The following is a 72,089-nucleotide window of genomic DNA, read 5'->3' on the forward strand; positions in this document are numbered from 1 at the left end:
TCATTAATTCAAAAACTGGTGAGGGGCAATGGGGAACTGAGAAAAGATAAACAGATCCACATAGAGAAAAAGCTGGAACTATGTGGGACATTGTCCTTTGATAGAGGAACAATGAACCACAGCAAGCTCAGCATATTTATTATATAGTTTTTTTTCATTAAAAGTTTATTTGTTGGAATGTGCCTACAAAACATACAGCCTTGAAGGTCGTGGTCACTTGCAAGACACTGTGTTATATTTTTATGCCCAGAATTCTCTTTCTCTGGGAGGTGGTGCTTGAGCTTAAGGTCCAAACTGATAGAGTTCCATGCCCTTGCACAGAACCATGTCAGGCCAGGTGTCTCTATAGTAACTGGGAAAACTTTACTTGCACTTGTGCACAGGAAGTTCTCAGTGCAAATGCAACTATGAGGCAGTCAGAGGTCATGACCCAAATCACAGCTCCCTGCAGGCATATTTATATCAAGTGTCCAGTCAACCAGCAGTGAATTTATGCAAAGGTATAGGAATCTCTGTAACATGCTACCTTGTACCATTTCCCCCTTCTCAGAGTCACTTCCTTTTTCCATTACTCTAATATCCAAAAAGGAGCTCACAGCCCCATTCAAAAATCTTCTTCAGGAGATTTACTTCCAGTTTATTTTGGAAATAGACTGGGGTAGGGGGGAGAAAAAAGAGGGAGAGGGGGATACTGTGGAATAATTTTGACCAAATTATACTATTTTAACATGTACAAATGTGTAACAACAAATCCCACTATTACATGTTACTATAATGCACTATAAATAATATGGAAAAAATATAGTCTGGTAACATATGTGTTAGCCATGAGTGTATGAAATCATAGAACATTTGTGTGTGTGTGTGTGTGTGTGTGTGTGTGTGTGTGTGTGTGTGTGTGATCCTGGGGATTGAATCCAGTGACTTGTGCATGCAAGGCAAGCACTATACCAACTGAGCTATATCCCCATCCCTGAAATAATAGAATCTTATATAAAAAGCTTATTTAGAAGGTTCTCATGTTATTTTCTTGTTACCAAAATGGAAAAATATGTTTTATACACATTTTCCCAAAATATGTCTAATAGCTTCCTCTCCTTTGTGACTAAAATCCTAAACTCTGTACAGAAGATATACTGTTTTATTCTTGTATTCAATGAAGATTCAAAGACTTGGAGATATTCATACTTCTCTAGTCAACTTCAATACCAAATTACTTTCTGGAATGCATTGACTCATTTTCCACTTTTCAGCTCCCAGCATACCCCTGCAGCTATGTAGATACTCTTCTGGAAGTTTCCACTTATGGAATGCATAGTGTGTGCAGTGGACCTTGAAGAATATACACAATAAGGCAGCTTTTGCTTTGCTGTCCTGTTGGTGTCCATCACATTTTCTGAATAATATCTGACTTTAAATTTTTAAAGGCTTTGCCTCTCTGGGCTTTGTAATATTTGTAAAATTTTCTTTTTCATCTATTTTCTGTGTTAGAATATATTTTCACCTAGAACCTTCTTATTTCTCTTTCCTAGCTGTTGACCCCTTTTTAAAATTTATATTCTAAAACAATCTTATGACATTTTTGAATTCAAATTAATCCACTTTCATAAGATAAAATACTTTAATGTACTTTATAGTATTCTAATTGAAACACAGGTGAAACTTTTTGGACCCTTTACATAAAGAATTATATCTGTTAGAACTTGAACTCTTAGTAAACATGATTTCAAGATTACTCTCTTAAACATATTTTTCATTTACTAATTCATAAAAATACATCCAATATTTAAATTATTTCCTTATGGAATTTAAGAGTGGTTAAGTGCACCTTGTATTATACCAGTTACCAAAAAAAAAAAAGCTTGATTTTGTATGAAGCAGTTTATGTTTTAACATTTGAACTTTGTACACTAATCAGAGGTCCCTAACTAACACATTTATGATAATCCCACTTATGTTAAATCCCATTTATGTTAAATTGACTTATTTTTAAATATGAAAACCAAAATATTAGACAAACATAGTTAACTGCATTAGCCATCTCTTAAGAAAAATCCTAGGAGCAATGGATATTATGTTCTAGACATTTTATAGAAGTTAACGTTTTATTAATTGTCTCACCACATGGAAAAACTTGTGTTAGTAATTTTAAAGACATCTTTATTTTTATCTATTTACCCAATTAAAACTGAACTTGCTTTTAAATCACATAAATTTTTAAAAACTGGATCCATTTCTTATTTTACTTTTAATTTATTTGTGCTCATTTATTTATATACCAATTTTAATAATAGGTACAACACTTATACAGACACAAGTGTACATATACAATGTATACATATACAGACAAGAAACAAATATTTTATAACCTTTTGTAATTTGAGCTCCAGAGGTAGGAGGTAAAGTCACAGAGGTTTTTTAGAGCTACTCTTAAATTTAACTTGTTAGAAATAAAAATAGAGCCAATTATACTTTTATATCAAGTTAAGTATACAGCAAGCCTATGCAAATAGAAATGTTAGGCATAAAATCAAATAGCCATGAGGAAAATGAAATGAAAGATTTCAGGTGGTCACTTGTCCTGATGACTATCAGATCCACATCACTCCAAATCACCATATCTTTGTCTTTTTTAGAATTTTGTAAGAGGAGATTTGCATTTGAGAATCAACAGGTGAAAAATCAACTACTTAACAAGACAGAATGCAAAGACCCTGATAGTTAGATAAAATGAAACTGATTAGAAAAAAATACTAATTTATGCATGCAAAATCAAATGTGAATTCACCATAAACTCAGGAGCTCAAAACCATAGAACTGTAAAATGAGAGCTCTTAAAAAAAATAGAATTACATGGCCGCAATTTCTAAAAGAGCATGCAAAATATCTTTACTAAATCAGAATGCATTTTTGGCTTAGATCAGAGTCAGTTTAGATATTTAAAGAATATGGAAGCCTGTAAAATCCTCAGAAAATATTTTTTTAGAAAAGGAAAACTGTCCATTTAGAATCTTTCTATTTTTCTCTCCCAATGTTATAGCATTATGGTGGGATTTGTTAAGCAAGTAGGCTCATAGAGTGTGAAAGCAGATAAAAGCCAGCTGAGTCAAGGCAGGCAGCTCAGAAATTAATGGTACATAATGCAAACTTGCACCCCTTGACCACTGTGCAGGAAGCAAGAGTGAGATGGAGCAATAATATTCCCAGAGCATTGCCTAGGTTGGAACATATAAGGAGAGCACATCCCCACACCCCTCTCTAGTCACTAGGGCACTTAAAACAGGTGAAGGGAATCTAAATTTGAGATTTAGTGTAAAGTTCTGACCCTAATTTGTCCCCATTGCTGTCTGGGGGCACCCCTCATGCTTCTCCAGTGGCTTCTAGGGTGGCAGGCTTGAAAGGAGTCAGTGGTCAAGCAGCAGCATGGCCCTAAGTCCTGCCTTCAGCCACAGCTCTCCTCCAACATCCCAGTGCCCTGGTGCTCTGTTCCCCTGGTGGTCACAGCCGCTGTCACTGCCACAGCAGCCATTTTACACTTTTATAAAATAGGTCAAGATAATTTTGTTATTAAGGACCACCAACTAAAAGTCTCCATGGAAATCTTGCAGACTCCTCAGCTGCATACCTACCACACAGCTTTTTCGCAAGCTCCTCCCAAGTCTTTACATCTACTGCTCCCTTCTCAAGAAAACAAAGAGACAGCCATGCTATCTTCATGGGGCTTTCCTGTGATTTAAGCATAATCTTAAACATTCTAACACAGAGCTCGCTTTCTTTATGCTCTCTTTCTTTAGAATTAGAATGTCCCCATGCTTTACACAAGGCTATATATCAACTAACTCTTTTTCTTCCTTCATTCACTAAGCATCACTTTTTGAGGAGTGTCCTATTCACCTTTACAAATTAGAGTTCCTGTGATTGTTTGGGGTCCCTGTTTAGGCACTAACTGTCACTTCCAGTACAACAGTTTACTTGTTTTCCCAACCAGGCTGATGAGGGGATTGGAAAATAGGGAAAGCAGGACCCCATGGTTCAGCTAACCTTTGATGGAGGAAGACTTGACTATGAGCAGGCTTCAAGCATTCATTTCATAGGTTTTTACATCAAAGAAATTAATTGTGAGAAAGCTACTTTAAAGCCAAAGCAAGGGCAAAAATATAAGTAGCCCAATAATTACAGTCATCAGCTTTACGCCCATAATTCTCCACCCTCCAGTGGCTGTCACCTTAACCTTAAGTCATGAAATGATAAACTCCATGGCAATCACAGAACGTCCCTTTGAACACAGGTTGTCAACATACAACTGGGTGGTTTTCTTGATGCTGAGAGATTCCCAAGGGAAATGTCAGCCTCTGTCTCAGTGCAGTTCAAAAACCCATACTTCATTTGCCCCCCCAAGGAACTACTGTGGCAGTTTTAAATATTTGGTCTTTTTCACTTAGCTCTAGTCCACCATTATGGATCCAGGAGAAAAGAAAGGCAAGCCCAAAGGAGAAGGGAAGTGCCAGGTTTCTGTTCGCGACAAAAAGGCTCAGGGGTTACTCCAGTTGAACTGGGCTAACTGGGCTGCACAAAATAACCACACAAGAGACACAAAGAATTTTTTCTTTTGGATCCCTGTGACGGCTCCTCTGACCTTAAGGGTCCGAAGGAAGAGAGAGAGTGAGAGCACACACTGACCCCTTTTATTGAGGAGAAGCCATTCTTAAGGGGCCATGTTTCAGGGGGCTGAGTCTATCTTCATGATGTCCACTGTCAGCAGGTTGACTGACACCTGGGTAGGCCACACCCAAGGGCACAGTAAGAGAAGGGGACACACACAAGGCACTTTCATGGAAGATCCTCTCCTAAACAGGGCAAGGGGTTACATGATAAAGAAACAGGTGAGCACAGCTTCATCCAAGGGGCTGTAGGAAGACATTGTCACTGGAACCCTAGAAGAGCAGGGCAGTCTATCAGCATGGGTGCCTGATGCCACATCACCCAGCAGGGGAGTTAACTTGGTCTCCCACAGGGAAGAATGTAGAGGAACCTGCAGACAGGAAGAGAGTGAAATCTCAGAGAGGTGAATCAGTGAGTAAGTCTTGAGATAGGGTTTATTTAGCTCCCTAAGGATTCCTAGGGCAAAGGCATTGTCATTTCAAAATTGCCCATTTTTCTCTTAATCTAAGAGATCCCAAAGAAAAAAACAAAATATAACAAAAAGGCCATCGTAGAGAAAAGGGGAAGTGAAATACCTTGGAAAGATAATTTATAATTTAAGAAAGTAGGCCAATTCTTATCTTACCAAAAATAATTTTTCTTTCTTTTATTTGGGTACTGAGGATTCAACGATTGGACCCAGAGGTGCTTAACCACTGAGCCACATCCCCAGTCCTTTTTATGTTTTATTTAGAGACAGGATCTCACAAAATTGGTTAGGGCCTTGTTAAGTTGCTAAAATTGGCAGAAACCTCCTGCCTCAGTCTCCCATGCCACTGGGTGTTTTAATTTCTTTTTAATTTTTAATGTTTTATTTTATTTCCCAGAATTTGATAGAAAAAAAAGGAATATCATGACTTTACAAAAGTAAAGGAATGCTGTTTTCAGTGCATAAATCGGTGGTTAAAAAATTTATTCTGTAATTCATCTTCATATGAGCTACAGTGAAGTTGACTCTGTATGTACACTTATCCTCTGATAATTATTCATGCATTTTGGATCTGTGGGAAATATTCAGCAAATGCTGGTGTTGTTACACATTATATAGTTCCAGGTTAACACATTAGAAAGATTTTAATATTAATATAATTCTATTCCTCACGAAGTAAAAATAAAACCCACTTCCAAACAACAAAAATATAGAAAAAAAGGGTGAGATTTTCAGAATCAGTACTACTTATTTATCTAATTTTTCATTTTCTTTCTACATAGACATGGATATTATTTATTGTGCTCCTGTGATAAAATGAAGCTACAAAACATTTTTTAATGATATATTTTCTGAAAAATTGAAGCTCCCCCATACCATATCACCTAAGTTCGTGTTAAAGCTTTTAAGAGGAAAAAAAAAAAAAAGTTAAGCCTAAAATCCACTGAGAAGAAGAAATAGAATCTCAGGATAACCAAAGGACTGTTGAGTAGAAAGAAATTATTTGGGATATGTAAATAAAATCTTAATCCATAAAGAAAATAAGAAAAAAATACAACATTTATTATTGTAAACATTTAAAAATATTTCTTAAGTTGTGATATCCATTGTCTTTAAGCAAATGAAATAGTTTTATTTCCATTAATTATTTCTCTGGCAAAGCATTGCCAAGAACCAAACTTGAACTCTTCAATACCCATAAGTGATTAGCAATGTAAATAGAAGGATTTGGTTTTGATTTAGCAATACCATAAATGATTTTCTATGTGATAAAGTACCCAACCATCTGGGTTAACTTTTCTATCTAAAGTAATCATTTTCTCTCAACAAAATTAGATTTTTTAATATCCAACCAAATTAAATTAAGCTTTCATTAAGCCACATAATCAGAAAATGAAGACTGGTTAAAAGAATTATTGCTGTAATTCTGAGTTGTGTTATCATTTTTGAATAAACACAACATTTTTATTACAATTACTCATTAAAGGTCCTTATGTGCCCTCGATTCTGTGCTTTAAATACATTATAACTGACCCATACAAATGGTCTTTAAGGTAAGTATCACTGCTTTATAGATGAGAAATTAGACGTTGTAGTTGTTGAGAATCCAACCACAATTGGACAAAGCTTGGATTTCTTTTGATATCTGGTATGTAACACAAACTGACTTCATATGAAGTTGTGTTTAATACATTTTGATATCTGGTATGTAACACACACTGACTTCATATGAAGTTGTGTTTAATATGTAAGGTGCATATCGCAAAACTTTGGATATCTAATTAAATAATCTCTACTTTTTAAAGAGGTATTTTTCATACATATATTTATTTCTAACATCTTTCTTGTATTTTATTATTTTAAAATACCATATTTCCTTCTGATAAAAATGATACATACTAACTATAAAATACCTAGAGAGCAAAGGAAAACTATAAAAATTGATTTATTTAGTTATGATATCTTCAGTTGCATTTAACAATTATTTGAAAAATTTTTGAAAGAAAATGAAAAATTAGATAAATAAGTAGTACTGATTCTGCAAATCTCACCCTTTTTTTCTATATTTCTTATATTTCATTCAGTATATCTGCATAGTCTTGCCTATTACCCTATGTAGTAATATTGAATTGGCATGTTCTTTCTTCATATTTTATTAGTACCTGTATAATATTGCTATGTTGGTATTAAAATTTTATTTAACTAATAATATTAGGTTATTAGTAATATATGTAGATTATTAGATTTCTTCCATTTTAACTTGGGTATACTTAATACAATCAATAATTGATATTTGTTCTAATTATTTATATTCATAAAACATCTTACATTGAGGTTTTTAAATATTTTCCTCTGATTTTTTCTACTTTCTGTAGTACATAGATTTGTTGTCTCTGTATCTTTTTCATCTTTTCTTTAATATTCTAAAACTTGGAGTCTCATTTTTATGTAATTCTTTAGAAATATAATAACATGTTTAATTGCAAAGTTGCCTACCAAAGCATGATGTTATCCACTACTTCTGTCCACCTCCCTAACAAAAATATTTTTAATACTCCTTAAATACATGCTACATTTCACATTTCTATTGGCTAATTTTAAGTTGTTTCCTTTATTATTTCAAAATATATTATAATTATAAAATCATTTACTTATTTATGTAAATAATTGCTGTATCTTTGTAATTTATAATTATTATTTTTAAATATTCAATTTATTTGATCAAACTATTATTTGCCTTTAATTCTTCTTATTTTCTGTTCATACTTTTGACAGAAGCATTCTATATAGTAGATTATTTTCTTTCTATAAGAACATATTTTAAATAAGTCCTCGAAACTGTTTCATATCTCTTCTCTTTCTTTAGTGATAACTTTATAAGAGCACCTAATTGCAACTTTATAGTTAACTTTTATTAAGCACTTTGAAGGTTTGAGGGGACCTTCACAACCAAGGATTTCAAGAACATTGATCCAAACATCCTATCCAATATTTTAGAGTTCATGTCTTCTGATAATGGTGCTGACCTTTCACTACAGATGTGACTAGGCAAGGAAAGAAAATGTTCCTTAAAGTCTCTCATTCCATAAGCTTTTCAATCTGCTTCTCAGGTGAGTTATTCACTATAGAGGCCATATTTGTAAGGTATTTTTTTGTTTGTTTTTGTTTGTTTGTTTTTAATGGTCTCAGATTCTAATTATCTCTCCACAGACTATGAATATAAAATTTTAATAAACATTTAGACACTCTATATTTACAAGTATTCTCCTTAATAAGGACATTTCCAGTGTCACCCACTAGGAAAATCTGGACTGGCACTTGTGCTAGAATATGTGCCTCACTTGTCAAAGCATGGTGCCCCCTTTATTTACCAGGTAATGAGTTAGCTTGACCTTAGTCCCTGTGATTAATCTTTGATTAATCTCAGTATCAGATGGTTTAATTCAGTTCTACCAAGAAGCAGATACAAATATAAAATAAGATGGTGAAAGATTAACTGAAAGGGAAAAGAGAATAATGAAGAAACCAGGTGCATGTCTGACAATTATGAAAATGAAAAGGAAAAGAAGAAAGGTTGAGTAAGAGAATTTTCATACTGCATTGTAATCTCAAGAAAGGTTAGATCAGGCCAATGAGCTCTTTTCAAGTCAAAGTTTATGCTATTGGAAAATCTTTTCCTGGAATCTGAATGTGTCCAAACACACCCATGTTACATATATACACACACACATGAATACATACATACATACATATATACACATATACATTCAATTATTGAGAGGGAGGCATGGCTTTAATGCTACAGATAAGTATGTCAGTTCCGGCAACTCCCTGTAGCTGGATGTGAGTGATACATTTGCAAGGCTTATATATCACCTTTGAATTAGCTTTCCTCCTGTATTTTAAAATAACAGCTTGGACATTTATTTTGAGTAGTAACTGTCCATCTTATTTCATATATAGATATGTTGTCGGGTCTTCAGAAATCAAAAGTGAAACCAGGATACAGTAAAACCCATATAATAGTATCTTTGTAGATAAAGCCAATAGAGACCAAGAACTGAGTTCTGATTTTGAGTTTCTGTTTCCTCCCATTTCTCAGTAAAACAACCATCATCATCATCATTGATTGTGATTGGTTTTCCATGGTTTCCTTTCTAAAAAATTTCATTTGTAAATCACAGTTCATGATTTCCACCAGTGGAACCTACCTGGTCCCTGATTTGCGGTGGATGCTCTCCATCCCTCTTCAATTCTAACATCCTCTTATACTCTAATAGAAGTCCCAGAATTTCACCATTATTTAAGGGCTCACAGTATAACACTCAATGTAATTCATCTCAAACAGTACTAGCTGTTTTGTCTAAAGTTCTTATGTATCACATTTTTTGACAATTTAATACGGTTAGGAAGAAATAAGTGAAATATGGTCACTTGTACTGAAAAATTAAGAAAGATGTTTCTAAGAATTTTATCCCTGGGAGTATGTTAAGAGTAGATATTCTCAAGAACTCCTCTAATTTAAGTGTATTATTACATGAATAGATATGTCAGAGGTGACTATTAAAGAGGAAAATTAAAAATCTAGAGAGGTAATAATATCTCACACTGCGGGAACCCATCTGTGAAATGCATGAGGACCTCTCCTTGGCATTGCGGCTATGAAGGGAATAGGTCTAGAATTGGGAAATTCCCTTGGCTCTCCTGAAGAGTCAGACCACCTAATGCACGTGACCTTCCCCTCTGCTTTGCTAGTAAGGTCTCTCACAGTGGTACCAGAGGTGGGCATAACCCATGAGGAACTGAGCAGCCTACCGGCCCCCACCTCTAACCTGGTTTGGTGAAGAACTTTCCATAGACTTTCTTTGATGTCTTCTGATATAAGTAAATCAGATGCGGGCTCCTTTTTGCATTAGAAGCTGGACCTGTCTAGTCAGTTTGCCCATCCTGCCCACACTTTGAAACTACTCTCTGTATTCTGTGGTTATTTCCCTGTTTTATTTCTCCTAGCTTTTATTTCTCAGCCAGCCCATTCCACCAGAGGGGAACTCCATTTCCATGTCAGGACATGGGTGGTATCACACCAAATTTATCCTTCAACGTGAAGTTCTGAATGATTTTTGGTGACCTTGAGCATGTGCCTTAATGGTAATGAGCCTTAAGAGAAAGCTATAAAGCATAGGGCCTAGCCTAAAGAATAACATAAAAAAGTCCACATTGAAACAAGTACTATGAAGTTGTACTACTTTTGTGTGAAGATAACTTAGACGTTCAAAGTCAAAGAACTAGAAAAAAGCAAACAGAAATGTCTCAGGGGAAACTTAAACCTAATGTTCCAAGGGAAAAAGATGAGTCTCGGGAACTAATTACTAAACATTCAGTAATCAAGTCCCCAACGACTTAAAGCCAATAGATGCATAAAACAATAGAATCTTTCTTGCAAATCTTTATGTTTCAGGTAGTAGAATTATAGGACAGATAATGTGATGCAACTATATTGAATATTACAATATGTAGCATTGAGCTTGATATAGTAATGCCTATGAAAATATGAAGAATAACTTATCATGTATGAAGCATAATTTTTATCCCTTTTTTGATTTGGTTCTCTCAATCATTATATATCCCACAATTATATGCACTACTTTAAGCATGAAGAAATGCACTTATATTTTAGCACAACTGTCACATATTTGTAAATATTATGTATATAATATGGATAAACCATTTTAATAAACACATTTCATGAAGTAAAATGTATGCAATTTATATGCATTTTGTATTAAATTTATGATAAAATTATATCCCAATATTCACACTAAATTTTGTGACTTAGAAATTCTCATTGAAATGAACTTCACTATAATGATCATAGCTTGTCAAATTATAGTAAGGATTACCTATTTACAAAATGTTCATTTTATTTATACATGAAAGATAGGACTTTAATTTATATAACAAACACTCACATACAATGGATTCCTGCTTGATAAGTACAAATAACAATTATGCATTAAATAAGGTACACTGTAAATTGGTAAGCATATTACTAAATTTAAGACAGAAACTAGTGTACCAAAATATTTTCCTGTCACCTAAAAGATCTCTCCGTCTTTTTACTTTTGCAAGAAGAAGGGATATTTTTAAAGTGACATATATGTTGTGATGAAAAGCAACATAAAACAATGGAAGTGTGTGATTTGTATTTATATGACCTGAGATCAACAATGTGCATTCTATGAAAAAATATTGAAAATTTTGACAAAGGAGGCTTCTAGGATAAAAATCTTACCTTTTTCACTTTGGGGCTGCTTTATTTGGCCCATGTAATGTGATTTTAACACATTTACCATCATAACAATTTAAAGCATTAGACTTTAGATAAATAGTCAATTTTATCCCCAAAGAATCAATCCTAGGTTACCATGAATACACACCTATAAGATGTAATATTAGCAATTCCAAAAATTGTGGCATGTCTGTATGTGAGTGTGTGTATACAATCAAATATAAAACCTATGGAAAGCAATACAATCCTAACTTTCTTTGGTGCAAAATATGTTATGATTGTGGAACAAATTAAAACCACTAGATTCAGGAGAAAACTATGGATTAAAAATGGTTGTACAATTCATAAAGTTGTTAGAATAGACAATGCATACTTCTCTTGATATGTCATGTTGATGTGTGTCAGTATACTTTTCAATACATCAGCCACTGGCTGCTCTATATAATTATTCTATGATATCCTTAAATATTATTTTATCTGAATGGTGAAAATAACTTTTTTAAAATGCTTAACATCTTATACCTACATTTCAGAGTACATTCATTGCTTATAAAAGTTAATTTGTGCAATAGACAAAACAAGAAGCTCCTATGAGTGTTAAAAGAAATATTGTTCTAAATAGCTGAGCAGTACCCCATAAATGAGACTAGTACCTTAATTCTCTATACTTATTTTATTTTAGGTAGTGGCCAGGTGGAATTTGTCAGCACGAGAATACATTTCAATATGCATGACAGTTATACATATTGAAAAAGGCTAAATTAACATTATGGTTTGGTTAGTTTTGAGCAAATTCATCAGCAACTGAATGCACTGAGGAAAATTATAGCTATTATTTTGAGGCCTGTCTTAGCTTAATAGTAATTTTCATATTACAGGTGATCATTGTCAAGTATCAACGGCCTCGTGTCTTTCAGGCAAGGCATCATGCTCAACTAATTCTCCTTTTATTCTGTTCTCCTATCTTTAATTTTTATATACAGTAAGATTCTTTTAATCACACTAATATCAAGAAATAAATATAGTAATGATTTTCCATACTAGTAGAGATCCATTACGTTTAAAATTATATGTATGAGGAGAACATGTCCCCTGCTTCAGTCAATTCTAACTCATAAAGTTTGGAAATGTTTACTTTGTACATATTGAATAAAAAAGAAAATAGGGGGAAAAGTTAAGTAAAATAAAGTAGCATATTTTTGAACATTCTGGGCCAAGCTCCTTTTCCTATTGTTGACCTGTAACGAAGTATTCCTAGACTAGCTAGGTCACACCAAGATATTTATAAAAACTCTCCAAGCCTATCCTCACCTGCATAATGGGAATAGTAATAATTGCTCTGGAAATTTCAAGAAAAAGACTGATATTTTAGTGCTCACAAAGTTGCAAGTAGCATGAACCAACTAATCATGCATTATTGACAACTTCCAGCTATGGAATGTCCTTTGGAATAAAGTGATTAAAAAAAAAAACAGGAACAAAACAAGAAGAAAAATAGAGCCTTTTAAAGTCTTTACCTATGTTGGAATTATATGGGAATATTTGATCTCAGTCTTATACAGTACACATCCTCTTCTTGTGTGGCAACAAAACAGGTTAAGACGAAACAGAAGATATATTTGTCAGCTCACATTTGATTCCAATTTCAGAGTAGAGTTTTAAGTCTAGGCTAAAGATACCAATTATTTCCCCAAGGCCACAAACAATCACTGAGATTCAAAATTTTTTTGTTGTTAAGAACATCACTCAAATCTGAACTGGTGACCTAGAAGCCCAAGACTCATATACCATAGTAAATCTTCCAATTGACTTCTTTAATTTTTATTTTAAATATTTTATTTACAATAAATGGTAACTAAACTTTTGAAAATTTTATATCTTTTTATAATCTTTTATCTAAGATACAATTATTTAATAAACTTTTGAAAAATTTATATATTGATCTATGACCTCTTTCTTTGAGATAAATATTTTAATATGTAGTTATTATTCATATATATTCCTTTCTAAATTTTTAACATATATAAGTTTGTTTTTTCCCCAAGTGGTAAATGCAGACAGAATTTTTAAATGGTTCTATAAAGCTATTATCACTGTTGTCTCTAGCATGCAGATAAATCTAGTACTCTCTTATACAGATTTCCAACTGTGTATAATTGACTTCTCCACAAATGATTAGGGTGCCTCATTTTATTTAATACTTTGGGATGAAACTGTTTCTTCTTCATGTAAATATTATTGCATTTAGTCCCACCAATGCTGTTAGTGACAATATGTAGATAAGTTTCAGCTCAAGAATTTCTCTTGCATTAAAAAAGTGGTTTTCAAATGTAGATATTAAACAAAGACAATCAAAATTGACATTCAGAATTAATATTTATTTTGTTCATAAAAATTAATTTGAACATGGGATATGTCAAACTTGGGAATCGCCAGAGAACCCTTTATTTTATAATGTTTAGGAGGGAATGGAATGAGTATTGAAAAAACAGAAGTAAATGTAAAAACTACCAAGCACATCTATCATTCTTAATAAGATTGCATCAATAATGGTACTTCTAGGGCTGGGGATATAGCTCAGTTGGTATAGCACTTGCCTCATATGCACTAAGCCCTGGATTCTATCCCCAGCACCACACACACACACACACACACACACACACACACACACACACACAAAAGGTACTTCTCTTCTTTTCCTTCTCCTTCTCTCCCTCCTCTTCTTCTGTCTCTTTCTCCTTATCTTCCTTCTGTTTTTAATTGGTTATTTATTCCCAATAATCTGCTATTGAGATTATTGGGAATAAATAACCAGGGAGAAAGTAGTGACATTGACATTAATTATTTGTTGAAAACACAAAACATATATTTCTGGGATTCAGATGTTTACAGAACTTGGTATGTGTGTATATGTGTGCCTGTACATGCACATACATGTCTGTTTTTCTAAATGTTGGGGACAGAGAAGGATGCTGCTGAGACTGCAAGAATCAATTTTTTCTTGCACCATTAATGACAGAACACAGCAAATTTTGAAAATACATTTTGGAAAATATATTCTTTCTATCCATTAAACTAACTTCTCTCTCAAGAAAAAGACTAATGGATTGCTAAAATTTAATAGGTTTCAAGTTTGCCTTCAAGATCATTAAGCTGCTGGAGCCTCTTATAAAGCAATTAGATATCTACAGTATGAGAAAGTCTGTATAAATGAGTTCTTTCTCCTACTTGGAAAATTTAGAGCCATTAAATCCTTATGACAATACCAACTCAGAAATAGGAAGATTAAGAACAGAAATTGTATCTTTGTGGTATAATCCCAAATATGTATATATAACTCTTAGGAAGATTGCTAAAGCTACATATATATAGCAAAGAAAAGGAAAACTTCTATAATGCCATTAACATTCACTGAATATTTCCTATCTTGGTTTGATCATCTCATGTAGAAGAGCAATAAGTTAACAAACCAGAGACCAAAGTCATAATGGTAATGGCAACAACAAAAAAGCACTATCATAATTGAATATGCAAATACACACTCACACACACACACACATACACACACACACACACACACACACACACATATATATATATATATATATATATATATGTATTTATATATATATGTATTTATATATACATGTATATACACACACACACACACATACATACATACATACAATGAAAAAATGTGAGTCAGTAGCTGGGTATATCACATCTTTCTGTAACAGTTTACATTTAAGTTGTTATCTGATCTTTAAAATTGCATACATGAAAGTTATGTTGAAATTATAGCTAACCTACTTCTCTGTATCCATTTAAAACAGACAAGTTTGTTTTATATGCAGAATGCTACAACATACATATTGTATGATGTCAAGGGCTAAAATTCTCTTTGAAAATCTTAATAATTAGAATGAACCTTAGCTCCATCAAGTAAAACAGAGAGATATTTTGTCTCAAACACATGGAAGAAAATAAATAGATGAGGTCAGAGAAAAAGTATAGCCTTATTATACTTGGGCACCTCAGGGCTAAAGTTGACTGAAACAAAGAAGAATATCTTTGGTCTGGTGAAAATGATAAATAATTAATAAGGTTGAAGGGAAGCAGTAGAAATCAGCTTGGCAGACTGACAGAATTTTGTCAGAAAATTGTCGAGGACTATATTACTCAAGACTGACATGGAATTGTGAACTGAATGACAATTGTTGACAGAAATATAATTTTGCAAAAAAAATCTCTAAAGTTCTTATTAAGCATCATGGCAAAGATAACTTACTGATAAAAGGGGGATATATGTTCTTACTCTAATTTTATCTTTCTTTGGAATATTTAAGTAAATTAATAGTACTCTGAAATAAGTTTGAGGCATGTTTTACAACAGCTTTAAATTTGGTTAAATATTGCTAATAATCAACAGTTTTACAAGTAAGCTATTTAACAGAATTGTCAAAGTAATGAAACATTTAGATTGTAAAAATGAAAGAAAATAATATTTATGATAATCTAACATTATATTGTAAAAGCTTAAAAGGTATTTAGGTCATTGTATGTAATATACAAGTGCCACTCACAACTGCTACCACTATTACAATGAGTATTATAAGTCTGTCCTTGTCACAGTAGAATATTTAAAAAAGCATCATCTTCATCTTATGGAAATGAGAATGGAAGTTATTGACAAAGAATTCACACTGTTGCTCTATTTATTCATTTAGGATTTCATATGTTTTCTGCCTGAAACATTCTTTGAAAGTAGTTCTTGCAGGTGAAATAAGTGCTAGTGAATTTCTAGAGAATATTTTGATTTCTAAATTCATATGCTTTAAGTTGGAAGATTTTCAAGGATTTTGCACTTTGGATATTATTTTGAATAATATGTGTTCAAGGCTATGCATTTCATGAATTGACCTTCAATAACATACTCAAATAACTAAATTTAGAAAACACTGATAGAAAAAATAAAATATCTTGTCAAATGCACCAGAGAACAGACTTCAGGGGGAAAAGCAGTAAAACAATTTTTTAAAATGAGAAATATATAAACATACAATATTGAAAATATTAAAAGATATTTGAATACTGAATCAATCTTACCAGGATATATACAGTACATATGTTTATCATTTTATGTATAAATTATACCTTAACAAAAAGAAGCAGACACAGAAGTAAGGGTCCTTTTAAATTTTTCAAAAGAATAATCTGCCAATATTTTTATGATAGTGTATTTGGCTACATGAAAAACATGAATGATTTACTAAGAAATCAGAAAGAGTTAGAACCTTCAAGAGTTAGATATAAAATTAATCCTTACTTTCTCAAGAAAACATAATCAAGGGATAGATAGACTAGCTAAAAAAGATAGTAAGTTGATTACTTAAACACAACATTAATTTAAATGTTCTAAATTATAAGTAAAAAGCCAAAATTACAAAACTGAGTGAAAAAATATTGTGTAATTATAGTTCTCAAAAAGAAACAAGTTTAAATATAAGGACACACATAGGTTAAAATAAAGAGTTAAAATTACATATATGTACATATATTTTGTATAATTTTTTATTACTTTTATATGAATGTGTAAATTTTATTTATAAAAATTAGCCATAAAATCTGTGTTGTCCTAGAACTATTTAACAATTAACTTTTGGCTGGGCTTGGAAGAACAACAATATCCTCCATTAATATGAACACAAATCTTAACAAATTAATAGCCAATTAAATAGATCAAAGCATTAGAATGCTAAAACATCACAATCAAGTGGACTTGGCAAAAATATGCAGGAATAGTGTCAGGTGGGCACAGTGGCATGTGCCTATAATCCCAGTGACTCAAGTGCTGAGGCAGGAGAATCAAAAAAGGCCAGCCTCAGCAACTGGGGGAGGGTCTAAGCATCTCAGCAAGAATCTGTCTCAAAAAAAAATATTGTAGGATGTTCGATGTTTGAAGTTATGCAAGTCTGATTTAACATTCAAGCCAAAGTTGTCACCAATTATTCAGAACAATTAAAATAGATCTCATAATTGTTTCAGTCAGCTTTTCTACCACTGTGGCAAAAACAAACAAAAAAACAATAAACATAACAATAATAATTTCAGCAGAGGGAGAGTTTATTTAGGGCTCATGGTTCAGGGGTTTCAGTCCATAGATGGTGGACTCCATAACTTTGGGCCCAATTGAGGCAGAATATCAAGGGCGAAGGACAGAGGAAAGCAACTCAGGATATGGCAACAAGGAAGCAGAGAAAGTGAGAGTCTAAGCTCAGATCACAAGGAACAAAATATAAACCCCAAATGCATGCCCCCAACAACTTATCAGCTGTAGCTACACCACCTGCTTACAATTACAACCCACTTAAACCACTTAGATGGATTAACACCCTAATTAAGAATCTCACAACCCAATTCTTTCATCTCTGAACTTTATTTTATTATCTCACACATGGACTTATGGGGACAAATCATATCTAAACCACAATTATCTAAATAGATGAAGAAAAAGCATGTGAAGAAATCCATCACATGGTCATGTTCAGACACACACACATGTGCACATAAACACACACACACACACACACACACACACACACACCAAAACCCTGAAGAAATTAAAAATGGAAGAAATCACCCTCCATCTGACAAACAAATTTATGAAAAAAATAATCTATTCGCATCATTATTCTTAATGCTGACAGTCTGAGTATATCATCCATAACATTCACAAAAAAGCAAGATTATCTGCTCTTACTGCTGTTCTTATTATCTAGAAAGTATAGCCAGAGAAAATAAGGCAAAAGAATTAAGGAATAAAAAAATGAAAAAAAAATATTTACTTATTCACAGATCATATTAAACAATTTACTTATTCAGAGGTCAGATTGATATTTCCTTGAACAATGAAATACTTAAGTTCAATGTAACAAAACATGTTCAAGAACACTTACTTTAATGAGATCTATAAAGTGTACCTGAGAATCATTTAATGTGGTATAAATAAGGGGACAAATATATTGAAATTATGGAATAAAACCTCTGCATTGTTAAAATTTTAATTGTGCCAAAATCAACAGATGGATTAAAAGTTTCTAGCAGGCAGTTTTATGAAAATTAATATGATGACTCATGCAAAGCACTTAAAACTATTTAAAACTACCTTTAATTAATGGATTTGAAAACATATTGTAATGATATATTAATCAAGTGAAGGTGGTAGCTGTGTTAGATTAGAGATGTAGATCAATGGAAGACAATAGTACAGAAATAGAGTCAGGCATACATTTTTAATCAAACTGAAAACAGCACCAGGACACAATATGAAGAAAGAGTGCTTTACAGTAAATAATTGGTAAAATGGATATTCATGAAAAAAAGTGAACTTTGATCCTCACCTCACATCCTACCTAAAAATAACGTTAGCTCAATCACAGGCTTAAAATAACCAAAAAAAGCTAAACTCACAAGCATTTTAGAAGAAAACGTTACAGGGAAAACGTGTTTGAAAATTTGGGGTAGGTGAAGATTTCTTAGAATAAAAATGGATCATGAGAAACAAAAGAAATAATAGGCAAATTAGATTTCATTAGAATTTTAAATGTTTATTTTTCAGAAAATAACTTTTAGGAAAAAGGTAGAACAAAATATGGACCAAAAGTATCCATATTTTTAAAAGGCCTTGTATTTATCTATATGGAAATTCTTATAAAGATACTCATCCTTAAAAGATGAATAAAACTTTGGACAGAAACTTTAAAAATACAAATGTTTGACTACTAAATATATGAAGAACTCACCAACATTCATATTCTGTCAGAAAATGCAAATTGAAATTACAATGCAATTAGAATAATTAATTGGTTAAAATTTTAAAAACTGGTGACATGAAATTTTAATGTGTTATCAAAGCAGCTAGAATCCTTATATATGAATTTAAAATAATCATTGATAAGTTGTAAGTGGAATGGGAAAATAAACAAGGTGAGAAATGAATTACAGTAGAAGGGGTAGAGAGAGAAGATGGGAGGGGAGGGGAGGGGGGATAGTAGAGGATAGGAAAGGTAGCAGAATACAACAGTTACTATTATGGTATTATGTAAAAAATGTGGATGTGTAACCCATGTGATTCTGCAATCTTTACTTGGGGTAAAAAAGGGAGTTCATAACTCACTTGAAGCTAATGTATGCTAATGTATGAAATATGATATGTCAAGAGCTTTGTAGGGTTTTGAACAACCAATAAAATAAAATAAAATAAAATAAAATAAAATAATCATTGATAATTACTTGAACAATGAAATACTTAAGTTCAATGTAACAAAACATGTTTAAGAACACTTATTTCAATGAGATCTACAAAGTGTACCTGAGAATCATTCAATGAGGTCTGTAATGATTATATACACCTTTGAAAATAGTTTTACATTTTCTTGCAGAGTCTCAAATATACTTATTATGGAACCCCAGATTTCCTCTGCTTGATAACTTCCTAAGAAACAAAAAATATAACCATAGAGAGCTGTATGTACAAGAAGGCCTGTAGAAACCATATTTATAACAGCCAAGAAGTAGATTCAATTCATATGCCCACCAACATATAAATGCATAAAAAAGTGGAATATTGATATAATGTAACATAGTAAGTACATACTAAAATGACATCAACCACTGATACACATATAGACACAAATGGAGTTTAAAAATAATCTAAAAAAATCTATACATAAGAAGACTACAAACTGAATGTTTCCAATTTTATTTTTGGTGGAGAGGATTCAAGAGCATGCAAAATTCATTTATAGTGACAAAGCACACACCAGTGATATCTAGGGCCAAAATTGAGGGGGACTGAGTAGCAAAGAGTGTGGGAAAACCCATGGGTAATAAAAATACTCTGTTCCTTCAGTGTGATAAGGATTACAAAAGCATATAAGTTGTCTAAATATATCAAGTTGTGCAATGAAAAAGGGTATATTCTACTGCATGCAATTACAATTCAAGGGGTTATTAAAAATTTCTGGTGTGCTACTTCACAGTAGGGTGATCATCATTAATGATAAAGTACTGCATATTTCCAAAAAGAAAGTATTTTGAATGTTTTAACCATAAAGAAATGATTACTTTTTGTGGAAGCAGATATGTTTGCCTGGATTTAAATATTGCATAATGTATTCAAGTATTGAAACATCACATGGTACCTCATAAAAATGTGTAATTTTTATGTATTGGTAAAAACCAATTTTTAAAACATAAATGATGTATATTGGAGTATTAAGCTATTTTAGGAGTTCTGTTTGGGCAGGTAAGACATGTTTAGATGCACTGAAAAAGCATAATATAATTTGCTTCCGAAATTGTTTCTGAAAAGAAGCACATTTTTACATGCAAAATATTAATGTTTACATACAAAATATTAATGTGTTTAAAGGAAACTTTTAAAATGTGTATGTGTTTAAAAGAAACTTTTGTAAGATAGTAAAAATCACTTTATATTCCCAATGAAAGAAGATATGACTTTGATGGAAGTATATAGGAAGATTGAGGAAGATTCGGAAATGAGATTAGAAGAGAGTGAGAATATTAATGAGAAACATAGACTAGCAGCTAGAACCATGAGCCAGTTAAGTTTGGAGGTCATGAACTTGATGTGAAATTATCCAGCTGTTGGTATATTTCCTACAGGCACACTGACTTCATAGGTAGAGTTATAAACTCAGGCAATGTTAAAAAGTAATCATTTTTATTTTAGTTCAATGATTATTTGTTTATTATTATTATTGTCAGATGAGTAAACAGAGGAGAAAGGAAGGATTAACTTTAGAAAGAAACATGTTTTAAGAAAAATTGAAGACATAAGCTTGGGAGTGATTATAATTACAAATTATGAATTATGCCATTTACATTAGCTGAGCAAGGAAATAATAATGTAAGTAGGGTGAATGAACAGCAAAAATTTATTAGGGTCAATAGAGGGTGTGTCATATTGCAATCCATTCGGGAAATCAGCAAAAAGTAGCTTAAGAATACAAATGAGATATACCATAGAATAACTGAATTTGAAACCAATAAAAGTGACAAGGTTAATTACAGCTGTGATCTGTAATAAATGATAAATTATGGCTTTAATATTTGTAGGCTGTTAATAAATCTACATGACCAAATAACCTATCCCCTTAATACTAAAGTTTTTTCATCTTCCCATTGTTCTCTGTCCCTCAGTATCTTCATAGTCTAAGCATAATTTTAATGCCTAAATCTGTTGTAATGAATTAATGAGTCAAGGAATGTAGGTGCCTTGTCAGTTCTTTTTAAAATATTAACAATGCATTTTATTCTTTTTTCTCTTATTTCTCATTCCCATTCTTCATTTTAGTATGAGTACTAGATTCTTCAATATTTCTAGGGCCATTGTTACTATTTTATATCATAATTCTGCTTCTCTATTATGTTACTTAAAATTTGGCCAGGAGTACTGCCAAAATTTATAGTAATATTCTAAAGCCTCGTTTCCAAAACTGCATGCTAAACAAAGATTTCCTAGTGAATTATGTTGTACTATAATTATGTAAATGATATCTCCTCAGGAATGATTTATCAGAATCTTACACATAAAACAGAACACATGTTTGGGAGCAAGTAAATGTATTCCTATTGGTTTAGTATACTGCAATTGCTCATTTATTAGCATTGCCATATGTGCACTACTTCCATATAAGGAAAACTGTTCTTATAACTGAGGGGAAAATACCACATAATAATTAAAAATGATAAGTGATATGCATTTGACCATATTATATAGTAATTATTTATTTCTTTTGTTAATATCATAGCCACCAAATGATAACAATATTATAATATAGGATTAAAGGAATGTTTGAAACATAATGCAAATATTTGGATTATCAAATAGTTTTTCAACTAAGTCTTTCAATTAGATATTACAGTGCAATACACATGTTTTGAGATGACCTCCTACTATAAACTAGAAGTAATAAATGTTGACAGGGTATCAGCATAAAACAGAATGTATATCTGAAAGAATTACCTCAGAAAATATAATAAGGTAGCAAATATAATTTAGTTATATATATATATATATATATATATATATATATATATATATATATATAACTAAATTTTACATATAAAATTTAGTTATATGTAATTTAGTTTTATATGTGTGTGTGTGTGTGTGTGTGTGTGTGTGTGTGTGTGTAAATATATATATTTTTAGTGGGGGGTACCAGAGATTGAACCCAGGGATACTGAGCCAAATCCCCAGTATGTATTTTACTTTTTCTTTTCAGACAGGGTCTTGCTAAGTTGCTTAGTCCTTCACTATATTGCTGAGGCTGGGTTTGAACTCATGATTCTCCTGCCTTATCTTCCAGAATGGCTGGGATTAAAGGCATGCATCACCACACCTGGATGGTATGGTAAATATTTTAAAAGGTGTGGTCAGGAACAAGTACATCAACAAGGAACAGTGAGACATAATTGCAAGGAGCCTTTAGGAGCGGTAGATCTGAGGTGTCAAAGGAAGGATTGTAGTTAAAACAGCCCATTGGAGAGGTGGCATTATGGAAAAGATAGTATTAAATCTGAAATGCAACTGTGAGAGAATGCAGCACTGGCAGGTGTGTCAGTAAATAGAAGGAAAGAATATTATATAATCCCAGAGTCCTATTTTCCATTGCTTTCTGATTTTCTATTAATGTCTTCTATTGTTCAAATTCAATAAAAAACCATATTATTAGATATTATAGGATATGGGGACTACAGCTGTTACCCCCACTATTCCAAAACAAGGCAAAGGATGTTTCCAGGGTAGACAGAAAACAACAACAAATTAAGTCAATAAAGTAATATATCAACATTGGAGCACATAATTTTCCAAAAGAAGCTTATAGTGCTGTTATCTGCTATCCTGTGAAGCATGTTCTTTTTACTTGATTTGACCAAAACATATTTATAAATGACTGTAGATGATTATCTTAACCTAGAAAGAGTAGTGATGGTTGATATCCAAGATCCGGTTCATCTCACTATTCCTTCTTGTTTGTCAATGTCTAGTAGACTTAAAGATGCCAAGAGAAGCAAGATGAAGGATGGGTAGAACTATATCAAGAAAGGTTAATATAGCACCAGTGAGTAACAATATATGTGTTCATTTACATGCTCAACTGAAGCTATTTATTACCAAAGATGTTCTTTACAGTAAATTTGGCAGGAAATCAAGTGGTCAGCTTATGGATGTCAGTTCTTCACTTTCCCTCTGCAATGAAATGTGGTGTTTTCTGTGATGGGGTATAAAGCAATTGTGTAGAACAGAAGCTGTACATAGTCTGGACAGCAGCAAAAATTCCTATGAAGTCCTATTCTTGTGTGTGGCACCATACAAGAAACCTGCTGACTAGACAGGTTTCTAGTGTTATTATATCTTATGTTGGCCAGAGATTTATTTATATAGAATAATTGATGTAGATTTGAAATTGGTTTCTCTGATGTGCATGATTCTTTCAGAATCACCATCTAATTATGTTATATATCATCCATACATTTCATTTTATATTAATTCCAGCCAGGGTATTTACAAGATAAAGGGGATCAATGAATTGATGTGAATGGGATTCATTGGATCAATACCAACACAGCTTGATGAATATATTGATAGTTATTGATCATTTTTACATGACACTAGTAGAGAAAGATTACATTAACTAAATTTTCACTTATTCTCTTTTATTTTCATTTTTTGGTACAAGGGGTTGATTCCAGGGGCAGTTAACCAATGAGCTCCATCCATCCCCCATCCCCAGCTGTTTTTATGTTTCATTTTTGAGGCAGTGTCTCACTAAGTTGCTTAAGGTCTCCTTAGGATATATTTTTAACCAGTTACCAGCAATATAAAGTTGTCTCTTCCATAAGGCACATCAAAGTGTTCAGAAATCAAAGAGTAAAGTGACTACTTTTACTATCTAATAAGGCATTAAAATAAATTGCTTCTTTTACCTTTCATTCTGGTCTCTTTCAGTGTGAAAGTTTTTCCTTTGAAAACAAACTTTCAATGTTTGCTCCCATTTATTGATGATCAGTTCATATGAGAAAGTGAGACTCAAAAATCTGACAAAAATATTTTTCATCTCAAGAACTTGGAATACTGCTTCTGATATTTTGAAGAAAATGATGTATGCATCACATTCAAGTTACATAAGAGTAAACTTAAATTAATTGAATTATAAGCTAAATAATTAAGGGTTAGTTTATTCAAATGATATTTAAAAACAACAATAGATAAGACTTAAAACTTATCATGCTTTGTATACTTATTTTTCAAATATGTGAATGCCAGATAAATATAAGAATTACTGGGATCTATACTGCATACATCAGAATGTTTAAGTTCTATAGGATATCTTTGTAGGTCGGAAATATATCATTAGGGTGATTCTACTTTAATTACTTTCATAATATTTGGAAAAGAAATATATTATAAATATAGTATTTTATTTATATTTCTCATTTTCATTTGCGTTAATAGATTCATTAATTATCTGTTATATTGCCACCTCTGTTTATTCAACAGTTTAGAAAGTGCATTTTATTTTTATGTACCTGAGTAAGAGGCAAGATAATTTCATTCCTATTGGAAAACAGAACATATACCTTCAAGTTTCTTTGCACTGGTTTCCTATGCCCTCATTATCTAAACCCATGTTTCATGGAATCAACACAGAAATGCATCTCATGGATAACTGCACATGCTGAGATGCATGACAGGAAAGAAACATTGAGCTGGAGAGACTCATAAAAACTTGTCCAAAAGTCAAAGTCCCTCTTGTCTTTGCATTTCAGAAGATGTGGGAACATTTCCATTCTTTTTCCTCCCTTCCTTCTTTCCTTCCTCTCTCTCTCTCTCTCTCTCTCTCTCTCTCTCTCTCTCTCTCTCTCTCTCTCTCTCTCCAGTGAAACCATTCAGTTTACGCTTGAGCTTATTTCTTATTTTTCCTAAATATTTGCTCTGTTATTTATTATACTTTTTAATCTTCTTTAATCAACTAGACTGCCTATATGTCATCTGATTTATCTTTTCATTTTCCCACATTCATTTCTTGAGGTTCATTCATATAGACTTATTTTCTTCTTAACTCACTGCTGAGTCTCTTTTTCTAAGACCACCAATAATATTTTTCTCCATATCTCACCATTCCCACAATCATATAATGTTAGCTATCTGTAGAATTTATCAAAGTTGAAAGCAGTATCAAGAAAAATGTTGCTTTCAACTTTGATAAATTGGCTTTCATAACATGACACATTTCTTGATTCCCCTCATCTCTCTGACCATTCCTGTTCTATCTACTTCCTTGTCCCTCTTCAATATCAGTACACTCTTCTTGAGTGATTTGCATCTGTATTTATGGCCTCAACTGATTTTTATATATGAAGAATTACCAAATACATATGTCCAGCTTCTGAGCTTTTTATTTGTATAGTTTCAAACACCAAAGCTCATTGATAATATCCCCTTGGATTCTAACAGAAGCCACAATGTCAGAAGGTTCAAAATTTCTTTCTTTCCTATATCCTCCTCCCTGATCAAACTTATTCAAAAGCAATTTTACTTCTTGGCACTGCCATGTAATAAGCAGAGATAGAAATTTTAAATATTCCTTTTTTCTGCCATTTTATTATACTTCATACTCATTTTTTTTTATTAAATGATTCTCCAGTCCTAATTTGAGCAGGCATCATCCTTGGCTATAGTAGTTTCTGATTTAGATTTCTATACATGGTTAGAAATAAACCCATATTCTAAATGATTAACAAAAATGCTATTTGACCACACACCTTCTTTTCTATGATGTTTGAATGTTTTCCACCATGAACAGGGTAAGATTTCAAATTTCTCAGGTCTCAGTGAATAGTCACTTCTTGACTCTGCTTATCTATTACTTTGATTCTTGCAACATTGTCCCTTCATGCCATGGTCCATCAAACTGAACAGCTTACATATCTTCCTTCCTATTTGTCTCACATCTGTTTGTCTTAGAATGTCTCTCTACTTTCATTCAAGAAGACCCACCTCCCATGCCTATGGGACATTTTCTAGTTGTAACACCCTGAACACTTTGCTGCCACTAGTAAGAACATTCTAAGTGCCCAACTAGATTATTCTATAATTATCTTTTCTGTGACCCAGTTTCAGAGCAGTGGTCGCCACTGTGGAGTACACAATTCCTCAGAGGCAAAAAAGGAATTTATCTGAAGGGCAAACATATATAAAATCCTACATTTTTCCATTTTTCTTTAGTTCCCTAAATTTTTTTCTCAAAAAATGTGTATAAGGTGCTGTATTAGTATTCTGTAGAGGAACAGAATGAATAGAATTTATATACGTGTACACACACGCACGCGCGCGCACACACACACACACACACACACACACACATATATAGATATATAATTTTTATAGGGAATTTATTAGGTTGGCTTATATGATTAGAGGTTGGGATAGGCCCCCAATGAAGATTTGCTAGTCAGCCACAGAAACCAGTCCAAGAAGCCAGAAGTCTCAGAACAAGAGGGATCAGTGATGGAGCCCCAATCTGAGGATGAAGGCCTGTCAATTCTTTGGAGAGTCACTGGTGTGAGTTCACGTTGAAGGGCTGAAGACATTGGAGTCCGATGACCATGGTTAATGGCAGCAGCAAAACATGCACCAGTTCAAGAGGAATCAAGATTCTATGTGTTGGTGGCAATCAGGGGCACATATGATGTGCAAAACACATTCTGACATAGAAATTAAGATGTCAAAAACAAAAAGTATTTATGCCATTTATATTGTAATTAATGTGTATTCTCAAATCTAAAATTCATCACCCAAATACACTATTGAGAAAGCATTTATGTTGCATGCAAGTATTTTTTTCCTTAGATACAAAGGAAGTGGTCCACTCACATCCATGAATTTCTAAAAGTCCGCTGAGAAGAGGCCTTGGATCAATATCACTTGGAGCTACCAATTAATTGCAGCTTGATTAAAATTTAAAATATGGGAGAGAACACAGTTCTAGAGTGGCACAAAAATCAATGTCTCCACTGATGTGAAAACAAGGAAAGTGAAATTGGCATTATTTCCTCCTTCATTGGCCTTTTGTAGAGCACCATGGAAAGTTTCCTGGGTTTTATCTTCTCTGCTATTCCCATGTCTCAACTATGTTCCTTTTGGAGAAATAGATATCACGCTGTCTGGAATCCAGCTTACATTCAAACTAGAAAAGCAGCATTGGGATACAGGTTCAGACAGTATTCAATATCTAAGGTGCTCTTCTTATATGGATGTTGTATGTCAGAGTTCAACCAGAGGAGCAGAAGCCATCTCAAACATTTAAAACACAGGGGAATAAATATTTCACATTATTACACGGACACATTCTCCTTCAGTTTTTTTCTTTTTGCATTTATTTTTCTTTCCTACTCCTCTTATTCTCTCCTATTTAATGCACTCATGTGTCTGCTTTCAAAATAATAATAATAATCTTAACCTCTTCTCCAGAAGAGACTATAGAGGGTCCATTGGTCTTCACATCCATCGCAGATCACAATCCCTGGGAATAAGGAGTCCTGCTGACCAGTCCTGCCCTTGAGGTTTGATCAGAGTTCTTGAGAGGCATGAGAACTCTATGTTTTATGCCTGAGATGACTAAAGCCATATTTTTCTGCCAGTATTGGGTTCCTATAGTCTTATACTGTCATTGTTATTGAACAATATACTATAAACAGACATAAATGGATTTAGATATAGTCTCCTGCATCCCTCTTTTGTAACAGCCACATAATTTTCACTACAGGGAATTATGGGCATCTATCTCCTCAGCTACAAGAACAACTTTTTTTTTCTTTTCTCCTTATTGATTCAGAGGTGCAAGAAAACAAATACAGCCAGGTGGTGATTTTATCTTCTGACTTTATGAGGCCATTCTTGTGTCTTCTATTGGAAGCATTTTGCCTTTGGGAACTAAGGATTTTAAATCAGCAAAGCCAGTTTCAAAACTAAGAAGCAAAAATTACAAAGGTTATTTCCACAATGGCCCCTTGTTTATGAGAGAGACATAATAACTCTGCTTCAATTAATACCCTAACCATTTTTGTCTTCTTAGTTAGGCCCCAAGTGAAATACTGAGTATGACCATTCCAACTACTGGTTGAGGAATTAGGGAAACAGCTACTAGGTAGGAACACACACCCACTATAAACAAATTCACACCAAATTATCTGTTTATCAAATTGTCTAAATGAGGTTCAGTACAATCAGTGGAACCAGTGGAACATGGGGACTATTTATTTGTGACTCCAGAAATTATGATTAATCCAGTGCTTAATTTCCTAATCTCTGTGAACTCTGAATATTTTCCTTTCCCAGTAATAATTATAATAACTGTCAGGGAGGGACTGGGGTTGTGGCTCAGGGGTGGAGCACTTGCCTACCAGTGGGTTCAATCCTCAGCACCACATAAAAATAAAATAAAGGTATTGTGTCCACCTAAAACAACAAAAAAATATTAAAAAATAACTTTCAGGGCTATGTGTAGCTCCAATCCCAGGGACACCTGTAGCTCACTGAAATAATCAAACACACACACACACACACACACACACACATACACACATATGAAAAAAATATGTATGCCAATTAGCATACATAAAATTGAGATATATGTATCTATACACACACACATATGTGTGTGTATGTAATATATATATATATATATATATATATATATATATATGTATCAATTTGTGTGTGTATGTAATATATATATATATATATGTATCAATTTGTGTGTGTATGTGTGTATATATATATATATACACACACAAAGAATTGTTTAGGATTTCTTCTAGAAGGAAGTAAGGGAGGATTTTTATTTTTCTCTTCCCTAGCTTTCTCTTTGACTATGGGGCTATAAGTGTGGAAACTGGATAATGATTGGGAATGTTAAATACCTGAGAATTATTGCAGAAAATCAAGTCAGGTTTCTCACTGTCAGACCTATAATGCTCCCAAATATACACATCAGTTATACTCTAGCATGCTACACATCTATTTGGCTGTTAAAGAGCTCAAAATCAATTAGGCACTTCCATACATCCTTCATGTCTCCTGTGGCACTTCTCACCTTTTTGTCTTTATACAACAAATGTTATATCTGGTTTTTATTGGTTTAAAATTCTGGTTTTTTTTAATCAGTGGCCCTATTTTAATAACCACATTTTTTTCACATCAACTTCATTATTCAGAGAACAGGTACTTATCAAAATAGGCAAGAACAAGAGTGTCCCCTTATTTCATGTGCATTCATGAGTGGATACATTTCTCCATGATTTAGTAAACAGAATCTCCCAATAGATTTCTCTTATTGGATTTCTTCCTTCATATTATTCAAGGAAAAACCAAACACCTGAACTTTACTGAAAGTACTTCATTATTGAAACAGATTTTCAGTTAAAGAGAAAATAAACTAAATGAGCTAGATTATAGAAACTTGGGGAAGTGTACTCATTAGAATAAATTTGGCCCTATCCAATACTGTGATTTTTACTTCTCAATTTACACACCTCAGGAAAAATACCCCTGAATGTTTCCCAGGTTTCTGATGACTATGATTAACCTTCAGTGTTCTTGACTATATGCTTTCTCCTCCTAGAGATTACCTTACAGTTCTTGCCTCAGGACTTGCTGAATACAACTATAATTATAGACTTAATGCAAGAGGTTCATTGGGGAATAATTAAAAGAATTAGCATCCTTTTAAATGACAGCAATCCTAAAGTGAAGTTCTTTCTAAATCATTATTCAAGAGAAGAGTCCTTTCCACAGATAGCAGGGAGAGATCTGTTTCCACTGGGGGTCAGGGGCTAAGATATCAAAAGTTTACGGCTCCTATTTAATTCTACTCAAATAATCTCTTCTGAAACATCAAGTTCTCACTCATTTCGAACTTTAACATAGGATGTGTGTTAAGGTTGTACATTCAATTTATTTTCTAATTCTGCAACCTACACAATTAGACTCACATTGTAATATTTTGTCGTGTTGCTCTGAGACACCAGAGATAATAGATGTTTTTTTACAAATAGAAGTCCTCTTGATCTCACCCTGCAGATCAGCCAATATTTCAACATTTTGAGGACAGGTTATTTTTCTAAAGATTTTCAACTCACTCAATAGCAACCATCATATTGTGGTCAAGATATCATCATTATGATACATGCATATGATTGTTACATCCTCTGCTTGATATATCAAACCTTACATTCTTCTTCAAGAGTTTGATTTAATAATTTAACTAATCTTGTTTTAGATTGGGTATCTTGAAAAAACACTGAACACAGTTTATTGCCCCTTTATACCACACAGCTATAAAGAGTCAGCAGAAATATGGAGGAATATTTTGGGCAGTGAAACAACTCCAATGAGGCAACAACCACACAAGTATTTCAGGAACTATACAAAGAACTCAACATATTAAGCAACAAGAAAACAAATAACCCAATCAACAAATGGGCCAAGGATCTGAACAGACACTTCTCAGAGGACATACAATCAATCAACAAATACACAAAAAAATGCTCACCATCTCTAGCAGTCAGAGAAATGCAAATCAAAACCACCCTAAGATACCATCTCACTCTAGTAAGAATGGCAGCCAATATGAAGTCAAACAATAACAAGTGCTGGCGAGGATGTGGGAAAAAAGGTACACTTGTACATTTCTGGTGGGACTGCAAATTGGTTCAGCCAATTTGGAAAGCAGTATGGAGATTCCTTGGAAAGCTGGGAATGGAACCACCATTTGACCCAGCTAATCCCCTTCTTGGACTATACCCAAAAGACCTAAAAAGAGCATACAACAGGGACACAGCTACATCAATGTTCATAGCAGCAAAATTCACAATAGCTAGACTGTGGAACCAACCCATATGTCCTTCAATGGATGAATGGATTAAAAAATGTGGCATTTATACACAATGGAATATTACTCAGCAGTAAAAAACAACAAAATCATGACATTTGCAGGGAAATAGATGGTATTAGAGCAGATTATACTAAGTGAAGCTAGACAATCCCTAAAAAACAAATGCATAAAGTCTTCTTTGATATAAGGGGGGGCAACACAAAACAGAGCAGAGAGGAAGAGCATGAAAATAAGATTACCATTAAATAGGGACAAGAGGTGTGTGGGAATGGGGAATGGGAGACAGAAGGGGAATTGCATGGAAGATGGTAGGAGACCCTCATTGTTATGCAAAATTACATATAAGATGGTGTGAGGGGGAAGACAAAAGAGAGAGAAACATGTCACAGTAGATTGGGTAGAAAGAGGGGAAGGAAGAGGAGGGGGGATAGAAGGGCAGCACAATACAATAGACAGTAGTATGGCCCTATGTATAAACATGGCTGTATAACCAATGTGATCCTGCAATCTGTACACGTTGAAAAATAAGATTAAGATTTGAATCAAATGTATGATATGTCAAGATCATTGTAATTTTTTGAGCAACTAATAAAAAAAATTTAAAAAAAAGAATTGTTTTAAATTGAACCAAGGTGGCCAGACCTTAATTTCATGCTGATCGATGAGTGAATGTCAGCAGCTCCTAGAAATGTAATGGCTTTTTAAGTTAATTAATTTATTTTTATTTGTTCTTTTTAGATATACATGACAATATGGTGAATTTTGACATATAATACCCATATCAAGTATAACATATTCTAATTAGGATCCCATTCTGTTGTTGTATGTGATGTGGAGTTTCACTGGTAGTGTATACATGTATCAACATAGAACTCATGCTATTTATTGTCTTTCATATTCTCCTCTCTCTTCCCTTAATTCCCCCGTTGTCTAATCCATGGAAATTCTATTCTTTCTTCTCACCACCTTATTGTGTGTTAGCATCTGTTTATCAGAGAGAACATCAGCCCTTGGTTTTGGGGGATTATTTTATTTCCCATAGCATGATAGTCACCAGATCCACCCATTTGCCATCAAAAGTCATAAAGTTATTCTTTTTTATGGATGAGTAATATTCTGTTGTGTATATAAACCACATTTTCTTTATCCATTCATCTGTTGAAGTGCACCTAGATTGGTTTCATGACTTAGCTATTGTGAATTGAACTGCTAAAAACACTAATGTGGCCATGACACTGTAGTATGCTGATTTTAAATCCTTTGGATATATACCAAGTAGTGGGATAACTGGGTTAAATAGTGATTCCATTCCAAGTGGGAATGTAATCTTTTTCATACTAACTATGTAGCTCAAAAAATTCATGAGGAGACTGAGAATAAAAAAAAATTATTTTCCAAGAGTATCCCTGGAAGCTGGTTCACATCCTTGAATTGTAGAGTTTCTGGGATATATATCAAAGTATGTACCATACTGATTTTATCTGCCTGAAGGTAAATAATCATTGTGTTCCCACTCTACCCCATCTGAAGATCTGCTTCCAAGAACTATTTGAGGTACTAAAACTGGCATAATTTAGGCTTCAACCAGGAAAATGAAAAAAACATTTTATATATTTGAAATAGCTGAAAAATTATTAAGCCAAGCAGAGAGCTTGAGAACAATTATGCAAGTGACAACTAGAAATCACTGAGGCTTCTAGTTTGGCAACAAAAAGAGAAGATAAATTAGCAGAGCCTTGGAAACAAAGTCATCCATGGGAACCTGAAACCATAGCAGGCCTGTGCATTGCAAGTTAGAGACACAAAGGAGAAATTGCCTGTGTCGGTGGTGCTTCCAGAAGAAAGCAGAAAGAAAGATACGTCTACCTTTTGTACCAATCTGTTAATGTTTGCCACTGACTCCCATTTAGAAATTCCATCTGAGAGCCATATAACAGAGTAGTCTGGAGAACACTCACTGAAGATCCTCAACCTACATTTCTGTATACACAAAAGAGAAAGGAAAGCCTCTGAGGAGAAAAAACAGGCCAGTGACTATCAAAAAGGACTCAAGAGGCTCAAAGGATATCTGAATGTTAGAGTTTACAATAAATTATAAAAGTTTGATTAAACCATTTGGGTGCTTTACAATTCTATAAAGATTCTCTCTCTCTCTCTCTCTCTCTCTCTCTGTCTCTTTCTCTGTGTGTGTGTGTGTGTGTATGCATTAAATATAGATACATTTATTTCAACCTAATACTTTAAAAAATGGTTTCCCAATAGTACATAAATAAAATCATGGCATTCTGAAACATACACAGCATTAATTAGAAGATTATTGAAATTTTATCTTCTACTGTAGTATAAATGAAGAACTTGTGTATAGTTGAGAAAAAAGAGATGCATAGAATAACTAATGTTGTTGTGAGTTATATCAGATGAGTCAACATTACTAAATTCAAGAATAATATAGGAATTAAAGACAATGGATATATTTCATGAGATTTATTGAAATAGCTTGTATAATTTTATAGTGATTTGGAAGATAAAGAAGAGGCTTATTTTTAAATACGGAGACTAAACATGGAAGCATTTATCTATTTAAGGTGTTCTATATAAGCCCCCTGGCTTTATCCATGTAAATAATTACACCCATCTTAACAATCAAAGCATTGAGGCGCAAGAATCCAAATAATTGACTTGCGGTATTTAACCAGTAGGTAGCTTTGTAAGGAACAAAGGAGATGAATACAGTCCTGCATCATAAAAAATTATTTTTATTTTATTTATTCTATTACATATGGTTTCTTTAAACTTTATCTAATTCCAAGAAATATTTTTTATAAAATAGAATAATGAGCTTTATGAAAAAATAAATTGAAACCATCTACCTAGAAATAAATATAATCACATTTTTGGTATAATTTCTGTCAGTTACTTCAAGTGTAAGTTATTTTGTGCATTTTAGGTCATAATACCTATCCAATTTCACATTAACATTTACCTTTAAGCAAAATATCATGAGCCTTGACTGACTGGATTAATTTAAATGGCTTTCTAACATAATTTAATAAGTGCATGAATGAGGATAATTAATGCTCACTGCTGCAATTGATAAGTCCTCTAAGTCTCTGTGGCTAAGCACAGTTAAGAATATATGTATTTACCCTTTAGGTGGAGACTGAATGTGTTCAGGTGGCCCACCTGCTTGGGGGCAGCATAATAAGGAACACCTGTCTTCTGAGGTGGTCATAGTTGAGGGTGAAAACAATTAGAAGTGATGCTATGTCTTATCTGACTCAAACCAAAAGTGCTACCCATTAATACTGCTCAGAGGAATTCAGTGAAAACAACTTAAATGTCCTCAACTTCATTGCATGAGAAGGTGGCAAATGTCAAGGGATGTTAATGCTCATTTAAAATGAAGTGAGCACTAACAGTTTTGGCTAGAGATGGCATCCTATTTTGGGCAATACTGATCCTGCTCTTAGCTCCTATACATAATAGAAATTATATATAATATACTAAGGATCGGTATATATATATGAATATATATGTGAATATGCATATGTATATATATTTGTTCTTTATATGCCCCCTTTCCTCTCATTTCACTCTAGTTCAATTGGCCTCCTTTCTTTCATGAACATGTTAAGGAAGTTCCCACTTCAGAACTTTACATTTGCTATTTTCTTCAACAGAAAATCTCCACTTTATGTCTGTGCTTAATGTCAATTTCTCAGAGATCTCCCATCACTCCTCTATTTTAAAAAGAGTTACTCTCCCAGTACTCACTACCTACCTTTCCATTCTTTATTTTTTATTATACTACATAATACATTGCTTTCTGATATATTTAGGTTGTACTTTGTTTTTTTTTTCCAGTAAAATATAAGTATAAATTTTTGTTAGTTGTTTCTTTAATGTAGTATCAGAGCCTGGCATATAAATGATGGCCAATAAATATTTGTAAATGAAATACTGGAGAGAGAAGATATTGAATGTTTTTGTTCTCATTTTACTTAATTTTTCCTAAACTTTGTTTGTGGCTCAGCTAATTTTCCTTCATCTCAAAATCTGAAGGATGATTTGGTATGTAGAAGTCCAATAAAATTTCCCATTTCCTACTTTAATCGAGCTGTAATACAATGATCTGAAATAGTTTCTACCTTCTCTGCCTGTCTCTGTGACACTCTGTTGACTACAGTTCAGTGTATAAAAAACAGAAAGCTCAACACATAGTACTTTCCTTCTTTTTTCCCAGATTAATACTTTTACACAATTCAAGCAACATTTTATTCAAGAAGTCTGGATGTTACAGAATAAAATGTGTCACTTGCCAACTTTCTTTTTCCTTCATTATTGTTTTTACTGAATTATGGTCTATGAACATTTATTTTTAATATTGGAGAAGACAGGCATCAATACTGTACCTTCTTAAAAAATAAATAAAGTCACACCACCACTGCCCCACAAATGATTTTCACAACTTTATATGCAACCTCTAAGACACAAAAAGAACATAATTCAGGAGGTCCTCAATAATGTACATAAATCTGATTTTAATAGATACTCCCAAGCTCTTATGATGTACAAGTTGTATTGGTATATAACTATAATAGGTGGAGACTTTAGAGCAAGTTATGAAAATAAATGAATAGACTTTTACTTTTCAAATCTATTTTAGTCATTTTATTTTATTTTTACTTGTAAGATTTGCAGTTTCTGCAAAACTCAAATAAGAATTAATTTCAGGCTTAACTTCTGAGGGTGGTAGTGTTGTAAATGTTCATCTTAGAATGTGTGACTGTTGGTGTGCATGTGTATTTGCAGGCATGGCTGTGTGCACTTCTAGGTCTTATGTGTGGTTGATTCACTGCTGCTTTCATATATATTTGGTAAGAATGTAAATGGTGGCCTTCTATTTTGAATGCCAAAGTGTTTTTAATGTAAATGATAATTGTACACTCAGAAATAAATATAATATATAAAACTATCTAATCTGGTTTTAAATAAAGCCAGGTAGACCATGATATAATTTTTAGCATGGTTATTTAAATGACAGAAAAGATAATTTTTATAAAAATTAATATAAATTAGTGCCCCAAATATGCTATTTTGAAGATTGTTTTTAAACAACAAAAATGTCCCTAATGGAATTTTGTTAGACTTAATTATATTGTATTGAAAATTACAATAAGCAATTTTGCTGGGAATTAGGTAGGGTATTAAAAATGACCTGGCTATTTAAATTACATTAAAATTAAAGCTAATTGACACTTAGAAAAGGACACTGCACAACCATTAAATATAGTCATAATTGGATTGGTATTTAATCCCAATAGTGTTTTGTGGGCAATCTGAGGAAACCTTGTAAACTACTTTTAAAACATATAGAGTGTGAAAAAAAAGTTCAAAACAATAACACAGTTGACCAGTTCAGATCACTATTTAAAATCCTCCTCCTCCCTTCTTTCTGAAAGAACATTCTGCCAATGTCTAATGTGGTCGTTTTCTTCTGCTCATTTTATTTCTATTGCCAATTATCCTTAATTATTCAAAACTTTTTTCAATGTGTAATAGATGCCAAAATGTTAGTAAGCTCATTAAACTGAAACTCTAGATAGAGCAATAGATTCTTTTAAGTACTGGTTTATTATAGTTGTAAAATTTCAAAAATTCCTTAATCTATTAACTTTAAATTAATACTTCACAAAACCTTTACCTAGAATTAACAAGCATTGTTTTTTTTTTTTTTTAAAGCTAAGGTGCCCTCGCAAAACAGTTTAAATTGCATAAAAATGTAAGAAAAAATTTAAACTGGCTTGAGTGAAGGACAATCAAATTGAGCTTTAGAAGAAAGAAGAGTCATTCATGTGACATCAATAAATTCTCTGTCAGCTTTCCTACTACAAAAGTGAGTCCTTCCCATGTTCTAGTGAACTGGCATCAGTGGATAAAACTATGACACATGACAGTTCCACACAAAGAATTTGCATCCTGGCGGTTAGAAATTTTACTGGCTGTGGATATACAAGTTTGTCTCCACTATTCTCAAAGCCTACCTAAACATTTTTCAGAATTACTTTTCCTACATAGCTTAAGGTTAATAACAACCAAAAGAAGCATTATATATAAGATTTGAACAGTCATGTATTCATGTGTGTGGCTCTATGGTACTGGGCTTTGGTTTCTCCATCTTTAGATGGAGAAAATAGATCAATTGATTAGTTGGACCAATCGGATCCAAGATTCACAGATCAATTAATTTGTTGGACCCATCTGATCCTCTACTTGGAGGTTGAAGGTGATAGAAGACAGGTTTGGTATGTTCTTTCAGTTTCCAGTTGTCCTCATGGTTCTCAGTTTAACATTATTTTTTTGTGCACATTCAGTTTCCCTTCCAAACTGCTAATCCAGCTCGCCTATAGTAAATCCAGGATCAATAATAGATGCTGAAGCATCAGCTTGCAGCAAGTCCCATAGGACTTTTCACAACTGTGGAAGGTCTGAGACATATAAAAACTTCTTCAAGATAAAAACCCCTAGGAGTTATGTTTTACTATTAAAAGTTTTGCTGGTTCACTTTCTATCCTCCCTTTCTCTGGAAGCTGTTATAAGAAATACCGGAATGAGAGAGCAAATGAGAATAAGACATGAAATCCCTGTCCTACTCCATTCTAGGATGTTATAATAAATAGCATAAACTGTATGGGTATAAGCAACAGAAAAGAAATAGAGCAGTTGATTTGATCCAAAATCAATTTGCTTAATTGGTCAATAGGTCAATTGATTAGTTGGACCAATCAGATCCAAGATTCATTTGCTAGCATGAGCACATTTGATGTCTGGTCAGGGCCCACTTCCTGATTCACAGAATTGTACCTTTTATCTTTGTCATTACAACAGCGATGACAAATGCAAACCTTTGGGATCTATTTTATAAAGGCACTTATCTAATTAATTAAGGCTCTGCCCTTCATATCAGTTATTAGGGTCCCATGTAGGGAAACACAAAGATTCAGACCTTAGCAATCCTTAAACATGGGATCCAATGATAAAGAATCTCATAATGTAAAGGATGTGAAATTCCAGAATAATACCTACCCAGAAAGTTCAGATAGCAAATAGGAAAGATGGCACCAACTTACATTGAGACTTAATGGTCTTTCCACTTTACAATTATGTGAAAATGTATACATTCAATAGAAACCATACCTCAAGCTTTGAATTTTTTTCGAGGTTTGCAAAATGGGCTGTGATACTCTCATGATGCTGGGCAGTAGCTAACTGTGAGCTGGAGCTCCCAATCAGCCAAAAGTAATTGTGAGGATTAACAATCCACACTCTGGAGTGCACTCTGCAGCCAGAAATTTTTGGGTGCAAGTATCAAATAAACTACATGAAATAGATAACATTTTATTATGAAGTAGGGTTTTTTTGATAGATTCTTTTCCTTTCTATAAGAAAATGTAAGCATTTTCAAGGTAGGCTAGGCTAAGCTATGATTTTCCACTGTGTTAGGTGCAATCAATTACCAACTTATGGTATTTCCAACTTGTAATGGATATATTGGGACATAACCCATTTTAAGTTGAGGAGCATCTTTGTAAGAGCAATGGATTGCAATAGAATTAGTTCCAAATGTAAAAGAATCAAATTTACTATCTTATGTTGTTTGACACATTTGAGGGAGATTTTCCTGGGAGAAAGATTGGGGATCAACTAAAAATAAGTACACTTAGTAAGTTAAAGAAAAAAAAATAAAGTGAAACAAATAAGGAATCATTAATGTACTTCCCACAAATGCAAAATACATTTACTCTATCATAGCATTTCCAAAAATTTATCTCACTGTGGCTTCAACTCTAAGTTCAACTTCTTAATTAAGTGTAATCAACTATAAATCTATGATTTATAAATCATATAAATCAGGTACAGTGAGACTCCAGGTATGGTGAATAGTGGGGCACAATTCCTTCTATCTGTGAACCTATGGAACATAGAAAATAAGCTATCTGAGATCGGATAGCTTATTTTCCTAGACCTGATGGACTGGTCTAGAATAGAGAGTTCCATTAGAAAGGCAAAAATGAAAGAATTATAATGGTGCTGTTCAGAAGGTAGTTTCCAACCCAGCAGGCAAAATAACATTAGATTTTCAGGCCTGAGAATCATCTTTAGTTGGTTGATGCTCTGTCTTCCGGGAGTGCTGGGGTGTCAGTCACACTCTCCTGGCCCATCCACCAGGGTTCTCCTTAAAGTCTCTACATGTATTGCTTTGCTCTGGGAGTAATTCTCCTTCATTTTGTCCCATCTGTCTTTTTAAAAATTTAGATTCACAGTATTTATGCTGATCTGATAGTCTTATATAATTTGTTGAACTCTTCTGAAATTCATTAGTGTCCAAGTCTTCAGGAAAGAAGATCTTTATAGTTCTTGATCAAATAACTGTATCTCTATTCATGGGAAATATGAATCACACACCTACCTCATTCCTTTAGCATAGTTTTTAAGCCTACCTTTAATTCTGCTTTCAGAGTACCCTACTTGATAGACTATAAATTTTTCCAACCTCCAAATACTTTTTGCTTAATAATTTATTTCTTATTTATCTTTTTCTCACATTTCATTATAAGCAGCAAGGAGGAAAAAAGATGACACCATTTACACTTTGCTTGGAAGAGTACTCAGCTAAATATCTGTGTACTTTACTTCCAAATTCTAACGTCCACTCAGAAGTTGTCAATTCAGCTGAAACATCTGTCCATTTATAAAGAAGACTATTTCCTTTGTGGTTCAAAACATTTTCCTGGTTTTCTTGTGAGAGCTCAACAGAATAATCTTTAAATTCATATTTCCAGTAATATTCTGTATATATATATATATATATATATATATATATATATATATATATATATATATATATATATTTTAGTTATAGTTGACACAATACTTTATTTATTTATATGTGGTGCTGAGGATTGAACCCAGGGCCTCGCACATGCTAGGTGAGTGCTCTACCGCTGAGCTACAACCCCAGCCACAATCATGAAAAATATATTTAACATATATTTGAATCAATATTATTATATTCATTAAATGTATATTTTTATATATGTATATATTTATATATATATATATACATATGCTCTGTTCCTTTAGGACTCTCAATATTATCTGTGATGTCCAAACTTCTGCCATGGCCTCTTCATAGAAAACTAGATTTTTTTCTAAGTTTCTCAAAATTATTCCAATTACTTCTTATTCAATTCCCCAAAACACTTCCACACTTTTAGGTATTTATAAGAGCAGCAAGTCACTTTCTGGTACCAAAATTTATACTGGTTTCCTGAGGCTGCTATTACAAAATGCCACATTTTTTTTTGTATTGTGTTATTATCTCACAGAAATCATTCTGCAAGCTAGAAGCTTGATATCAAGAGTTCAGTAGTATGGTGCTCCCTCTATAAACTGTAGGGGAGAAAATTTTGTTGCTATTTCCTAACATTTTCATTCCATGGCCTACAATATTATTCTATCCTCTTCCTTTAGACTATCATTATCTACATTTGCCTCAGGTACATATTTTCTTCTTTTTATATGGAAACAGACCTTGTTTTATGAGGGCCTATTCTAATTAACTTACCTTAAGTTGCATCTGCAAAGATCCTACTACAAAATAAGGTAAAAGTCATTGGTACTTGGCTGTGAAATGCAAGTGGCAGGGAGGATCCAAAGGCAGTTTCTGATATAATTCACATAGTGAGAATTCCGAATTGTCCCCCTTTGAAACTCGAGGTGCACATTCTTCATTTCAGCCTGCATTTATGAAAGCTGAATATTTACAATTTGAAAATCTTACAAGAGCAGCAGAGAAACACAAATGATAAAAATGGTGGGGGATCAGAATGTCAACATCTTTTTTTTTTTTTGAGAGAGAGAGAGAAACAATTCAACCAACAATAGTGTTATAGTGAAAAAAATATTAGATACACCTGGATTCTAGTACCTTATTTTATCACCTGTTTAATTGTCTTAGTTTGAATTTTATCATAGGAGACATTTTATCCTGCAATAAGTACTATCCAAAGGCCCTGTAATTTATGATTTAATATATATTTACTTAACAATATCTTAAAGCTAGGTGTGGTGGTGCATGCCTATAATCCAGTGGCTCAGGAGGCTGAAGCAGGAGGCTCCAGAGTTCAAAGCCAGTCTCAGCAAAAGCAAGGAATAAGGCAACTCAGTGAGATACTGTCTCTAAATAAAATACAAAATCGGGATAGGGATGTGGCTCAGTAGTCAGTGCCCTTGAGTTCAATCTCCTGTGGGGGAAAATAAATCTTGTGTCTTAAAACTTGTAGCATAAGTCACTTGGTAGACTGAGACAGATATTATCACAGGTCCATCACCAGTCTGAGCAACTTAGCAAGACCCTGTGACAAAATAAAAAAAAACAAAATAAAAAGTTTTAGGGGTGTAGCTCAGTGGTACAGTAGCAGTAGGTTCAACTTCCTCTAATGTAAAATAAAACATACTAAAATGTGGTATGATTAAGCCACAGGTTATGTACAAATTAATCAACACAGTTATGCTTTAATAACTTCATTTGAAACAACAAAGAAAGGTGGCAGGCAATATCCAGCCTGTAAGCCAGAGTTTTCAGACAGACCCTTGTTTGTTACAGGCAACAAAATTATGCATTTTTGAAATACTAATAAGCACTGTAAAGTCAAATGCAATGCTAGAAAATTAGTCACATTAGAAAGATTTAGTACTTTAGAGAGCTCAATAGTAGTCTTTAATCCCCAAAATATTTCTAGTAAATAGAATTCAAAATTGATACATAAAACAATAATTCCATCAGAATAATTGACAATTTGTTTGGAAATTAGAACTAATTTATAAAGGAACTAATATTCCTATTGCTCCAAGAAGAAAATACTGGTGGGACAGTATTCTATTTTTAATGCTAGTGTGCTGAGATGGTAAAGTATCCTGTGATTGAATACCTATCCAGTTAGAGAGCCATACACCACTTTAGATTAATAAATATTCTTTAAATGTAGGATTGTGGAAAAATATAAATTTAATATTTTAAACCTTTATATTAGATACAGCTCCAATCAGATATACCTTTTAAGCACACATTTCAAACTAAACTCCAAAGAAAGAGATGTGAATCAATGATCTATTGCTACAATTACAGTCAGTAAATCATCCCAAAGCCCAGTGCCTTAAATCAATAAGTATTCATTTAGTTCACAAGTCTGTAGGTTGACAATTTAGTCTGGGCTCATCTAGACTCACTCATATGTCTGATGATCAGCTACAGATTGGCTTCATGTGGGATGACTGGGTAGATTTATCTTCTCTGTTTATCTCATTATTCAACAGACCATCACTGGAATGCTTTCATGGTAAAGTTAAAAAAAAAAAAACCAAGAAAGCTGGTGAAAAGTAAAGTTGTTTGGTAGATGAACAGGTATAAGAATAGGTAAGGGATTAATGCCATTGATGAAATCACTGTTGCCATCACATGTATTTCTATAGGTATATTTTGTGAAATTTGCAAAGATCACTATCAAAGTACACTGACTAACTTCAACTTATGGGAAGCTATTATCTCTGAATTAATAGTAAAATAATTATTTTCTATTTTATTTTATAATTATTTTCTATTTTAATTTTATTAAAGAATTTTCATTATTTACTAGATGGAAAAAATCTGAAGTAACGTTATAATTTTGGGTAAAAGTGATAATTAAATATGGACAGTATAAATGAAAGAAATTAATTTATTATAAAATATTTAATTGATTTATTTTCTTTCTTCCTTTCCTTGGTAATGAGTATTAAACTAAAAAGTGCTTTACATTCCCAATCCTTTTTATTTTTTTATGCTGAGTCAGGGTCTTGATAAGTTACTGAGTCTGACCTTGAATTTGTAATCCTTCTGCCCCAAGGAAGGATTAAAATATCAATTGAAGTCAGGTGTGTTTTAGATAGCAACACACCTGACTTCAATTGATATTTTAAGTCAAAGTTGCATTTTTCATTTACCAAGAGGACACTCCATAGTCATAGCTCTCCCAATATTTGTTCTGGTACTCCTAATACATTCACTGAAGTATGTTTTATTAAAAAAAAATTAACCGATGAGCTTATTGGGAAATCTGGTTCAAACCAAGATGCTAATAATGTTTGAATAACTCTGTTAATTATTAAATTATATAGAAGAAAATTTGTGGCCCTTATATTTATTTTATTTTGAAGTAAGAGTGAAGTTACAGTATATTTTTGTCTCCATTCATCATCATTTTGATCTATGGATCACTATCAATGTTAAAGAATGTTGTGTAAGAAATGGTAATATGTATGACTATTTTTACAGTAATCAACACACAGTGTGCTGTATGCATTCACATTTGGAATTGGTCCTCTATACTGACAGTTTAAAAAAATCTGTTTTTGACTTACAGTAGGCACATCTGTCTAAAGCATGCATGGGATAAACTTTCATGATGCCTCATGGGGTTGAGGTGTACATCTGTCATTAAGATCATTAGAAGCTGAACTGCTAAAACCTTTCTTACTCTTTGACATTTTATCCTGTATAAAGCACACAAAAGAAGCAACATACTGCTAATATTTTTTTTCAATTAAATAGATTGCATGTGGGTTACACTTGAGTCTTGAAATTGACAGATCCTATTTTATACTAGTAACAGCATTACAATTTAACTCATTATACCCAAACACAAATATACTCTGCAGATTCAAAATTATATAGCATCAAAAATAAACCCCTTCTATGTAAATGTCTAATTTATAGATATTCATTCAAGATTTTCTAACAACCTCCAGTGTTTCCACTAGAATTGGAAGCACTTAGCATTTGAATTCAAATTATTCTTTTTGTATACTTTGTTTTTAAAATGTCTCTGTAGATTGAATTTTAAATGAGTAATAGAATATTTAACAATGAAACTGCTTTTCTCATTTTAATGTTAATAGTAATTGGGCATATTAAGTTCTCTTTATAGTCTAAATTATATCGTGAGAATACACAAGTTATTTTGGTTTAGCAAGGTACCAGTTATTTCATTAACTTTATGTTTTATTACATTATTTGGACTCTAACAGAGTGGCACTGAGATATCTATATGAGTTTAACCATTTGGAGCTTCAGTTTATTCCTTGATAAAATGGCAGCCTCACTAGACAGTTGACAGGATAAAAGGAAACAGCACCATAAATATACTTCACCTCATATCTGTCATAGGGATGACACTCAATGTGTAGTCACTAATATTAATATTATTGTTAGTTATCATTTACTATCCTCACATGATGATTCCAAAATTAATATAATCCTAACTTCCCTGTGTATTTTGAGAAAAGGATAGAAATAAATGTCAGAAAAACATCTCTTGGTATAAAATACAGCTTATTCCATGTGGCCTGAAGACTACATGAATCATCAGTTTATGGAATTGGCAGAAACAAATGTTAAGCGCTAATACAAGATTTTAGGATTTTAAGAGAATATAAGATGTTGATTTTTTTTTTGGGGGGGGATACTATGAACTGATACCAGGGGCACTGAACCACTGAGACACATCTCCAACCCTTTTTTATTTTTTATTTATTATGTGATAGGGTCTCACTAAATTGCTTAGGGCCTTGCTAAATTGCTCATTCTGTCTTCAAACTTGCAATCCTCCTGTCTCAGCCTGAGCTGTAATCCTGAGCTGCTAGGATTACAGGGCATGTGCTACTATTCCCAGCAAGAGAATATAACATATTTTCTAAGATACCTTTCCCATAAATAAACAATAAGAACAAATGTTACATTATAGAATGAAACTTTGATAATTATAACAAGGCAATTTGGGGAGAGCAAGTAATCCATTAGTGTTAATAGGGTTTAGTAAAATCTGAAGTGTCAGGTTTAAAACTCCTCAATAGGGATTGTAAGAGACCCTACTCTGCTTTTTAAATACCTCTGAAACCTCATTTTTGGCTGCATTTCCATTTGCTATGCAAGCAACACAGTTGTTCTACTGTTTGTAGATACTCTTCTTTCTAAAATGATCATTTTCTGTTTTTCTACCTGACAAACACCAAGTTATCCTCAACAACTCAGCCTAAATGTCATCTCTTTTAACATTTATTTTGTTGTTGTTGTTACTATACCTACGTAATAATAACCACAACTTCCTTACATATCTCATAAAATATAAGGCTATATGGCACTGCCAAATTTCATCACACATATTTATTTATAAGCTTTCAGTTTGAATTCAGTTACTGTAATATAAAGGTTTTTATCATCATATGTATAATAAATGTTAAAGTAAAAAATAAAAACTGCTTTATTAATGAATGATGATATCCCAACATCTCTAATTGCATGACTGAAAACTAGTTCAGTTGTGGAATATTAGACATTGAAATGTTGGAATGTTGAAATATGCTACCGTAGTCTTAGGTGTGTGGGGAGTATGGTCAAGATTCCCTAAGTTGACCAGGTTATTCAGGTTTGAAGCATTCAGCAAGGCATTTGTAAGTTAATGCTTACAAATAAAGTGGTGTATCAGAAAAATGGGAGAATTTTAATGTCATATAGCAAGACATTTTCAAAGAGCTGAAAAAAAAGAGCATATCATGTTTAATAGTTATTGATTGGAAGATCCACTTGCCTCAATGAGATCAAGGGGGATCAGATTCCTGTGCAGCCTACTACTGGCATTTAGCTCATTTCACTTAATATTTATTGAACACTCATTCGATAGCAAAAAACTGTGCTCTTTAATCATAGGCTTTCCTCTCCAATGATACAATTCCCAACAGATATGCGACTATAAAGGTAGAAGAGGTCATAGCATTTATCTCTCATCTTCAACCTTTCTTCTTAAAAAATCAATTTCATTGATATATTTTGAGATAGAAACAACTCATGCGTTTTGAGTTACACCTTGGTAAGTGTTGACAATTACATGCACCCATGAAGCCATCACAGTAATCAAAATAATGAACATTTCCATCACCTCCTGAAGCTTTAGTATAACCTTTTGTGATCTTGAACACCTCTCTCTCCCTCATACATTTCTATCATTTTAGGCATTAACCATCAGATTTTTGTCATTAAAGATAAGTTTATATTTTCTCATGTTTTATATAAATAGAATTATTCTTAATGAAATCATTTTGTTTGTTCTCTTTTATTCAGCATAGGCATATATGCTTTGCTGTGATATGGGTCTTGTCAGACATTTTCCTCAAAAACGTTATAAAACCCACAGTGCATTGCATTTTTGTTTAAATAATCATATGTATTTTAATGATATTTAAATAATAACAAAATATGACAATGTAGTTACCATTTGGGGAACTCGTTCTAACATTGCCATTTTTTTATCATTGCTAAACAATTCATTTTGATATTTCTTGTAGCATGATCCTTCTGGTGAAGAATTCCATCAATGTTTATATATATGACATATGTTTGTGTCTGTGATTTGTTTGTATATCTCTATATAAAGACAATGTAAAGCTCTCTATGTTTTCTCTATATTTTATAAAAATATTTTCTAGGTATACAATTCTAAACGTATATGTTTGTTTCAATAAGAATTTAGCATGTTGCTCCATTGTTTTCTAGGTTGCATCCTTTATGACAAGAGATATGCTGTAAACCTCAAGTCTCTTTCTTTGAAGATAACTTATCTATTATTTTCCTTCTTCCTTATGTTTTTAGAATATTGATCAACAGTGTTTAGCAATTGGTTTATGAGATGCATTGTGTTTCCTTTCATAATTCTATAGTTTTATCAAGTTTCTTAGATCATTGATACATTGTTTCTATAAGCTTCAAAAGTTTTTCACACATTATTTTGAACTGTATTTTTACCCTCTCCCTTTGTGTTACAAATACATAAACTTGTGTGACATTGTCACACGGTTTACAGATGTTCTTTCCATTATTTGTAGACTCTATTGTTTTATGTTTTTCATATTTTTATTATAGTTTTCATCTTTACAAGCTTTATTGGGGTCATTTTTATAGCTCCCATGTCTCTGCTTATCATATTGAATATTTAGAACAGTTTGAAGTACTATTTCAAAATCTTTGTATGCTAATTTTAGGATCTGTGATATGTCTTAGATGTCTTATTTAATTTTCCTAATTTTAAGGGTTATAATTTCCTACCTCTTCTCATGCCTACCATTCTTTGATTAGCTACCAGACTGTGAATTTTAATTGTTGAAAGTTGTATATTTTTATACTCATAAATATTAATGAACTTTATTCTGGGATACAGCTAAATCATTTAGAAACAGTTTGATCATTTGATTATTGCTATTAAGTTTCATTACATAGGACCAGTAGATTATTTATTCCAGGGTAAGCTATTCTCCACTACTGAGACAATATCCTTCTAAATAAATTACCTAGTATCCTGTGATGTATCATAGTTTCAAGACTGAGAATTGTTTGAGGACATAATTTAAATTATCTGATGTGTTTTTTTTCCCAGCTTCCTAATGTCTACTAAGCACCTACTATATAACCCTGGCACATTCCTAGATTGATTGTATATTTTTTCTTTGGGCATGAATTTTGATACTCACTTAGTAGTTCTTTCATTTTACTGATAAAAAATTTAGAATCCTGTATGCAACAAATACTACCAGTATACCTCTAAATTCAAGATGCTGTGTTAGCAATTCAAATTTTTGAATAATCAAGCAAGACCCTGTTTCAAAAGAAAAAAAATCTTCAGAAAGGTTTGGGGATGTGGCTCAATGGTTATGTGTGCCTTGGTTCAATCCCCATTAACAAAAAGAAAAAGAAAAAAGAGAGAGACAAAGGTAAATTTGGATGATCTAATTGAATTTTCTTACAGCATAAGTAATTCCCAAATTTGGACACACCTTTATTTGGCTTCAAATGGCATATCTTTCTGTTAGACTAGAAGTTGTGAAACTTTTGGTTTTAGAAATAATCACATCATAACTGTTTTTGGTTTGTGGTCAATGAGTCTCTCATAACTATTTATGAAAACAAAGATTATGTATATACAAATGAGTGTGACTATTATATAAAATTTGTTGAAACAAAACAACAAAAATATTATCTGCATTAGACCATAAGGTACTCTTTACTAAAGTCTGTACTTTAACCAATTGTCAAATTATGATTTTAAATGAATAGTAAGGTGCAAATTAACATACACAAATGTTTAGGATAATCCCTTCAAAGAAAATTGTGAAGAATGCCTAGGGGGTTTGTCTTGCAAAATTTCAATATTCAAGAGACAGTACTTAAAACACTTTTCTCATAAAATTTTTATTTTTATATTTTTATTTGTATTTTTATTTTTCCTTTAGATTTCATTTTAAAAATTTTCTTTACTATTGCTCTTATTTTACATTGACTGAGGAAGACACGAGTACATATATGTAGATATGTTATGGTTTGAACATGAGATGTTCCCCAAAAGTTTCTATTAATGCAGTAATATTCAAAGGCAAAATGATCAGATTATAAGATCTGTAACCTAAAATGTCCATCTAGTTTTAATGGACTGGGTGGCAACTGTAGGCAAGCAGAGCATGGCTGAGGAGTGAGGTCACTCGGGGTATACCCTGAAAAGGAGGGGGTTCTCTGTGGCTCCCACCTTTTTCTCTTGGCTGCTTCCTGACCACCATAAAGGCAGTTTCTTTCCTCTGATGGGAACTTATTCCATGATGTGTTTCCCCTTGGGCCCAGAGTAATGGAGTCAGTCATCTATGAACTGAAACCTCTGAAACTATGAGCCCCAAATAAGCTTTCTTCCTTTAAGCTGTTCTTGTCAGATATTTTGTTCATGGTGTTACAAAACAAGCATATATATGTGAATTAAAATATTTGATATTATATTACATGCATGTGGAAATATAAAAAATACATAAATTTGCAACACAAGAACCCAATTTTGACATGTCAGAAGAGAATTAAAAAGTTCTATGGAAAGCGGAGGAAATGCTGTTTAAGATTTACTTCATTTATTCTTGCCACAAAAGTTCCTAATTTCTGTATCTTGCCCCTGGGCTGAAGTTTTTATTTCAATATATTTCACTTCAAATTTTCAAAACTAATTTGACAAAACTGTTTGGGTTTTGGGCAGCTTTCATTTTCCTAAATTATTTCTAAATGAAAGGATACCTGTTAGATATTCTATTCTATTTCCCTTTAATAATATTAAAATTATCAGATTAAAGTGTTTTGTTAACATTATTTTAAATTTATTTGAAGCTCATTTTCTTGGTCAAAACTTTACAAAAAATGTTAAATACATGTTTACTCTTCCTCAAGGTTATAATGCTGTTATTCCTTTCAATATTCCTTTTATTTTCCTCTCAAGTATGATGAAGAATGTCAGGGTACCAAAATAGTTCTATGAACTACCTAATTCTATTTGAAAGGTATAAATTTAATTGGCAGAAAACTTGTATTTTAAAAGAAAATTTAAAATGTTTGAAAATTGTCCAAGAGTGCATAAAATATTGTTTGAAAGTTAAAATTTAGAAATAAAGACTTATTCTTGAAAGTTGATCTATTTATAAGAAATAAAAAGAATAACAGACATTATTTATGAGTAGATTAACAACATGGTAGATTAACAACAGCTGGTAATGTGTGCTTGGGAGAGCAGGACCTGAGAAGTCAACATACTCATGATTTTAGGTTACAATTTAAAAACTAGAGCTATTGAAAGGGTGAAAATATTGTCAGTCTGTACATACATTATCTACAAATGTATGTGGTCTAAAGACCATAATAGTCATGGAATTTTGGAAACGTACAATTGTTGCTGAGAGTTTAATCAAAGGAAACTATGGCTGAAGAAAGATTGTTGTAGGCAATATAGTAAAAAATTTGAGAGAAAAAAAAAACTAAACAGATATGTACACACACTTGAAATACCCATGAATTATGATGAGACAAATTGTGTGAAAGAGTTGATGCAGGTCATAGACACCTCAATAAATAAGGAAGAGGAGCTGTGGGAATACTAAAATGACCAAACCAAGGAAGGGCAAGAGTGATAAAGATACCTCATAAAGGGCTGGGGATTTGGCTCAAGCGGTAGCGTGCTCGCCTGGCATGTGTGCGGCCCGGGTTCGATCCTCAGCACCATATACATACAAAGATGTTGTGTCCGCTGAACACTAAAAAATAAATATTAAAATTCTCTCTCTCTCTCTCTCTCTCTCTCTCTCTCTCTCTCTCTTTCTCTCTCTCTCTCCCTCTTTAAAAAAAAAAAGATACGGCATAAATGTCAAAGGAAGTTAGTGATCCTGAGGAAGAGGGGAGATAAGTTCTTTGAAAATAAATGTAGGTTTCAGAGGCATTGAAGAGAGACACAATTTCAGAGATGAAACAGAAACACTACTGTTAGAGATTTATAAAATACCATCTGATCCCTTAGCCAATCCCTTAGAGTTGGGGCCTAAATATGGAGATAGATTCCCATTCTGAGTTTACCAAGGGTTATTGTGAGAACTCTAGTCATTTTATATACATCTCATGCACTACTGGGCAAGACATTGTCAAAAACTAAAGTATAATTACCCATATGAAATGCTAGCATCAATCATTTGAATTATAAAAATGGTAATATAATATGTATCAACTTCATACAACATAGACATATGCATGACAATGGACACTCCATTATGAGGAATAATAACAATAATGGTGGAAGAACCATCAACATTACAATCCACACAAAGCTCCAATGTATTTTAGTGAACCAGAGAAAAAACAATGAAATATGGTATTAACATAATTAAAATTGTCATGCGATTTTGTAGTTCTATTGTTTGAGTAAAATGTTAGTTTCATTACATTGTTGGAACTTTAAATCATTATATTTGAAAAGTAGTCAAAACCACAATTATAAGTTAAAATATATGATTTCATATATGTTGAATTAATATTCCCGAACTCACACCAGCCGTCTACAAACACGTTCTGGGGGAATCCACGTTCTCTGCCCAAATCCACTCTCTGCCCAAATCCACTACTCTGCCCAAATCCACACCGCATGGGCTTCTGTCTCCCAAACTATACTGTCTGACCCTAAGAACTCAGGAGGAACTCAGCAGCAGGATATGCCCTATTCTAAAGTGGGAACACCCTAATCTCCTATTATGCTAATCTGCCCTTTTCTAAAGGGGGAACACCCTAATCTCCTATTATGCTAAACTGTCCTATTCTAAAGGGGGAACACCCTAATCTCCTATTATGCTAAACTGCCCTAGTCCTTGAGCAAGGTCACCTTTCAGAAGTCCTTCCACTACACAGCATGGGAGTAAGCTGGCAAGGAGATTGTCATACCTACTTGGCTGATGGCTCCCAGCAAAATACCATACCACCAAATAGTATTTGCTTTATTCTTGACAAAATGAACCTCCAAAACTTTATTTTAACTCATTTAATTAGACTAAAGCATGCAAAGAAACAACAACAAAAAAAACACTATTGAAATTAATTTTACTTAGAAGATCCTGGTGACAACCACATAAACATGCCACCATATAACTTCTTCCAACTAACAAGAATGGCCTTGAACCTGGTACCAGGGTGCACACATGTAATTTCAATGACATGGGAGGCTGAGGTGAAGGATTGCAATTTCAAAGCCAGCCTCACTCACTTCATGAGGCCCAAAGCAACTTAGCAAGATCCTGTCTCAAAATTTATAAATAAATATGTTAATTAAAAGGTCTGAGGATGTATCTTGGGGTTAAAGTGCCTGTGGGTTCAATCAACAGTATCCCCACCCCAAAAGTATGCTTGATAATCAAGATAATCATGGATATTTGATGCCCTTTATTGAGCTGAGATTATGAAGGAAACTAGTGAACTAAAATCCAAAAGGTGACAAGTCTGTCTTTGGAAGGGTGAATTCCAGTGTTTATATTATTGATAAAGCAGCAGGAAGAAGTTGTTTAAAATTCTAAAGGAGCCTCTTACATGAGAGAGCCACCTGCCAATTTATTTCTCATAGGACTCCACCAACCCTACAAAATACTCCATTGAAGAGGAGGAGCAATGAAAATCTCTCCCTCTGAAGAACATATTCTACAGCAAGAGTAGGAGACCTAGCTAAAAAATGTCCCCACTCTCCCTTTCCCTGTGACTGAGACAATGACTGCCTACCACTGCAGGCAGGGCAACAGAACTGAGAGAAGTCAACTCTGAGTTACAAGCCTGCTGGGCTTGGTATAGTGTGCAGCCAGATGGGAAGGACTCAAGTGCATCAGATACTCCCACTGTGTGAGTAGTGGCCATCTCATTTGTGTGAGGGTGGAGAGCAGAGGTTAAATACTGGAGAAGAATAACTCTGACAGAGTCCTCATAGGTAATTGCATTTAAAATAATAATATTTTATTTCAATTAAAAACCTAAGTTTAATGCAAAATCAGATTGGACATTAGGTGATAACACTGTGAAAATAAAAAAGACATCTGAGAATCAGAGTGCTTAAACATGCAAGAGGCTCCATAAGACAGCTTTGTTTATAAGCTTACAAAGCACATCTATCTCTACACTTTTCAATTTTTGTTATTATAAACAATGATCCTCTCATTTAGTTATGTCAATCAGCCTGTCAAATTACGTAAAGAACCACAGAATCAATTTTACTGTTAGAAAGATTGACTAATTGACTTTACAGTTTATATTTTCAACTTTGTAGCTATTCTTAGTAGGTAAATATAATTATCACATAATTAAATTATACAGCATAACTTTATGTCACCACACAATGTTTTTCATGATGGCTAAAGAACACTTAAGAATAGTATAAGCATAATTTCTTCCTGAAATGAATATAATATTTACATAGTCCATGTGCACATAACATCTGTCAAATCAAAATCAATTTACAACAATAACTAAAACATTTCCAATTTGAATATTGGCAATTCCAATTAGCAGATGTGTGAAACTGAGTAAGTTTTTTAAACTTAGTAGAATTTCTCAAAATAAAGCAACAGTCTAATTCTAATGCAACACAGATAGAAATCTGGTTCCAGTTCAGGAAAAACATTTTTGCCTAGATTTGATCAATCATATTTCAAAATCTTAAAACAATACTCAATCCCAAAATAATTTGCTATTAATATGTAACATAAAACATCTAATATTAAGACATCCAAATTAATACAATAGAAGTTTGGCAGTCTTCCATATCAAGAATTGAACGTAAAACATATGTAATTTTTCCCAAAAGGTATGTGAATACCTCAGACCACTTAGTTAATGGTCAAGGAGAGAAGGCATACTTTGTATTCTGTGAAGAACAATGGAAGGAGAGGATACTGATATGCCATTGAATTTCCAAATTGACCTAGTATCCTAATTTTCTTGGAGGATAGAGCTCTAATCTTTGTGAAGGAGCAGCAGGTTCTCTTTATTAAAGTGGAAAAAGAGTAGATGTTTATGGCATTTAGCAATTGGAATTCCTTTTCCTCTCAGGAGAGTAATAAAGTTCGAAATTAGAATGAAAAGGGGCCTGATATTCAACTGGGTATACTCCTTTGAGTGCTGATGGAACATGAAACTATTGCCATTTTCTTATTAAAAGCCAATGAAGCCAGGTACCATGGCACACATCTGTCATCCCAGCTTCTCAAGAGGCTGAGGCATGAGGATCATAAGTTCAAAGCCAGCCTCAGCAATGACAAGGCAATAAGCAACTCAGTGAGACCCTGTCTCTAAATGAAATACAAAGTAGGGCTGGGATGTGGCTCAGTGGTTGACTGTGCCTGGGTTCAATCCTCAGTACTGCCCCCCGCCCCCACCCCCGCCAAAAAAAGTCAATGGAACCTAGGTGCAGTGGATCATACCTATAATCTCAGCAAGTTTGTAGGCTAAGACAGGAGGATCAAAAGTTTGAAGGCAGTCGCAAGTTTGAAGACAACTTAATGACACCCTATCTGAAAATATAAAATAAAAAGATCTGAGAATGTAGCTCAATGGTTTAAAAAAAAATCTTAAATTCAATTCTCAGTACCAAGGGGAAAAAAGAGAGAGAGAGGAAATGCAAGAGCATGGATGTTCTAGCCCAAGGTGGCCCAGGTGCCTTTCTCAAACTCAGCATCACCCAGAAATTTTAAGTGTGAGGCCCACCATGGAGTGATTTGTGCTTTCTTCTCTAAATGTTCATCTGAGTTTCGATAGCTCCAGAAAACAAGAGTGGAAGTAGGGCTGTCAATCTTCAAGGAAGTGCTAAACAGAGTGTGCACTATAAACATTCAGAAACCATGGCAAATTTGCCATGAAAGCAATGGAACTCCAGTTGTGCATACTGACAACAACAGATTACACAAATGTTTCTAGGTCAAAGAAATGAGGAGTGTTCCATATCTTACTGGTATAAAGTTGTCAGGAAACTGGAATATGAATGGATATTCAGTAAACAAGCTTTATACATTGGTTACCTAGGAATCTGTTACAACCAAAACAGATAAAACCTGGTGTGGAATTAAGATGGCTAAATACTCACACATACTTTGCTCTTTCTCAACACCTTATTGATTCTATAGTAGGGGATATATATACTTAAGAGACATAAATCAGGAGACTTGAGATGGCAGAATAAGGGATGGTTTGCATTTGCAATTCCATCAAGGCTCAGGAATCAAGCAGTGAGAATAGTACTTCTCAGGTGAGTGGGTGGAAGAAGAAATCCACCTAAATTTAATATTGGACAAAGTCTCTTAGAGATTCAGAAATTCAGATGCATTGAACAAAGAACAAGGTAGAGTACATTAGATCCAAGTCAAATGAGGCAGCAGCAGAGACTCTGGTTCACAACATTGTGGAGGGATCACACAAAGAGAGAGAATCACAATGGGCATATTAGGCACAAACACAAAAATTACTATAGGACAGAAAAAGGCCCTGAAATTAACTGATTCAAAGTTTGTACAACACAGTCATGTTTGAAAAATGCTCTGTATTTCTCAATTGGCAAGCAGAGAGCTGAGAAGGGCTCACTGAAGTTTGTTTTTGTGGGATCCTGGAATATCATAGCAAATATTGTCATACTGTACCAGAAAGCACCTACTGTGTGGTCTAAGATATATCTAGCAGAACATGAGTTAAACAGGCACAGAAAGATCATACTTAGCGAGGGACTGAAGTCAGAAAAACAGGAGAGTATAATTCCCTTTGTCTCTGAGTCTGGTGGCTCACATGAGTGTCTGAAGAATGTCAGGAAACTGAACAGGTGGGCATGAATATTCTTAGGGACTAAGCCTCAGAAGGCTGTATTCATTGGCAGTGGAGTGTGTAAGACATGTGGAGGGTTGGCCGCCCTGCTCCACAAAGAGAATTCTTGAGAGAATCCTGTGATCCAGACTTCCAGAAAAGAGTAGCATCTTCCAAGCCGTAGGGTGTGTTAGTCTTATCTCTTCCAAGCAGTTACAACTCAACAGTCAAAATATTTAGTGGCTAAAGTATTTAGTGCTGCATTGAATAGGAATGGTGAGAGTGGACATATTGTTTTGTGCCTTTGAACACAAAACACAGTTTTGTGTCTTTGAACACAAAAATCCCAGGAGCAGATGAATTATCATCTCAATCCCCAAAGATCTTTAAAGAACTAATACCAAAGCTATTCAAATTATCCCATGAAATAGAAAGGGATTAAGTACTTCAAATTTCAAATTTCATTTTCTGAAGCTAGTATCACCCTCATATAAAAACCAGATAAGGACACATCAAGGAAAGAAAACAGACCAAGATACCTGATGAACATATATGGAAAATTCAATAGTAAAATATGGAAACATCATATTAACAATATATTATGAAAAATTCTACATCTTGAACAAGGGTGTTTTATCACAGAGTGGTAAGAATGGTTTAAATTATGCAAACCAATCAAGTTAATTTACCATATAAATAGAATCAAAGAAAAAAGTCATTTAGTTATCTCCATAAATCTAGAGAAAACCTTCAACAATATTCAGCACTCATTTATGAAAAGAACACTGAAGAAACTCAAAATAGAAAAATTTAGCTCGACATCATAAAAGCTATATATGACAAAACCAAAGTCAAAATCTTAGTGAATGGGGGAATCCTTTAAAATCTGGAACAAAACAATATGTCCACTCTCACCATTCCTATTCAATGCAGCACTAAATATTTTAGCCTGAGCAACTGGGAAATAAATCAAATAAAGGTAGGTGATAAAAAACTAGTAATTCAAACTATCACTGTTTGCCTATGATGTGACCCTCTACAGTAGCCAGAGCAACTGGGAAAGAAATCAAATAAAGGTGGGTAATAAACAACTAGTAATTCAAACTATCACTGTTTGCCTATGATGTGACCCTATACAGAGAAGATCCAAAAAAATTCCACCAGAAGGCTGCTAGTGTTAATAAACAAATTCACCGATGTAATGGGTTACAAATTCATCACAAAACATCTATCATTCTTATATACTCCAATAATTAATCTACTGATAAAGAAATCAAAAAAACAATCCCATTCATAATAGCCTCAAAAAATAAACAAAGAAATAAGGAAAACTGGAATAAATCTAACCAATGAGGAAAAAGACATCTATTATAAAAACTATAAAAAACTGAAGAAAGAAATCGAAGAGGATACTAGAAGATGGAAAGATTTCCCATATTCATGGTTAGGAAGAATTAATATTGTTTAAATGGCCATACTGTCAAAACAATATACAGATTTATTACAATTACCATCACAATACCAATGATGTTCTACACAGAATTTTTTAGAAAAAAAAAAGTCCTAAAATTTATTTGAAAAAAAAATAAAAGACCCAGAAGAAACAAAGCAATTCTAGCTCCCCTCCCCCTCAAAATGATAGAGGCATCATGGTACCTCACTTTAAAATATACTGCTGCACTATAGTAGCAAAAACTGCATGGAACTGACATAAAAATAGAACACATAGTCAAATGATGCAGAATAGAAGACACAGAAACAAACCCTCACAGATATAGTCATCTGATCTTTGACAAAAGTGCCAAAAACATACTTTGGAGAAAAGATAGCCTGTTAAAAAAAATGATGGGGGGAAAACCCAGCCATATGTAGAAGAATGAGACTAGGTCCATATTGCTCACTCTGCATGAAAGTCAGCATTGATTTTTCATTAATCAAAGATCTAAGAATAGAAACTATGGAACTCCTATGAGACAACATATGGTCAAAAATCCAATAAAAAGGAGCAGGAAATAGCTTTCTCAATAGGACCACTTAAGTTTAGGAAGTATTATCAAGAATTAATGAGATAAAAGCAAATTAAGATTTGTTTATTTGTTTACTTATTGGTACCAGAGATTAAACCCAGAGGTACATATCCACTGGGCCACATCCCATATATATATATATATATATATATATATATATATATATATATATATATTTTTTTTTTTTATTAGGAGACTTAGTCTTGCTACATTGCTTAGGGCCTCACCAAATAGCTGAGCCTACCTTTGAACTTGCAATCCTCCTGCCTCAGTCTCCTGAGCTGTTTAAATTACAGGAATGGGCCACTTTGGCCAAATGAAGAACCTTATGTAAAACAAAAGAAACAATTAAGAATGTGAATGTTATCTACTGAATGGGAGAAGATTTTTGTTAATTACTCTTGTGACAGAGGATTACTCTCCAGACTATAAAAAGGAACTCAAAAACGTTAATATCAAAACACATGTTGCATGTGCGTGCGCGTACATACACATAAAATCAATTAATAATTGGCCAAGTGCATCAAACAAGCACTTCTCAAAAGAAGGAATACAAATGACAAACACATATGTGATGAAAAAAATCCACATCCTTAGCCATTAGAGAGGTACAAATCAAAACTACATTGAGATTTTATCTCACTCCAATTAGAATGACAGCCATCAAGAATAGAAGCAACAACAACAACAAAAAGTGCTAGCAAAGACTTGGAGAAAAAGGAACACTTTTGTACTTTTGTTTGGATTGCAAATTAGTACTCACACTATATAAATAAGTATGAAGATTCAGAACAGAAATGGAGCCACCATATGACCCAGCTATACCACTCCTTAGTCTTTATCCAAAATAATTGCCAGCATACTATAGGGATACTGCATAATCATGTTCATAGCAGTACAATTCACTAAATCCATACTTTGCAGCCAGCCTATATTCTGTCAATGGATAAATGATTAAAGAAAATGTGGTGTATATGCACACTGAAATTTTATTCAGTTATAAAAAGTGAAATTATATCATTTATCAAAAAATGGATGGAACTTGAGAACATTATGTTAAATGAAATAAATCAAATTCAGAAAACATGTATTCTCTCATATTTGGAAGCTAGTGAGGAAAAAGAAAAGGTTGGGGACTATCTCATGAAAATCAAAGGGAGATCAATAAGCTAGAAGGTTACTAAAGAAAGGGGAGTATTGGTGGAGGAGAAGGATAGGGAAATAGGAAACACTGAGGAATGATATAAACCAAATTTTACTGTTATATAGTATGCATGTATGAATATGTAATGGTGATTCTCACTATTATGTATAATTATATTACACCAATAAAGGAGAAAAGAATTAAAAATTTTTAAAGAAGAGACACAAGTACATCAGTACAAAGAGTTCACAGGAATAGGGAAGTAACATCACAAATTTTGAAATTAGAATGTGGATACAAAGCAATTTATTTAGAACCTGAAGAAAGCTAAAGCATATAGTAGGATAATTGGATATCAACACAATTTATCCAATTTCATATAATGTCTCAATTTCTTTGCCCTAGTTACAGCTTAAATTAAATGTCTATTAATAACATATTTATAAGGTCAAGATTAGCATACACTATATAAACTTGCCATTAAATTCCCAATTCAGTTCTATTTTTTATTATCATTGTTATTTTATTGCTTTAAGTCATTACATTAGTTGGGGGACATAGCTCAGTGGTGGGGAAGTTGCCTAGCACTAATTCGTTCGTTGATTTAATCACCAGTACTCTTCACCCCCCCACACAAAAGATATTTGATTTTGTTTTTTGAATAATATATTTATTTTATATAAATTTGATATTCTATATTTCTCAGTAAGAAGCAATATCATCTCCCAAAATGACATGACTACTGTTCATTTTTAGCCTTGTTGTTAATTATGTGTCCTTCAAATTTGTCAGTATATTCTAATTTTATATGTATCAGGCAGACCCTCTTGCTTGTGCCATTAATCTTTCTCTTTTTCCCTCATTCCTCATTTTCCTTCACCTTGTGCTCTTTCACCCCCTCTTTTTTATGCAATAAAAGAAATTTTTTGTCCTATAAAGCAAAGCTAAAATCCTAAGTTCTAATGTTTTAAGTAATTTTCCTACATCTATTCATGTGAGGCTAAGAAAGAAAGAATGAAATACTTATTTCATTATGTCATATGTCCTACTATTTAGTCAATCTACTTCTTAGATTATATGTCCTATCAAAATTGTCATTGTTATGTCCTACAATACTCATAATTCCCTGAAGATACCCTATTAATAGTATCATGTCTTATCTTTTATGCTTTCATATATATATATAAAGTATACATATATATGTATATAATGTCTTACAAAATGTAATTGCATTGCCAAATTCAATTCTTATTTTGAACTCCAGGTTAATTTCTCCACAATGTCTTCAACAATCAAACAGTGTAAATCTCTATGAATCCATATTGTTTATTTGTGCTTATAATCTGCATTTTTCTTATTCAATGTTCATAGTTATTCCTACTTTATTATTTTTATTCAGAACAGGCATAATTCCTGTATCATTTTTTATGCCCTGCTATCACTGCCATAATACTTCATACATAGTAGAAACCAAATGATTGGCTTCTTGAATTTAACATTGGATTACATAACCACACTCTTTAGTTTCTACTTCTTTCCTTTTTATCCTTATGCAATATGCATTTTTAATAATAATTACTATTATTACAAGTGAAATAAAAGCCTCAAGAGTGGTTATAAAATTAAATTACATGCAGATGGTGATTATTTTCATAATTCTGCCAGTCAAATTTCAAGTAAAATAATTGTCTTCCCTGGGTCTCCAATAAACTGGAGAATGTAATATATAATAATAATAATAATAATAATAATAATAATAATAATAATAATAATATATTTAATAAGATTCAGAAACAACATTCAAGTGTGGAAATAGAGGTTTGGGTTCACTTTTTAAAGTTAAAGAGTGCTTTTATGTCATCAGGAATACTGTATAGAATTTTTTTTAAATTATCAATCACAAACTTTTCATATTATTGCTTTTTTAAGACTTGCTACATCAGATTCTGCTAAAGCTTTTTATATGTCTTTAGCATGGGTATAAAGATTTATTAGAAAGGTGTTTCCTACTGATTTGCTCTGAAGAAAATTTAACAATGCTTCAAAGATGAATTATCATTTGTAAAATAAAAAATGTATAACCTTCTCATTTGCAAATAATTCTTATAAAAATTTAATTTAGAAAAATCATAGAGCTCATTCAATTCCACCTGTTTCCCTTACCAACTAAGAAACTGAAGAAAAGATAAGTCATATGATTCCAGAATTCTCTTAGGAAGTTAAAAGATTTTGGTTTCTCTTTGAAATTGTTTAAATATTCCTGATATCAGTAGTCTAGTTAGGGTGTACATGAAGAGAAATAAATACTTTGGTCATAATAGTAGGGTATGCTCAGCACTCTAAGAAGGCATGGTACATTGTTGTTCATGTTTTAATGAAAATAATAGCTGAGGAAAATTGTAGGATACATCACAAAGAATCTCACCTCATTTGTGGTCATTGCTGCTGTTGTTTCTTAGGGTAGCCACTACAGGTGACATGGGGTTTTTAATTTGAAAGCAGAATAAGGATAGTCCTTGTATTTGTCCAATAAAGAATGTTAATGCCAATTTCTCAATTTGTACAATGAATATGTATCAATTTAAGATAAAATAAATGGCCTACACATTTTAAAATGTCATTAAAAGGTGTAACATGAAAATAAGATGTTTTGTGAAAAAAAAATAGAGAGTTTAATTGAAAAAAAAATTGGAATTTCAATTGGGTTTAAATACAAATTCTGCTAATATGATTCTTGGCCATAGAAGCAGTGTGCTTCTGATATGATTATTGGTCCAGATGTTGCACTTTGCCCAAAAATATTTAAAGTATTTCCTTTCTAAACTTAAGCAAAAAACTATTTATTCATTATAAAGAAATATCTATCACAATACTCTACAAACTTTGTCCTTTTGATAAGAAGTGAAATACAATGATTTAGTGTAAGAATGGACTCAAAATTCTTAATGACTTAACTACTTTTTTTATAACTAGGTACAGAAGAGCAAGCATCTCTATTTCCTGTATGTGCCTAGGATAGTATTTCTTTTGATCAAAAAAAAGAAACACTAATGCTTCCCATGAAAATGTCAAATCAGGAATTCACTGTATAAATAATTTTACCTATGGTCTACTAAACATTTTTGGATTATATGACTGCAAATCACTGAAATCTCCTCTATTAAAAATGGCATTTTAAAACATGATAGGGGTATTTCCAAGGCATCATGAAATATCCTATTCTGGTCTTTAAAATTAAAATGAGCTATCTCTGAACTATATCTCAGGAAAACAACAATTACTTCAAAGAACTTTATTTTTTGACTTTTGGTAACATTTTCTATTACTTTTCAATTTTTAAAGAGTGTTTTTAACTAGCTTTATGATAATTTAAATAACAGAAGCAATTTTTTTTTAAAGAAAGAGTGAGAAAGAGGGAGAGAGAGAGAGAATTTTAATATTTATTTTTTAGTATTTGGCAGACATAACATCTTTGTCTGTATGTGGTGCTGAGGATCGAACCCGGGCAGCACGCATGCCAGGCGAGCGCGCTACCGCTTGAGCCACATCCCCAGCCCAACAGAAGCAAAATTTGAGCAAAAGATGATGGAAATCAAAATAATAAGGAAAATTTAGGAGGATCAAGGCAGATTAATATGATAAGATAGTATTTTACAAGTATTAATTATGTAAACTCTAAAAGCCAGTTATTTGCCATTTTTGGAGAATTTATGGATAAATATGAGTTTTGAAAAACTACAAAGAAAAATTCCTCATAAGAATGAATTCATTCAAGTGGGTCATGAACTCCCATTTTTACCCCAAATACAAACCCACTTGAATCAAATGTATGGAAGATGATATGTCATGAGCTTTGTAATGTTTAGAACAACCAATAAAAAAAAAGAATGAATTCATAACTAAGGTAACACTTGTGAAAATCTTTTTCCGAAAACTGACCAGTGTCTGAATTGTCACTGATATAAAATGGGCATTGATGTTTAATTTCAAAGAATGTTTCTTATGGCAATGGCTCTAGAAAAAAAATTTATATTTGTGTCCAAACACAATATTAGTACTAATAATGCAGGAATTTGATGTAAAACAAACAACAACAACAAAAAATAAACAGGAACATCATCATCTACTTTCCTTAAGAATGTTATAAAGTGTTCATGGTTCCCATTTGATGTATTTAACAATAACAAAGCAACTTAAAGATAATATTTAGGGAATTCCATATGACAGAATAGAGGAAGCTTACATTCCTAGTTGCTATGGAGCTTGGGATTAAAGCAACAGGACTAATACCTCTCAGTGAGGTGGGTGATAGAGGTATTTCACTAAAATTCAATTTTGGACATTTGAGAGTGCCTTAGAGACTCATAAATTTAGGTACAATAAGCAAAAAAGAAAGAGCTAAGCCTGTTGTGGCTGTCACAGCATTAACAGTGCTGGTTCATCACAGAGGGAATGAGAACACAAAGAGAAACACAGATTTAGTACAGGAAAACCTGAGATGGGTTAAGGAGCCTGAACTTAGCTGTTCCAAAGGATGCACTGTGCACTGGTGCTTGAAAAGTACAATGTTTCTCAACTGGCCACAGAGAGCTAAGGCATCTTGGATCCATCTTGAGGTGGCCTTGCTTTCCTCTACTGTGTAGCCTGGAGATCATAGCAAACACTTGCAAATGTCCCAACAAATTCCTACCATGTGATCTATGGTGTAACTAAGAATACATATGTGAAACAGGTACAGAGAGGACTTGACTCAGGAACATTCAAGTCTGAAAAACTAAGGGGAGCCCTACTCAATTCTTTTTTGACTAGAAAAATCTATTCAGATCCAAGGTCAGTGGCTCATCTGACCCTGGATCTGAAGAGAGTCAGCACTAAGCCTGGGAAGGCTATTTCTGGGCGGCAGAGTGTGTGGAGGATTGGCTCCCCTGAACCGCCACTTAAATTTTGGGGATACTCATGAAATACAGACTCCTTTCAGAGATGGGAAAGTGCCAGGCCCTAGAGACATATTGATCTAATCTCTCCAGAGCAGATAGCTTTCCAAAAAAAAAAAAAAATCCTGTAGCCTGATTAGACCTAAGATGTACTAGCCAGAACTCCGCTCCAAAATACTCCTCAGCATCTCTATCCTGGGAATGGATGGATCTGGTCTGTGAATACAAAATTCAAACTGACAGTATTTTCCACTTCATTCTACATCATACTCATGCAAAGGAAAGCTGAAATTTATTTCAAACAACTTGAACCTTAGGCCATTTCATTTGGCAGCTTGGAGAGCAACGTATAAAGATATATAGTAAACACATAATAAATGTTAACCATAATTTATTATTCCTAGCAGTAATTGAAAACAAGGAAAATAATGGGGAGGAAATATTTACTTAATTTCAGGGAATATGTTGACTGATTAAGATCAGAAGGGTCTTACTAAAGAAAGCTAAATTCTTATTTTCACTTTCTTTGATTACAGTAATTAATTAACATATATTTAGTGGCTTCAAACAATACATATTTATTATCTTACTGTTCTGGAGGCAAGAAATACAAAATCAATTTTATTAGAATGGAGGCAAAGTGCTACTAGGGCTTAGTCCTCCTGCAGTCTGTAGGGGATACTCTGCACCACGCTGTTGCCTGATCTGAAGGTTAAGGCATTTTCTGAATGGGTGCCACATTATCCCATTGCCTTCAGGATTGACACCCTGAATGTGTTTGTTCACTTATATATGTATGAATTTATGTGATGTGTGTGTAGTATGTCTGACATTTGTGTGTATAAGCATTTTAAGTGTATTTTCTAATTTTTCAGATAATATTATGTATGAATGATTTCTGTAATTTTAGTGTGAATATTTACAGTTAATATTTTTACAGTTTATTATACCAATTACAATTATCCCTGAATATCAGAATATAATGACAATTACTTTCAGAAGTCACTCTATAGTTTGTATTTTTTTTAAATTAAGTTGGTAACAAACTTTCTCCAATTCTAACTGATAACTTCTTCTTTTTAATAACTTCTCCATTTCTAACTGATGTGTAAGGTGTTTTTTCAGAACTTGATGTCCTACAAGGAACCTTTAATTATGAAATCTATTAAGAGTGATATATTTGAAGGCACAAAACTCTATAATTCTAGTAGTCTTAAAATAATAATATTTTTACTTACTATTATTATTAAATATGTTAATATTAAAAATTTTTCAATGTTGTCACATTTTGTTTCTCAGTTATATTTGGCTTCTTAAAGAAGATCAGGAAAAAAAATGGTTCTCTATAATCCTGAGAATGTTTGATTTATCATCTCTATTTTAGTCTATTTTTCTAATGAACATTGAAAAAATTTACCAAATAAGTCAAATGTCAAATTAGCTATGAATTATATTAAATTTCAGTATTTCATACAAAGCACTACTATTTCAGAGGATACTCTTTCTTGAACCGCAACTGAGAATCTGGTTACTTTTTTTCCTGCTTTTGGCTTCTTTGAGATTTCTGAATACCAAGAATACAAATCCAGTGTGGATATTTATCTTCATTGCAGAATATAATAATTTGAACAACATCCTTATTACCTATGATGTTGATTCTTTTTTCTGGAAAAATCTTAAGCAGCTAAGCCTTTACTATAAGACATAGAGAAGTGTGATTTCTTTATTATAGATTCTTTATACCCATTAATTCACTTAGAGAGATTTGACAATGAAATAATAGTGAATATGGAAGGAGATTATATATGTTGTAAACTAGACTATAACGACTGCTAGTTATGTAAACATGGAGAAAGCACTTAAAATCAGTTTCATAATCTTTAAAATGTGAATAAAAATAAATGCTTAAATATTTGCAAAAACAATTAAAACATAATAACCACAAAATTATCAACCACATTGATTGAGAAATATCTAGGCTCAATTTAAACCTTCCTGCATTAGTCTTTATTGAATCTTTTGGGCTCTTTGGTGTCCTTAGATGTTATTTAATATAAGCAGAAAAATTAAGTAGAAAATGCTTGTTACGTTCAATAAATTTAAACCTATTTAAGGAATAACACAATTATGTGCAAATAACTTATCCAATCCTCAGATTTATGGACATTAAGTAAGGATGGCCATTATTGTATGGTTGTGAAGATTAGCATTGATGTATTAACAATGTTATAAAAATGGAAATTAAAATTTTGATTTTCTGTAAAATAGTGATTAATGAATTATGCAGTTAGGCATCTACTCAGTGCACTATTCCTGTACTGATTGTAGCAGCTGCAGTAATTATAACAAATGTGTAGATATCGTACATTCATACATGTATGCAAATGCCCATGTGTTTGTGCTCTGAAATGCCAGCCACTTATCTGAACACTTTCCATATAGAAATTGTAGTAAATCATTTCATCCTAATAACCTCCTAGGAGGTAGATGTTCTTATTACTCCAATATTACAGATGTAAAATTAAGTCATTTAGACTAGTGTTAAGTACTGGATGGTGGAATTGAGATGAAAACTTGAAGTGGTATAAAAACGCAAATGGGTTTTCTAAATAGTATAATACTTGATAGAAGATTTTTTTTTTCTGGACTCTTCTAATGTAACTATCATTTCCCAATTCCTGGGAAATTCAACATAAGAAGTCAATGTATGGAAAGCAAGTCAGGGTGAATTGCCTACATCTTCTTATTTTGAAATATTTTTCAAATCCTAACTTGGTTTCTGGCAAAAATATGTGAAGGACACGTTTTGCTTCAGATACATCCTGAAAATCCTGTGAATCTCTGATCTTAAACACACAACAGAAACACATAAAGAGGAATAGGAAGAACATAGGCATGTTAAGCACATTCTTTTATGTAGTTCCTCTTCAATATCTCTAAGACAATGTTTTGACATGACAGGACTCTGATGAGAAAACACAAGAGATAAGACAGCAAGGAATACATAGCGGAATCAGTGATGAAATTGACTTGTATAGACAACAGGAAAAGAAGACATCTTATTTGTTTCTTGATCAACTGACAGCTGATACCCTGCTTTTGAAACCTAGTCCTTTCTGAATAGGCCAAAAACTTCCTACTAAGTATTATTAAGATTGACTTCTCCATTTCTAATTGATATGTAAGGTGTTTTTTTTTTTTCAGAACTTGATGTCCTGTGAGGAACCTTTAATAATGAACTAATGATTTAGTTCCACTCACCTCAAGCAGAATGGAACTAAATGTCTCAAACCAATGGAATCTTCGATTTGGAACCAGGAGCTACACAAACTAAAATCAAGAGTGAGGGTTGCTGACCATGAAATTGCTATATAGGACTAAAAGAGTAAAAATCAAGAAAGACAAAGTTGCACACATTAATCGAGACCCAAGATATCATCACAATTTTGAAGATAAGATCTTACCTGAGATATATCAACAGAGATTTCATTGTATTCTCAGCTCTTATATTCTTGCATGGGAGAATTTCAAGCAAGACAAAATATTTCATAGAAGTAAAGCAAAATTTATTAGAAAGAGGGAAATATATTTTATGGGGAGAGAGTGGGTGCTTCCAGAGAGGACAGTAACAATTCTGTTGTTTGTGTCTTAGCTTTTATTGAAGTAGGAAAGAGATTGGTAGAAGATCCCACCCACATTTCATCACTCAGTTCTGGATTTACAGACATTATCCTCAGCTCTGGATTGGCAGACTTACCTAATAACCTAAAGGCGACTCTTATTCCTCTTGGCCCATGCTGACAAGTTCTCTTTGGAACTTGTTTTACAGAATTTATGGTCAGAGGATTCTGGACTTAATCATTCTGCTCTCCTAGGTCTGAGAGTCTCTGGTCTCTGTTGTTTGCGCAGATCTTTCTTTCTTTTTTCTTTTTAATATTTTTTAGATGTTGGTGAACCTTTATTTTATTCATTTATTTATATGCAGTGCTGAGAATTGAACCCAGTACCTTGCACATGCTAGGCAAACACTTTACCACTGAGCCATAACCCCAGCCCGGGGTCTTTCGTAAGATGTTTCAACAATTACGTCCTTTTGAGCAAACATTTTCTTTGCACTGTGCTCCTTACCACTTGAATGTATCCATGGTCCTATTATAAGATAGATAGTTTAAAAGACTGAGATCAGGCAAGGATCCTGAAATAGATATCTTGTCTGACCTTGTGGCACCACTGAAGCAGGGATGTGGATTAACTGATTTGTTCAACCTTAAGAATTTCCTTAAACCACTGACCCACTGCTACTGTCTAACTGCTACCTAAAAATCAGACCCATCAATTCCTCAAAACCTTTAAGAATCTACCTCACTAGCTAGTTGGAAAGACAGATTTAAGCATGCCTCCTGTGCCCATGTTAGACAACTTTCAATAAAGCTCTTTCTTTTAGCAAAATATGTACCATACTACTGACTTCTAGGTATGTGCAGGAAGCTCTTGCTCTGTTCCATGTCTACACTCTTCTAGGTAGGTGAAAAAATATTGACTCTTCCTAATGGACTGTCTCACTCACTATAAAATTAGATAGTTTTCTGTTTATTCAGCCCTAGGAATTGATAAATGATTCCTTAATATCACCCAATTTACGTACTTTTTCTGTAAAGCAGAATATACAAAAAAGAAAAAAAAAAGAAAAGAAAATGATTGTCCCTCATCCAAAACATATCATTTTGTACTAAAGTAGAGAAATTGACCAGAAAATTTGAGGTCAAGAGTTCCCAGAAGATAGAGAATATGTCATTTATTTTTGTGCCCTGGAGTTCTACAGAGTTCCACAACTATTATGTGTTGAGAAAATGCAGTAGTGTAACCAAATATTTTTTTTTTAAATTTTGTACCGTTAGTGCAAACAATTCTATTTGCTGTCTTGATTTAAGCCAAGAAAATAATTTACATAAACATGAGAGCAATTTTAAATATGTCGATGAGCAAATAATTTGGTGGTGTAGTAATGTAATAATATTCTAAAAAATCTGAAATTCCATTGCAAATTGTGTTGTATTTTAATCATGTTTATGTATTTAATCATTGATACGTTTTTAAGATGGTTTAGCTTGCTTTCTCTGAGACACACTGTAGAAATGATGCTTTTGAAGGGTTTAGAATATTCAATATCTGTTGATGTCAAAAACTAAAAATATTGTGTTCATACTAAAATAAGACATAGTACCATATCATTCCAAACACTTTTTATTTATTTATCATAGTAGATAAGTAAATCAGTAAATTAGCCAATAAAGTCCTTAATTTTTAAGAATGTAGTAAGTTATATTGCATACTTGCATATTTTTTTGAAACTAAAATAGATCCTAGGTTTATGATAATACCACCAGTCCAGATTAGTTTAGTCTAACCGTACAATGGATGTCACACAGCATATAATGAATGTTAGAAGAAACTGGGATATGTTCAAGAAAGTTCACTGTTTGGGACATGTTATTGCATTCTAGAATTTTAAGATTTCCAAACTAAATTTCAAACTTGTGATTACAGATTCTGGTTTATAAATTATATAAAGTATCTGTTTTAAAAATGAAAATTAGATTTTATTTCAGTAATATCATTTACATGTCTTGTATGATAAGTCTGGTTTTGGTCAGCTGAGACTCACAAGCCTAAAGTCAAAAAACTTAATTTTATACTACTACTGTACCATTTAATCGCTGTAAGATTTTTCTCAATTTCATTTCTAATTATTAATTTGTATAACTTACATTTCAATATCTATGGTAGCTCTCATTATATTATTTGTGACTTACACAAGGTTTTATGATATGAAATGACTGTTTTTGAAACTGTCAATTGTTAAGGAAATCCTATTTATAGTGATGTTACTAATAACAATAATTGTAAAGTTTTCATTAATATATTTAATAAATATATTTTGATTTATAATGAATATGTGGCATAAATCAGTGAAAAAAATATATGTCTATGTTGCAGTTCTAATAGCTGAAGATCAATTTAGCCATACAGGTATAATTCTGTCACTCTGGTTTTAATAATTTTTCTGATTCTTAGTACTATCAATACCAAAATAGATACACTTCTAATAATAATATTTCTGTGGACACTAAAAGCCAATCAAATAACAAAACAAACAAAATCATAATGTTTGGTCCATGGCAAAAATTCAAAGCATTTGATTAAAGTATACAAAATTGTGGTATAGGTTATTGATATAGGTCTGTAATATTTAAAATAATATGGCCATTTATTGTGATATAAGTTTTCCCCTGTCTAAATTCACAGAAATGGCAAAAAAATAACAGCATGCTTGTGAAAGTTTTTAAAAATTAGTAAGTATGATTTCAAGAAATGTGTTTTCATTGCTGTTTTGCTTATTTTAGAAACTAAGAAAATGTTTTACAAAAAATGATATATTTGAATTTACTTCAGGAGTTGTGCCTAGAATCTCTTGTTCTTGCAAATATCTAAAGCTTCTTTTTAATTATAGCCTTACTCCACATATCATAATTTTTGCTATAATTTTATTTGCAAATGTTATGAGTTATAAGTTAATTTATCAACTTGTTGTGGATGCAGGGATGTAATGACACAATTTATATACTCAATTATATTTACTGAGTGGGGGGTCCATTAAAATAGGAACATACCCTGATTCCAGCTCCATTGCAACTGTTTCCCCCTTTCCTTGAACTTTCTTCTTTGAAATATACACTATGTCATTGTCATACTATCCATCTCCTCTGAAATATTTTCAGGGAAGTCTTTTTGATCACACTGTCTAATAGTACTCTAAAACTAAAAATTCATGTAGTTTGTTTTATCAATATTACCTATATAACATATATTAAATTCTTACACTTTCCTTACATCTAAATATAAGTTACATGAAAAGAGGGTCTTTGGTTTTGGTTCACTGTGTTGTCACCATCATCTCAAATAGAAGTTGACACAGATCTTACATTCAATAACTATCTTGAAAAAGTGAATGTATTAGACAAATGATTAAAAATTATAATAAATGTGAACACATGAGATAGTATGGGAAATATTCCCTGAATAAGTAACTTAGGAAGGATAATTATTTTCCAATACTTTTAATTTAGTTATTTGCAAAGCAAAGAGTAGGATATATATGTGTAAACTCTCTTGACTCTACTATTATATAGTTTTGCCTTCAAAATTTACCTTATTTAATTTCAAATTTTTAATAGCTTGTGGCATTATAATGGACACAGTTTGTACTAAATTTGTATAAATTGGATACATATTGATAAAATATGTGATATAAATTTTGACATAAAGAAAACAACTTCAAGGCACATCAAAAATAAATTACTTCACAGAATTGATAAATATAAAATTCTTAACATTAGTGCAAAATACAAATATATAATGTCACAAAGATGTGAATAAGAGTAGGCTTTTAGCCAGACAATGAGCAAATTAGAAGACAATTCAGTGAAATTTGTAAAGTACTTTAAGAAAAATGCTGTCAACTTAAATCTATGCATAAATTCTTTTTTTAGACAAATAAAAGTTATAGAATTTATTACTAGCAGACATGCACCATAAAAAGTGCTAAATTCCTTCAGGAAAATATAATTTAATTTTTTTTATAAAGGTAAAAGATCTTTTTGTTTTGTTTTGTTTTAAAATTATTTGAGACAACTTTGGATCTTCTGAGAAGTTGAAGCCAAAGCATTTGACTAGGTCCCAACTCCAGTGTATTTTCCGAAAACAAAATAAACAAGAAAATTACACAGATACCATGTCCTTAACCTAACCAATAAATGGCCAAGCATCGGATTAGTTGTGAGTTAAAAAAAAATGCAGTGCACAATTTCTCATGCCAGCTTCTAATCTCCATTCCACTGCCTAAAATGAAAGGTATTCATAGGTTCAAGTTTGTTCTACAACATCTGCCCAAATACCTAAACCTGTAATAATTCTAAAAACACTAAAAAGGTGGCCTCATTGATTGTACCATGGGAGAACTTAAAACCATACACAGTCTGAAGTGGTAAGTTAGGGTTTGAATATGATGTGTCTCCATTCCTGTGTTAATGTAGAGATGTTCAGAAGTGAACTGATTAGATCATGTAATCTATAACCTGATCAATGGATTGATCCCGTTTTACACATTAAGGGTTTGAGTGGTCGGACTGGGTGGTAACTGTAGGCAGGTGTGGTATGGCTGTAGGAGGTGGGTCACTGAAAGCATGCTCTTAGGGATTATGTATCTTGTCCCTCTTTCTCTTTCTCTCTCTGATTCTCATTTACAATGAAGTGAGAAGTT

This window comes from Callospermophilus lateralis, chromosome 11 (genome assembly GCF_048772815.1).
Source record: "Callospermophilus lateralis isolate mCalLat2 chromosome 11, mCalLat2.hap1, whole genome shotgun sequence".
NCBI classification, from domain to species: domain Eukaryota; kingdom Metazoa; phylum Chordata; class Mammalia; order Rodentia; family Sciuridae; genus Callospermophilus; species Callospermophilus lateralis.